The 72089-nt window shown below is 42.7% G+C and overlaps 3 protein-coding genes across 3 annotated transcripts in view; 1 reads left to right on the top strand and 2 right to left on the bottom strand.

Moving 5' to 3' along the window:
* Positions 1–3076, bottom strand: part of LOC311050290 (bifunctional polynucleotide phosphatase/kinase-like) — a 25282-nt gene extending 22206 nt beyond the window's left edge. The window contains exons 1-2 of the mRNA XM_084064297.1: positions 2824–3076; positions 919–1039 (exon numbers count right to left, since the gene is read on the bottom strand). Coding sequence (XP_083920423.1) covers positions 919–1039; positions 2824–2910 — 208 coding nt within the window. The 5' untranslated portion in view covers positions 2911–3076. The remainder of the gene's footprint in view (positions 1–918; positions 1040–2823) is intronic.
* Positions 3077–18861: 15785 nt separating this feature from the next.
* LOC311050071 (uncharacterized protein) lies at positions 18862–44274 on the top strand (the record flags this gene model as incomplete). Its single annotated transcript, XM_084064037.1, has 5 exons — positions 18862–19252; positions 41019–41075; positions 42673–43023; positions 43199–43278; positions 43404–44274. 5 exons carry the CDS (start codon positions 18862–18864, stop codon positions 43761–43763), a joined length of 1239 nt encoding a protein of 412 aa, XP_083920163.1. The 3' UTR covers positions 43764–44274.
* Positions 44275–51758: 7484 nt separating this feature from the next.
* mfrp (membrane frizzled-related protein) lies at positions 51759–65788 on the bottom strand (the record flags this gene model as incomplete). Its single annotated transcript, XM_084064036.1, has 13 exons — positions 51759–51983; positions 53389–53516; positions 54275–54409; positions 55264–55394; positions 56372–56520; positions 57559–57635; positions 59861–59986; positions 60464–60588; positions 61523–61742; positions 62534–62710; positions 64014–64100; positions 64565–64673; positions 65735–65788. 13 exons carry the CDS (start codon positions 65786–65788, stop codon positions 51759–51761), a joined length of 1743 nt encoding a protein of 580 aa, XP_083920162.1.
* Positions 65789–72089: the final 6301 nt, after the last annotated feature.

Genomic DNA, 72089 nt, shown 5'->3' with positions numbered 1-72089 from the left:
CCGTTCTCTACACTGATGTCAGGACAGCAGAGTCACTGATGTCAGGACAGCAGAGTCACTGATGTCAGGACAGCATAGACACTGATGTCAGGACAGCAGAGTCACTGATGTCAGGACAGCAGAGTCACTGATGTCAGGACAGCAGAGTCACTGATGTCAGGACAGCAGAGACACTGATGTCAGGACAGCAGAGTCACTGATGTCAGGACAGCAGAGTCACTGATGTCAGGACAGCAGAGTCACTGATGTCAGGACAGCAGAGTCACTGCCCATCTTTCACTGCAGGCTGAAAACCCACCTCTTCAGGAAACACTACCCTTCCTCTTCGCCTGGCCTACTTGTTGTTAACTAGTTGTACGAACGCTTGTTTTATTGTTGTATGGTTTTATTGGATCTTGTTTAGTCGATACACTTATTTGTTTTAGCTCTTGCTCATTTGATTTTGCTATTTTGTCTCATCTGTTTATGAAAGTAGGTAGCTGATATATTGCACTTTTACCTTAGCGCTAGGTATACTCTTGGTTGCTTGTTTTTTGCAGAAAATGCACTTCAGACTTCTGGTGATTAGTAGTTTTGTTCCCTACCTATGTTGAATGCACTTATTGTAAGTCGCTTTGGATAAAAGCGTCTGCTAAATGACTGTAATGTAATGTAATATTTACCAAGGTCAGCAGCACCTCATCAACACTGGTGTGTGCCCTTCTCCTGTTTGTTTGCCTTGTGGTAAACCTAACTCTGAAATTCAATTTTAACTATAAAACTACCATTTCTCTTGTGAGGAACAGGAAAATGATGTCCTCGCGATGTCCATTTGTCAACTTCAACTATACATGTCAGGGGACCTCACAAGACAGTAAAAACATCAAACACACACATGTTTTAATTTGCACCACTAAATAAACATGTTATTCCTTGTACCTTGGTGTCTGGAACACCTCTTGTCAGTGACGCCAGTCTCAGGTCCTCGGCCCAGGATGACCGCACGACCGTCCGCTAAGGAGATGCTGACTCCACCCACAGCCACCAGTGTGCACGACATCTGAGGAGAGAGCAACGTTTAAAGGTGCTTTAAGTGACATATGTTTGTGTTAAAATAATGAGCTAATTTAGCTCTATATTGTGATAGTAATCATTGCTATAGAGTGTTTGTTCAGTAACAGTGTTAAATAGCTCTATAGTGTGATAGTAATCATTACAATAGAGTGTTTGTTCGGCAACAGTGTTAAATAGCTCTATATTGTGATAGTAATCATTACTATAGAGTGTTTGTTCAGTAACAGTGTTAAATAGCTCTATATTGTGATAGTAATCATTACTATAGAGTGTTTGTTCAGTAACAGTGTTAAATATCTCTATATTGTGATAGTACTCATTGCTATAGAGTGTTTGTTCAGTAACAGTGTTAAATAGCTCTATATTGTGATAGTAATCATTACTATAGAGTGTTTGTTCAGTAACAGTGTTAAATAGCTCTATATTGTGATAGTAATCATTACTATAGAGTGTTTGTTCAGTAACAGTGTTAAATATCTCTATATTGTGATAGTACTCATTGCTATAGAGTGTTTGTTCAGTAACAGTGTTAAATAGCTCTATATTGTGATAGTAATCATTGCTATAGAGTGTTTGTTCAGTAACAGTGTTAAATAGCTCTATATTGTGATAGTAATCATTGCTATAGAGTGTTTGTTCAGTAACAGTGTTACTTTTACTTCTACCCCACTACATCTCAGAGGCAAATATTGTACTTTTACTCCATTACAATTATTTTCAAATTTGAGTTACTTGTTACTTTTGATTATTATTAAAAAAAAATAGCCGATCTACAACTTAAACGAATCACAATGTGCCATGATGCGACCGTATTGTGAGCTTGTAGATCTGCTATTTTCTCTAGATTTTTATACAGTTTATACATTTGAAAATCAGTGAAATGGGACATTCTGCACAATGAGTACTTTCTACTTTTGGTACCAACAATAAGTACATATTGATACCAATACTTTTGTGCTTGTACTCAAATAAATCTTGAATTCCCTGACTTTTACTGCAATTCTACATTACAGTATATAGACTTTAGAAAAACATGTGAGTACTTTTTCCCACCACTGTATCTAGCTCACAGGACCCAAACTTACACAAATAAATTATGAATAATAATTAAAAAAGGGGACAAGCTAGCCTTAGATCAAGACTATCGAGTTTATTTTATTTTTTTAATCTCTACCAGAGTCTTAACGACCACCCCCCAGTTTGTCCTGGAAACTCACCAGTAAAGTCCGTTTTTCTCCAAACATGTACACATGCAAAATATCAGGTGTTTTACTCGCTTGCTCCTAATGTTAACTAAGTGTCCGGTGTGTTTGTGTAATGTATAAATCCTTATTGTTAAATAAAGAAGTGTTTTAATCCAAGAGTTTACATTGAGTGTAATTCCGGCTTTCACCAGATGCGCTCCGTCACTACAGCCCATTGAGTACTTAACAGACAGAATCGGCCACAGACGGGATTAAAACACTTATTTATAAATAAATATGGACTAATACATTACACAAACACACCGGACACCTAGTTAACATTTGGGGCAAGCGGGTAAGCACCTTATATTTTGCATTTGTACATTGTTGGAGAAATGAGGGCTTTGGAGCTGACAGTCCAGGGCAATCTGGGGGGGGGGGGGTGGAGCTAATACTCTGGTAGAGATTTTTGTTTTAAATCGATCAAATACATCTACAATCAGAGTCTTGATCTAAGGCTAGGGATAATCCTATGTATTAATGACCAATAAAAACATGTTAATAACAAAGCATAACTTTACTGTACCTTCAACACTCTGGAGGAAAAGCTCAGCAATGTGAGTTTGTGGAGCGTTTGTGAGAGATAACTTTGTAAACAAACACACATAACCATACATAAAGAGCTGTGGTTTATGGTTAACGTACTAGGAGGCTTACTTTTTACTCTGGTACACAAACTGTGTTTGTTGTTAGAAACTGTTTAAATGAACGAATGTATTGTTATTATTATTATGAATATGTTTCTGTTGACACGACACACAGCTCTGCTGCTGCTATACGGACCGCTGTTGCTGTGACACACGGTGTGTGTCCGTCGGTCAAATGCAGCCGTGAAGAAAACATGCTCCTCTCCAAGTGGTTCCGCATGTTATTTTTCAGTCTTGGTGGCAACTTTTCCTCCGAGGTGGAAAGACTGGTGACGCGAGGTTAGGTGGCAACTGGCAAGTGATTTTTTTTAGGCCAGGGGGGGTCATCAACGTTTATATGAGAGAGAGATAAAGCAGGGACCCCCCCCCCCCCCACACACACACACACACACACACACACACACACACACACACACACACACACACGACATTGCATACAATTGTGTTACAGATTAAACTTTTTCATAGACTTCATAGATAGCTGCTTCATTGACTATCATCATCAGTGTTGTATTTGAATTTCAGACATTAAAACCACTTAAACCTTTAATACTTAGTACGTAGATTTTCTCATACTAATACTGCATCTGAATTAAGAATTCTGATGGAAAATGCTGATGTGAAATTCCATTCTTTTTTGACAAGTCAAGTAGGATGGCTTTTCACTCTGCATCATTAATTCACCCAAACAGCTCTGACCCAAAGCAACATCACAGAGAATGGATCAAATTAAAGTAATACAAAAAGGAAAAAAAAACAAGTCTCCGCCAGGTCAGGTAGGTTATTGTGGGCCAGCAATGTTGATGGAATATGAGGACAGATCCATCTTGATCACATGACTATAGATAATGTGTATACCAATTTGCATGATGTTTGGGCAAAGTCTGTAGGAGTAATATAAAAAGAAAATGTTTCGCAAAAACTGGCCTCCTGGTGGCGCTATAATAGGGCAATGTCAACAGGGTTTCAAAATGAATTCAAATTCAGAATTCAAAATGTGCTTGAGTAAAAGTAAAAAAAAATAGAAAAAGTGCTCCTCGGAGCACAAGTCTCCGCCAGCAGACTTGTGTTGGGAATGTTGGGAATGTTCTAATTCTTATGTTCTAATTCTTAGAAAAAATAGAACACAAGTCTCATGACACAAGTGTCCTATCCGTCTGTATAAGTGTCCTATCCGTCCTGTCTGTATAAGTGTCCTATCCGTCCTGTCTGTATAAGTGTCCTATCCGTCCTGTCTGTATAAGTGTCCTATCCGTCCTGTCTATGTAAGTGTCCTATCCGTCCTGTCTGTGTAAGTGTCCTATCCGTCCTGTCTGTATAAGTGTCCTATCCGTCCTGTCTGTATAAGTGTCCTATCCGTCCTGTCTGTATAAGTGTCCTATCCGTCCTGTCTATAAGTGTCCTATCCGTCCTGTCTATGTAAGTGTCCTATCCGTCCTGTCTGTGTAAGTGTCCTATCCAATTGTTACAGTATCCGCCATTTCTCAGCCATTTCGTGATTATTCCTGTCTTACCTCACTTTGAAAGAGGCACAGACTCTTTCAAAGTGACGTATTTATAGGCCGCTATACGTCACTAGCCAATCAGATCACACTATTTCACCGTATTGTCACGTGTCACGTGAGGCTTGACCAATGTTAGTCCCAGTTTCAGAAAGTGAAAACAAACTCTCCTGGCGGAGACAATGATTGGTCAATATCAAAATGTACTTAAAGTACCAAAAAAAAAGCGAGCTTGTAGATCTGCTATTTTCAAATGGCCGAAATGTATATAGGGCTGAAGTGGTTATAATGTATGTTTTATAATAATAATCAAAATCTACAAAGTAATTAGTATTTATATTTATATAAATACTATTTATATAAATACTGGAGTATTTAATTTGCCTCTGAGATGTAGCGGGGTAGAAGTAAAAGTACTGAAAATTGGAAATATGTACTTAAATGTACTTGGTTGCCTGCATGGTGTGTGAGAGCACGCACGCACGCAGACCCACACAAACATATGTAAACAGACACACATTACATTACAGTCATTTAGCAGACGCTTTTATCCAAGGCGACTTACAATAAGTGCATTCAACATAGGTAGGGAACGAAACTACTAATCACCAGAAGTCTTAGTGCATTTCCTGCAAAAACAAGCAACCAAGACGCGTAAACAAGGATGCACAAAAACTGACTTTGTCTCGCAGTTGCACACACTGGCTTGCATGCAACCGTCCAGTTGTGTGTGTGTGTGTGTGTGTGTGTGTGTGTGTGTGTGTGTGTGTGTGTGTGTGTGTGTGTGTGTGTGTGTGTGTGTGTGTGTGTGTGTGTGTGTGTGTGAATGCGTGTGTGTGTTCATGTGCATGTGCATGTGTATATGTGTTGTGCGTGTAGGCTATGTGTGTGTGTTGGTGTGAGTCAGTGTTCAGGTATGTAGTGTGTGTGTGTGTGTGTGTGTGTGTGTGTGTGTGTGTGTGTGTGTGTGTGTGTGTGTGTGTGTGTGTGTGTGTGTGTGTGTGTGTGTGTGTGTGTGTGTGTGTGTATTTGCTTCGGGACAGCCCGGCGTCACAAAAAATATTCTAAAAACAATTACAACATTTGCGCAACTTTCTAATATTTTTAGTTAATTCTAGCAGTATGTTCTCTCAATATATTCAAAAGTTCAGCATTCTCCCAATAAGCCAAAGTACTTTTTAACCCTTTACAAAACAACAACTTCTGCAATCTTTCCAACACGACAGCCTTTTGCCACCAACATTCTTCTAAAAACAATTACAGCATTAGCGCCACCTTCTAATATTTTTAGTTAATTCTAGCAGTATGTTCTCTCAATACCTTCAAAAGTTCAGCATTCTCTGGATAAGCCAAAGTACTTTTTAACCCTTTTCAAAAAAACAACTTCTGCAATTTTTCCAACAGACAGCCTTTTGCCACAAAAAAATATTTTAAAAACAATTACAGCATTAGTGCCACCTTCTAATATTTTTAGTTAATTCTAGCAGTATGTTCTCTCAATAACTTCAAAAGTTCAGCATTCTCCCAATAAGCCAAAGTACTTTTTAACCCTTTACAAAACAACAACTTATGCAATTTTTCCAACAGACAGCCTTTTGCCACAAACATTCTTCTATAAAGAATTACAGCATTAGCGCCACCTTCTAATATTTTTACTTAATTCTAGCAGTATGTTCTCTAAATATATTCAAAAGTTCAGCATTCTCCCGATAAGCCAAAGTACTTTTTAACCCTTTACAAAACAACAACTTTTGCAATTTGTCTAACACGACAGTCTTTTGCCAAAAAACATATTATAGAAACAATTACAGCATTTGTACCATCTTCTAATATGTTTAGTTAATTCTAGCAGTATGTTCTCTCAATACCTTCAAAAGTTCAGCATTCTCCCGATAAGCCAAAGTACTTTTTAACCCTTTACAAAACAACAACTTCTGCATTTTTTTCCAGCACGACAGCATTTTCATTATTCCACACGTCCAAACAACTTCTAATATTCTTATTTAAATCCCAGTACTATATACTCTTATACTTCTCAACATTACAACACTTATCAAACCCCCAATCATTCTCTTTAAGCCTCATAAAACAAACATGTGTGTGTTATGTTCAACTCAACCGCCCAACTGCTCTGTGACACTTTCTCCCATTGGCTCATTACATGTCACCAAGATATATTTAAAGAAGGTAGGGTCATCTACGTCATTTTCGCTACCATGCAATTCCAGTCGGCAGATTCGTCGCACCATGGGAGGCAGACTGCAGCCGTGACTTCGGTGGAATGCATTGAAGTGGACGAGAGACGGTGGACCAGCTTATGAACAAAAATATCTATGAATGACTGAGACCTTTGTTAAGTAATCGCTTCTGGCAAATAAAAGAAGACATATAACACATTGTTTTCTGCTGTGTTGCTTTTTGATGTGTCCACTGTATAAGTCTATTGAGCTATCTAAAGAGCACAAAGTACAAGATACTGCCGAGACAGAAACCAGTGTTGCCATGTCCACTTATTATAAGCGACTTTGAGCTTATTTTTCAGTGAAGTTGCTTGTAAATATTGGTAGTTGCGGGTTGCGGTTTTATGGGCTTTTTTCTAAAGTGTAGTTGATTATTTGGACTTGGGCTTCACAATTTTAAAAGTATAATTATAATTCTCAATTATGTTTATGTCATGGACCCTCAAATTAATGTGTATTTGTCCCTAAAGTAACCCCCATCTGAAAATGTTTTGTGCCAGGGAGCCCCGTACCAGATTTGTGTTGTTAGTGTTACAAAAATCCTCAATATTTCACATTTTACTTCAAGATTTTTCTCACAACGCGTTGTGAGCTTGTAGATCGGCTATTTTCAATGTATAAAGTAAAGGTCTAAAGTGCTCATAATGGCCTAGTGCAAGTCTTCAAGAGGGGTCCGCCACCCCTAGGGGGTCCGCGAGGTACTGCAGGGGGTCCGCGAAATTGTTGCTTGATTAGACAATTAAAATGATTATATATATATATATATATATATATATATATATATATATATATATATATATATATATATATATATATATATACACATTTTTTTTTTCTTCTTTTTTTTTAATGTCCATTTGTCTTCATATATTTTTAAAACATTTTCCCCACATTTATGTATTAAATAAATGATGATATCTATAAATGATTCTGTCCATTTTGAATAGCTTGTGTACATGATTATTGTGCAATTGACAGATTGTTGTTCTCAGTTAATAAGGTATGTTTATAAATGGCAGTGCGGCCACCCTACTCACTGTACCCTGTACATGTATGTTTAAAATAAAAGCATGAATATATTAATCTGTCTATTATTTTAATAGCTTAGTATTTATGCACAATAACATGTATGTTTATGAAACACAATTGTATACATAATTATACAATATGCTGCCCCCCCCCCCCCTGGGGGTCCCTGCTCCATCTCCCCATCCCCTGGCCCCCGGTGCTTCTTTTGGGCTTGTTTTCCTAGACCTGGTTGCTTATTTCTCTCTCACAATCTGGCAACACTGCCAGAGAGGATTTTTGAACAGTCAACGGATGATACATTCCACTGTTTAGACGCCTCAATAAAATTATACAACTTGCTAAAAAAATCTGAATTGATTGGATAAAAGCCTGTGATATGTCTTCTTTTATATTCCTGAACCGATTATCTGACAAAGGACACAAACGTTCAGTAAGTGTTTGTTCACAAGCTGGTCCAGCTGGCTGCCATAGACTTCATTGTATTTCACCAAACTTCCTGTTCCAGTTTTGCCTCCCATGCGCATCAATGGCGTCTGCCATGCAAGCAATGGCGTCGGCCCGCCCCCTAGGCTGTCCCTTCCTTGTTTTCTAATTTCCTTGCATGTCACCAGGAAACACTTGTGCGTGTGCGTGTGCGTGTGCGTGTGCGTGTGCGTGTGCGTGTGTGTGTGTGGTGCGATCACACCTCCCCCTCATGGTTCATGTCCACATTTCTGAGGAAACAGTTACGCACGCACGCGCACACACACACACACACACACACACACACACACACACACACACACACACACACACACACACACACACACACACACACACACACACACACACACACACACACACACACACACACACACACACACACACACACACACACACACACACACACACATACACACACACACACACACACAGTGAGATGAAATGAAAGTGAGTGAGTAAAGGAGCAAATATTGAGATTTAAGACTGAATTATGACAACAGTGTTGTAACAAACTTCACCTTTGTATGAATATTATTACGTTTGTGGAGTTATTCTATTCAAAATGTAATTTAAAATGAGATGGTCTCAGTAATGTCCCAATTTTTTTTCTCTCGCACAAACAGTCACACAAATGCCCTTCAAGTAATGTCTGCCCCCTCTACCGTTCTCTACACATCCCTTAGCATGGTAGCATACAGCTAGCAGCTAGCATGGTAGCATACAGCTAAATGGTTGGCAGTGTGCCAGGGGGCGTAATATTGTTGTAGCCTACACCGACATTCTGCCAAGACCCGCCCCAGACCAGGAAAAGTCGCACTGTGATTGGCCAGTGGTCACTTCGAGTGACAGTTTGGGCAAACGCAGTCCCCACAACATCATTTACTATTCTGTCCCTATCGGTACATAACTCGAATGGCGCTGAGTCGACTAGCAGACCATCGGCCGGTCGTCGCGGGCACTCGCGCCTGAAGGCGCTCGGGCGTGACCACAGCAGGATTCGATCTCGAGTCTCAGGGTCGACAGCCTAACGCCTAGTGAGGCACGCCACGAGACCAGATGCAAATCCAGGGTTTTGGTCTGTATTAGACTGTAAAGTCTAGTCTTGCTTACTCGTTTTTGTATTCAGCCAATCGCAGGGCGGCAGGGCGGGGTTTGGTCACAACAATATTACGCCTTGTGGCGTGCCTCACTAGGCGTTAGGCTGTCGACCCTGAGGCTCGAGATCGAATCCCGCTGGGGGCACTCTTTTTCCGGCAACCGCAGACAACTTTTTTTTGGCTAATAAAGTATAGTTTTGGACCATGACGGAGGCGCGCCGACTCAGCAGACCTTGAGGCCGAGGAGTCGCGCCCGAGCGCCTCCAGGCGCGAGTGCCCGCGACGACCGGCCGATGGTCTGCTAGTCGACTCAGCGCCGTTCGAGTTATGTACCGATAGGGACAGAATAGTAAATGATGTTGTGTGGGGACTGAGTTCGCCCCAACAGTCACTCAAAGTGACCACTGGCCAATCACAGCGCGACTTTTCCGGGTCTGGGGCGGGTCTTGGCAGAATGTCGGTGCATATCACTATCACGCTGCCAGGGGCTAGACAGCAGTGTAGTGAGCTAGCAGCTAGCATGGTAGCAGACAGCTAGCTGGTTGGCAGTGTGACAGGGAGACTCTCCTCCATTCCGACATCCCACTACTCCGACTACGTGGCTTCCGCGTGCGGTTAGGGTTAGGTATAGGGTTAGTAACCGTCGAAAAGGCGACATGTCGGAAAGCCGACATATAACCGTGGGACAGGGGTTGGTGAGTCTGCAGTATGTCGGTATGCAGGCTGGCTCGTATACGGTCAAAGTCTATTTCCACAATACATACATTTTTTTACATTTTTATTCCACAATTCTGCAGAGATACATTACATGGGTACATACTGTACATTTACCGGTAGACCAGCAATATGTTATTGGTCAGTGCTTTCTTACAGTTTTTTTTTTTTTTTTTTTTCAACATCCCCTCCCGATTTCCACCTGCTCCCGGCCATTAACACAGTAGCTCCAGAGGGAGCCGGTATTATTCATATTTCAAGTTTGTTTTATTTCTGTCTTCTGAATAGAAGCCCCTGGCCATTGTCCAGTGGCAAACTGCAATTCAGGCCCATGTGTTTGTAGACCAAGCTACTCCTTCCACCAAACCTTCCTGTTGCCTACTTGTTACAACATAAATAAATAGGCTGGACCCTTTTTTGTTCAGCGTCTGAAGTTGAGGGTCAGGCTCTGGAACAGTGGCTACAAGTCGGCACAATTTTATTGAGGGCCCTCCTGGCCTTTTGACCTCTGGGCCTGGGCCCGACAGGCCCGTTCAGGGATCCAGCTCTGCTGATGAGACTGCTGCTCTCTGGCCCCTGGTGAGAGACACTGACTCCCAGGTCCTCTGACACAATGCACACACATACCAGCTGACATTTGTAATTTCCAAATGTATGAAGGGAGAAGGTGAATGGGTGTGCAATTCTGCATGCATTTACTAGCTATATGCAATATTTTCTTTTAATAATAATGATATTAATGTGTGAGTTTAGATATAAGTAATTTAATTAAAGTGTTGCGTGTAGATTTTCCATGTCAGAGACACAGTGAAGCTACAGGAAGACGTGGTGAATAACAGCTTCATGTCAGCAAGAAAACTGTGACGTTGCAGAGAAACCACATGATGTACAGTACCTAATGATCATCTACTGATGGAGAGGAGAGATAAGGTGTTAACATAAAAATAACATGTACCTAATAGTAAGAAACTGATGGAGAGGAGAGATAAGGTGTCATAAAAAAAATGAATTATTTTGAGTACTAACAGGCTGGACATTAAATGCAATGGACTGTAGTAATTAAAACAGGTCATGTAAATGTGCATGTTTATGTATTGACTTGCAGGCCACACACATTAAGTGAAGGTGGGGGCCATAGTTGCCCATGTATTGTGTGTTGGCAGTGTGCCAGCTTGGTGAGTCTGCAGCATGTGGTTGTGGGCTGGCTCGTACTCTCTCAGTCACTGATTCTACAGAGAGATAAAGTTGATGAGAAAACAGTCCAGGGGTTTTCCAAAAATGTCAAGGACCCCAAAATGTAATTTCATTAGGCCATGGAACCCCTTATCAATGATTCGGTCCTATATTTATCTAAAAGTTAATTATCAAATTGATTAAAAGAGGACTGACCATGGGTAGCTACTGGGACGTAAATCGGGGCTTGATCAACCCCGGCTGGGTCACCTGGGCGAGGGTTTATGTTTTGAGACCCGAAACACCCTACAACACATGATGATACATCCCAGGTGCATCCATGTGATGTTTTTTTATGTATAGCTATTCTATTTATAGTGGCTTATGGGAATAGACTACAGTATGTGACAACCAGGAACAGTCTGGTGACCACCGAGAGCCGGAATAAAGACGGCACCCGGGAGCAGTATGGGTTGGCGCCCCAGCTTGTGTTTTCCGTGAGGAAGAAGCCCAACAAACCCACGGTGAGGCCTTTAAGGACGGCCTTTCAGGTAAGCCGCAATTGGAGCCTGCAGTACCACCACGGCCCAAGACAACATCAGGCCAGAGTGAAATGTTTGGAGCGAGGGAGTCTGGTGCAACGCTCAGGTCCTGGACCTGGTGAGACGAAGGAGGGGCCCGGACTGGAGGCCATCCACAGAGCCTAGTCCCTCCACGTACCAGAGCCTCTCTCGGTCTCGGCAGAGTAGTTCCGGAGAAGCGGACTGAGTGGCCCTGTCTTGCCATAAGAGGACTGACCGTGGGGTAGCTACTGCAACGTAAGTCGGGGCTTAATAAACCCCGGCTTGGTCACCTGGGCGAGGGTGTATGTTGCGAGACCTGAAACACCCGTCGATCCCAGGCTACAACACTGATGATGCGTCCCAGGTGCATCTATGCGATGTATTTTTTTAAAAGCATTTAACTTTTTGTTTGTAAAGCCCTTAATGGTCTAGCTCCACAATTTATTTCTGATGAGCTAAATCCTCTTCCTGCCCCCAGGTTACTGTAGGTCATCCACTAAACAAATCCTTTCAGTTCCACAAACACGTCTTAAAACTGAAGGTGATCTAAAGGACCTTCTCTGTTGCTGCTCCTAAACTCTGGAATTATCTCCCATCATACATTAAATCCAGCTCCATCATTGAACACAGTATACAGTATATCTTCTCTATTGCTTTTCTATTTTTTCACTCATTTATTCTCAAAGTGGGGTCCAGCCAGGGACCTTCAGAGTAATACACACACACACACGCGCACACGTGCACACACACACACGCACGCACGCACGCACGCACGCACGCACGCACGCACGCACACACACACACACACACACACACACACACACACACACACACACACACACACACACACACACACACACACATACACACACACATTCTGGCACCACAGCCAGAGCCAACCTACACAGTGCATGCACACAATATTGTACTGTAGGAGATAACAGCTCTTAAATGATTTACAAAACACTGACATATTGAAATGTTATTATCCTAACACTTTATAAATACATTTATAGGCAGGACCCTTTTTTGTTCAGTGTCTGAAGTTCAGGGTCAGGCTCTGGAATAGTGGCTACAAGTCGGCCCAATTTTATAGTGCACACACATACCAGCAGACATTTGCCATTTCCAAATGTATGAAGGGAGAAGTTGAATGGGTGTGCAATTCTGCATGCATTTACTAGCTATATGCAATATTTTCTTTTAATAATAATAATATTAATGTGTGTGTTTGTGTGTACATGTAGTGTATACATATGAGTTCAGATGAACCTATAAGTAATTTAATTAAAGTGTTGCGTGTAAGATTTTCCATTTCAGAGACAAGGTGAAGCTACAGGAAGACGTGGTGAATAACAGCTTCATGTCAGCAAGAAAACTGTGACGTTGCAGGGAAACCACATGATGTGCAGTACCTAATGATCATCTACTGATGGAGAGGAGAGATAAGGTGCCAAAAAAAAACCCAAAAAAAACAGATGTACCTACGTATAAGACACTGATAGAGAGGGGGTGCATTTCTCCTTTCCGACATGTCGCCTTTCCGACGTTGACGAACCCTATACCTAACCCTAACCGCACGCGGAAGCCACTAGTCGGAGTGGTGAGATGTCGGAATGGAGAGTGAACACCATAGAGAGGAGAGGTAACACCCCCAAAATGTACAGACTGGACATTAAATACAATGGAGTGTAGTAATTAAAACAGGTCATGTAAACTTTATATATTGACCTGTGGGTCACATTAAGTGAAGGTGGGGGCTGCTAGTTGCCCATGTAACGGTTAGGTATAAAGGGGTTAGGTGTAAAGGGGTTAATATTAGGTGTAGGTGTAGGAGCGTGGTGAAGGGCTAAGGGTGGTGGGTTTTGCTTTGTGCCAGGGGTCAGACAGGCAGTGAGCTAGCAGCTAGCATGGTAGCAGACAGCTAGCATCTAGCATGGTAGCAGACAGCTAGCAGCTAGCATGGTAGCAGACAGCTAGCAGCTAGCATGATAGCAGACAGATAGCTGGTTGGCAGTGTGCCAGGAGTTGGTGAGTCTGCAGCATGTGTTTGTGGACTGGCTCTTACGCTCTCAGTCGCTGATTCTACAGAGAGATAAAGTTGATGAGAAAACAGGTGAGCGGTTTTATAAAAAAAGATTATGTCACAGACCCAAAAATTGACTTTCATTAGGCCAAGCAACCCTATATCAATGATTCTGTACTATAGGGACACTGATATAAAAATATGTGTTGGTTTAAAACAAAAAATGACCCAAAAGATTTTTTTTTGGCCCAACTGCATTGGCTACCAGTGAAATATCACATTGATTTAAACATTTAACTTTTTTTATTTTTTAAAGCCCTTAATGCTCTAGCTCCACAATGCATTTCTGAAGTGCTGACTCCTCTTCCTGCCCCCAGGTTACTGTAGGTCATCCACTAAACAACTCCTTTCAGTTCCACAAACACGTCTTAAAACTAACTTTAAAACTGTGTGGACTCTGGACTGTGGTCTACATCAATGGTTCTCAAAGTATGGACCTGGCTCAGAAAAGCTAAATGCTTATTTCCATCATGAACCATTCAACATTAACACTCAAACAACTGGACAAACAACAGTGCTAAGAACAATACAAAACATAAAATGTCAATATATACAAACGAACAATGATAATATCATAAAAAGGAGGTGTGAGTCCAGGGATACGACATGAACTCCTCACTGAACGACTCTCTCCTTCTGTGAGAAGGAGTGAATGGTTAGTAACCCTGTGGCTACGCCAGCCGGGGAAGGAATTCAGCTCAGACCAGGTAGAATGTCAGGGTGCATTTCTCCTTTCCGACATGTCGCCTTTCCGACGTTGACGAACCCTATACCTAACCCTAACCCTAACCCTAACCGCACGCGGAAGCCACTAGTCGGAGTGGTGAGATGTCGGAATGGAGAGTCGGAGTGGTGAGATGTCGGAATGGAGAGTGAACACCAGAATGTCAGTGGAGCCATGACTTTATGTCAGCTTTAAACTTTAATGTGGAATTTAAGAATGTCAGGGCTGTATGACACGTTGTCTGATGAGACTGCTGCTCTCTGGCCCCGGTGGGAGACGCTGACTCCCAGGCCCTCCATCTGCCAACGCATAGACATGATATCATATGTTTACCACTTCCAAATGTAAGAAGGGAGAAGGTGAATGTGTGTGCAGTTGTGCATGTATATAATATATGCACACATATTCACCTTCTCTCTAAGACTCTGTGTGGGTGTGTGTGACCGTGGGTGCATGTGTGTATATACGTGCATGTGTGCAGGGATGGATTAACCTCTGTGTCCTATAGCCAAACATCTTTTAGGGGCCCCGCCTCCCCCCACACACTACCCACAACGGGTAGTCAAGTGGACGCAGCACGCAAACACACTGCTCGGGTTTTAAGGCCATGTGGGGGTCAAGAAAGCAACTGTAGACATTTGATCATACAGGATTTACCTAAAGTACATAAAGTACAGCATGAGAATTTGCATGTAATAATAGTAATAAGCTGTGACACCAACATTGCTTGTACAAACATCCTTGTGACAAAAATCCCTCTAACCACTGCTGTAAATACAGAGGAGGGAACCACAGGTTTGATATTTGATTAACCTACGTATACATTTAATTTTAGTATATGATCAATGGTCTTGTGGCCCCGGCCACATGTAGTGTATGTACCGTATATATATTTATATTCAGATGAATCTAAATGTAATTGGATTAAAGGTTCACCTTGTGGTGTGTACGATTTTCCATTTCAGAGCCACAGTGAGGCTACAGGAAGACGTGGTGAATAACAGCTTCATGTCAGCAAGAAAACTGTGACGTTTCAGGGAAACCCCATGACGTTTCAGGGAAACCCCATGACGTGCAGTAACTAATGATCATCTACTGATGGAGACGAGAGATAAGGAGTGAAATATAAGAAGCTGGGAGACATTAAGGCTTGTTCATTTAAGACTGAGACACATTAAGGCTTGTTCAGTGAATACTAGGAGACATTAAGACTTGTTCAGTGAATACTAGGAGACATTAAGACTTGTTCAGTGAATACTAGGAGACATTTAGACTTGTTCAGTGAATACTAGGAGACATTAAGACTTGTTCAGTGAATACTAGGAGACATTAAGACTTGTTCAGTGAATACTAGGAGACATTAAGACTTGTTCAGTGAATACTAGGAGAGACATTAAGGCTTGTTCAGTGAATACTAGGAGACATTAAGACGTGTTCAGTGAATACTAGGAGACATTAAGACTTGTTCAGTGAATACTAGGAGACATTAAGACTTGTTCAGTGAATACTAGGAGACATTAATACTTGTTCAGTGAATACTAGGAGACATTAAGACTTGTTCAGTGAATACTAGGAGACATTAAGGCTTGTTCAGTGAATACTAGGAGACATTAAGACTTGTTCAGTGAATACTAGGAGACATTAAGACTTGTTCAGTGAATACTAGGAGACATTAAGGCTTGTTCAGTGAATACTAGGAGACATTAAGACTTGTTCAGTGAATACTAGGAGACATTAAGCCTTGTTCAGTGAATACTAGGAGACATTAAGGCTTGTTCAGTGAATACTAGGAGACATTAAGACTTGTTCAGTGAATACTAGGAGACATTAATACTTGTTCAGTGAATACTAGGAGACATTAAGACTTGTTCAGTGAATACTAGACATTAATACTTGTTCAGTGAATACTAGGAGACATTAAGACTTGTTCAGTGAATACTAGGAGACATTAAGACTTGTTCAGTGAATACTAGGAGACATTAATACTTGTTCAGTGAATACTAGGAGACATTAAGGCTTGTTCAGTGAATACTAGACATTAAGACTTGTTCAGTGAATACTAGGAGACATTAATACTTGTTCAGTGAATACTAGGAGACATTAAGACTTGTTCAGTGAATACTAGGAGACATTAAGACTTGTTCAGTGAATACTAGGAGACATTAAGACTTGTTCAGTGAATACTAGGAGACATTAAGACTTGTTCAGTGAATACTAGGAGACATTAAGGCTTGTTCAGTGAATACTAGGAGACATTAATACTTGTTCAGTGAATACTAGGAGACATTAAGACTTGTTCAGTGAATACTAGGAGACATTAATACTTGTTCAGTGAATACTAGGAGACATTAATACTTGTTCAGTGAATACTAGGAGACATTAAGACTTGTTCAGTGAATACTAGGAGACATTAAGACTTGTTCAGTGAATACTAGGAGACATTAAGACGTGTTCAGTGAATACTAGGAGACATTAAGGCTTGTTCAGTGAATACTAGGAGACATTAAGACTTGTTCAGTGAATACTAGGAGACATTAAGACTTGTTCAGTGAATACTAGGAGACATTAAGACGTGTTCAGTGAATACTAGGAGACATTAAGACTTGTTCTGTGGAGACTAAAGTGTGGATCACAGCAGCACAGTCCTGCAGACGTCCAGGCAGCTCCAGACAGATATGGATCCAATAATGATCCTGATGTTCAGCTTGGTCTTCAGCTCAGGTACAGTAGAACTCTGTTTAAATGACACTTTATGCTAATGAGATGCTTGGACATGCTTTGTTTTGACGGTGGACATGGCAACACAGAGTTCATCCTGCTGTGATCTGTGTTTGTTTTGATGAATGTTATTGAGGAAAAGGTTAGTCAGTGTGCGTGTGTGTGTGTGTGTGTGTGTGTGTGTGTGTGTGTGTGTGTGTGTGTGTGTGTGTGTGTGTGTGTGTGTGTGTGTGTGTGTGTGTGTGTGTTAGAGTTCTCAAATTCTACCCGAACCCGACCGGGCCCGACCCGACATTTTCGGGCCGAAGCCGGGCCTCAAAAGTATGCTAATTGGTCGGGCCGAGCCGAGCCTCGGGCTACATGAAAAAACAAATTTATATATATTTTTTTAATGATTTTTTAAAATAGTAATAGTAATAGATAAATACACATTCAGAACAGGAAAAAAAATCGTATTTTTTCCCCCCTCGGGTTTTTTCGGGCTTTCGGGCCTAACATGATGGTAATAGTCGGGTTCGGGCCGAGCCTCGGGCCGGCCCAGTCGGGCCCAGTTAGGGCCGAGCCTTAATTTTCAGGCCCGTTGAGATCTGTGTGTGTGTGTGGAGGGAACGTGCGCACAAGAGGAAAGTACGCACCTCCTCCAACAGCTAGCGTAGTCTTGCTAAGTTGACTAAGCAGTTCTGCCTCTTTATGTAAAAACAACACATTGGTGCTGATTCAGTTCATAACATGGCAGGTGAATGATTCCATATTGTAAAATCTCCTGGTGTTTGGCTGCTTTGTAAACGGCTGTTTAGCTGCATTGACTTTCTCACTTCACGTTTGTGGTTGACGATACTTGTGGGGTGTCAGGTGTGGTGGTCTGGAAGTGGTGGGGGGTGTTCTAGGTACTGCTGGTCTGGAGGTGGCGGGGGGTGTACAAGGTACTTCTAGTCTGGCTACGTATAGTCTAAGCAGTTCTGCCTCTTTATGTTAAAAAAACCCCGCATTGGTGCAGATACAGTACATAATTATGACAGTTGGATGATTCCATAGTGTAAAATCTCCTGGTGTTTGGCTGCTTTGTAAACGGCTGTTTAGCCACATTGAGTTTCTCACTTCACGTTTGTGGTTGATACTTTTGGGGGGTGTGTGTGTGTGTGTGTGTGTGTGTGTGTGTGTGTGTGTGTGTGTGTGTGTGTGTGTGTGTTTCCTTAGATCAACTTTTCACAGTTGTCATACGTGGCAAATGAAGTTGAGTTAAGTTAAGTTTATAGTTTATGGGGCAAAGTGTTGCTTGCTGAGCGGAGCCAGCGTGGTCTGTCTGTCACATACACACACACACACACACACACACACACACACACACACACACACACACACACACACACACACACACACACACATTTCTGCCTAAGTCATCTAGATGACTTAGGCAGAAAGTGTCTTTTTTTGTTTTGTCTCTCCTTAAAACCTTAAAAATATGAGTTATAGGCAATTAAGCTATGAGGCTAAAGATTTTAATAACCTAACCTCCAGGAGGAGGCGCTGGATACGGCTAGCGACGGATGGTTCTGTATAATGATATGGTTCTGGTTCTGATAATGATATGGTTCTGGAGGTGGTGGGGGGTGTACTATGTACTGTTGGTCTGGAGGTGGTGGGGGGTGTACTAGGTACTGTTGGTCTGGAGGTGGTGGGGGGTGTACTAGGTACTGCTGGTCTGGAGGTGGTGGGGGGTGTACTAGGTACTGTTGGTCTGGAGGTGGTGGGGGGTGTACTAGGTACTGCTGGTCTGGAGGTGGTGGGGGGTGTACTAGGTACTGTTGGTCTGGAGGTGGTGGGGGGTGTACTAGGTACTGTTGGTCTGGAGGTGGTGGGGGGTGTACTAGGTACTGCTGGTCTGGAGGTGGTGGGGGGTGTACTAGGTACTGCTGGTCTGGAGGTGGTGGGGGGTGTACTAGGTACTGCTGGTCTGGAGGTGGTGGGGGGTGTACTAGGTACTGCTGGTCTAGAGGTGGTGGGGGGTGTACTAGGTACTGTTGGTCTGGAGGTGGTGGGGGTGTGTACTAGGTACTGCTGGTCTGGAGGTGGTGGGGGGTGTACTAGGTATTGCTCGTCTGGAGGTGTTGGGGGGGATGTACTAGGTACCACTGGTCTAGAGGTGTGGGGGGGGGTGTACTAGGTACTGCTAGTCTGGAAGTGATGGGGGGTGTACTAGGTGCTGCTGGTCTGGAGGTGGGAACGGTTGCCACCAGGTACTCCTACACGTAACAATAACCACCTAAGTGGAAAAAGAGGCACTCCAAAATAAATACTGCAAGACAGTGGCTCAGTTTCTATTTTTTTTGCGAGAACGCTAACACGTTTCGTCCACAGCCTTCCTCAGAGCAGATTAAAAATCTAAAAAATAATAACTAAGAAGGCATCCAGAGGAAGCGCACCGTTTTTTCTTTCTTACTCCTACACGTAACATAAGTAAAAAATGGGGGTGAGTGTGTTTTGGGGCGATCGTTCCGGTTACCTGCGTACCAGCGTATGTTCTCTCTCGGCGCGCTGTCATTGTTTGACGACAGGGCACTGTGCCCGTTATCCGCCCACTATTGCCTAGCCAGAGCCATGAGCGATTTGTGTAGCAAGTTGGGAGAGAATTGGACAACTGCTTGGCTCTGATCAAGTAGTCCGCACGCAGAAATACAGGCTGGCCAGACCGGGCTTCAATTAGGTAGTAAGATTAGAGCATCTCAAACCTTGCCTGTGTTTAAAACACATTTGAAAACTCACTTGGCTTTCGGCTATGTGTTGCACAGGCCCGGTGGGCTGACCAGCAATGGGCCGGTGCCCCCACAAAAAAAAATAAAAAATATATATTTTATACTTTAGTCCTATGATTATGTCACACAAAAATAACTATCTGCAAGCTCACAAGTCAGTGTCATTGTGATGTGGTGTGTCCTTGTAGATCTGCTGTTTTTGCAATTAATGAACATTTCTGCCAATAATTACAGGCTATTATGGGCTTAAAGGACATTGATCAAACATATTATCTCAGTCAGTGTTATTGTTTTGACTGACCATTCAAAATGTTCACAGGGTCATACATAGCTGTTATCAAAAACACTGAATGTCGTTACAATAAAACAACTTATTTGCATACACACAGTGCACAAATTACAGCCGTTGCTATGAATAAGATAGGCATATCTTGTTATCCTCATATAGCCTATATAGATCTAGACTATAACAGATGCATTCCCCGACCATTATAGCCTACCCTTGTTTTCTATACTTTAGTAAACTAAAGTTCTGATTGCATGCAGACTCATTTTTGCATGTAATCATGTTCATACTTCACCCATTTATAATAGTCCTCTAGTGCTCATGTCAAGGTTTGTAATAGGTCCAATACATAATGTCCAGTGGAGATGATCTCCCCAGAGTAGGGTAGCTTGCTGCCAGTGCCATGATGTGCTTTAGCCTGCATCCTCCAACTATCATATGTATGGGTTGTGTAGTTGTGTATGGGTCATGTAGTTATCATTTTTTTTACTCAAGGATCCAGAACATGGAGGGATGCTTTTCAGTAAAGGTGGTGGTATTAAGGGCATGTGCGTTTGTATGTGCCTTGACGGAGTGGGGAGATGTGGTGGGCCGGTCTGGGCCAAAATGTCAGAGCCGAATATATGTCCCAGTCCAGCCCTGCCCTCTGTGTTTTATCCCCCTGTCTATTTTTTTTTTGTTTTACTCTTAATATTTTCTATTTGTCTACTGAGAGTACAGCACTTTGGTTCAACACTGTTGTTTTAAATGTGCTCTATAAATAAAGTGGATTGGATTGTTACCAAATTCAGTATGAGACATTAAATGTACATAATGGTGAGAGCTTTTTTAGTAGGATTAGGTCTTCTACATTAAGTGGATGAGGCTGACAGAAAGTTTGAGGTCAACTTCTCTCTTAGGCCATCAATCTTGGTCCTTCTGAAGGGACAAACTAAACCCATCACAAGAGGATCATTGATTTCTGTATGCCTTTTTATTTTTAGGTAGATAGAACATTAAGAAAGAACAAGCATTTTGCTCTTGTATTTCAACAGATAAACCAACCAGCTGTAGAAGATCCATGTACTCTGTTATAGTGCAGTTCATTAATTATGATCGTCTTTCCCTCCACAGCTCTCCAGACTAATCCAACACATGACATAACAGGTAAACAAAGATTAAAGAACATAAGATTATAGATAATAGTCCATTATTGCTTATTCATCTGCTCAGTTAAAAGACAAACCATACTTTTGGTTTGGATTAGGAAAGTAACATTACTTTTCACTGGTTACTCTCTGTACAGAGTCTGATGATGTCAGGTTGGTGGGTGGAGCCAGTCAGTGTACTGGTAGACTGGAGATGAAACACCAGGGAGTGTGGAGACCAGTGACTGGTGAATCTGAGTGGAACGAGAACTCATCAGCTGTAGTGTGTAGACAGCTGGACTGTGGCTCTGCTGTTTCAATAAATAGGAGGTTGGGTTTTACAAAACAAACTGTGTGGAAGATTACATCTCCCTGTGTTGGATCTGAGTCTTCACTGAAGGAGTGTGGAACACATGGGTCTGTTACCTCCACTAACAGATTGGAGTTGATCTGTTCAGGTAACAAACAATGACTTCAACAATGACATTCATCTATACAGTACTTTACAACTATTTTTTATTTATGTTTTACATGAATCAATTGAACCCTATATTATCCCTATTCTGGGAGGAATATTCATTAACATCATCTTGTTAATCTCTCTCTCTCTCTCTCTCTCTCTCTCTCTCTCTCTCTCTCTCTCTCTCTCTCTCTCTCTCTCTCTCTCTCTCTCTCTCTCTCTCCAGAGTCAGTGAGGTTGGTGAATGGGACTAGTTCATGTTCAGGCAGAGTGGAGGTGCAGTCTAATCAGTTGTGGGTCTCAGTGTGTGAAGGTGACTTTGACCAGCAGGATGCAGAGGTCGTCTGTAGGGAGCTTGACTGTGGGGCTCCTTCAGTCCTCCAGGGGGCGCTCTATGGAGAAGTGAAGGCTCCAATGTGGACCAAAGAGTTCCACTGTGAAGGCAACGAGTCTGTTATCCTGGACTGTGGAACCTCAGACTCAACTAGAAACACCTGCTCACCTGACAAGACTGTTGGACTCACCTGCTCAGGTAAAAGACAAACTTAATGTATTGATTATTATTTTATGTTTAAAATATTAATATTTCACTGGTTACTCTCTTGTCTCTACAGAGTCTGATGATGTCAGATTGGTGGGAGGAGCCAGTCAGTGTACTGGTAGACTGGAGATGAAACACCAGGGACAGTGGAGACCAGTGGATACATCTGAGTGGAACCAGAACTCATCAGCTGTAGTGTGTAGACAGCTGGACTGTGGCTCTGCTGTTTCAATGAAAATGAGTTTAAATGTTACAGACCAATATGTATGGTGGATTCCATCCCCCTGTGTTGGTTCTGAGTCTTCACTGAGGGAATGTGGAACTGAACGGTCTTATTCTTCCACTGACAGACTGGATGTGATCTGTTCAGGTAATAAACAATGACTTCAATAATACTCTTTACTGTCATATTTATTAACCACATGAACACTACCATCACTATTTTGTCATTAACAGTTGCAAAAACAGCCGATCTACAAGCTCACAACACGTTTTCAGGGCATGGGGGGAAAGTTAGTGAAACCCTGTTGGAACCCTGTTCATCTTTCCATCTTTTCATCTTTCCATCCATCCATCCATCCATCCATCCATCCATCCGGAATTCACAGCCAAAGCAAACAGAGCAGATTTCAATAGTTTTTATTTTATTTTATTTTGATTTTTTTTTATAGTAGATGAGATAAATCCTACAGTGAGGTAGCAGGTATTAATGGCCCAGTAGATGTTTGCTATTTCACCTTCAACCGGTCACAATACAATATACTCTCAATAGAAATGAACCAGGTTTAGGGCAGACTTTACACTTGATTTTATTACCGAAGTAAATATTTTCATAAACACTTTGTTTCCAATAACTAGTTTAAAGTATTTTTTAAATCATCATGATTTGTGTAAATTATGGTCCCATTAATTTTAAAATGAATGATGAAGGATGTAATGTTTCTAGGGTTTCTACTGGTTCTACCGAGTGAAGACCCGCCCTCGTTGTGGTTGCAGCCAATAGCAGTCGAAGTTCAACAATGGTGGATTTCAAATCGCTGAAAAAGTGTCTTGAAACCGGTCTGTAGAAACCAATGAGGCGAGCTGTGTCCACCATTAGCTGTGTCCACCATTAGCTGTGTCCACTATTAGCTGTGTCCATATATATTTTGTACAGTCTATGGTCCAGTCTTAGAGGCAGTAGCTTGTTTGGAGAAGTGACCACATGTTTGTAATGGTCTTGGAACTGTTGGACTGATCAGGGAGTGGAGACAGGTGTGTAACAAGGACTGCTAGATGGTATCGAATGTGGGACAGACAGGGACAGGCAGACAGAGAGACACAGAAAGAGAGAAACAGGTGGAGAGACAGACAGAGACACTATCGCTGCGTCTCATTAGCCTGGTAAAGCCCCTCCCTCCGGAAAATCTCATTTCCATTTGATTTCAGGAAGGAGTCTGGCCTGAAGGCTTGTCTGGGCGTTTCTAGCCCGTTCACCAAATGGACGAGCCGTTGTATTTACTTCTTACTTTCGGTTTTAAAACTCTCTCAAACTTCTTTTTTGAGGCACGGAATTTACTTTTAAGATATCAATTGGATAGAATTTAGTTATTTAACTTCATATATGTGGTCAATTAATCATGACGAAGCCTATTTAAAAATACAAATTCAGATAACCGGCAGGGGCGGGCAGTGACACGCATGTATCCGAATAAGGCAACCTATTTTGGGCATGGACGTCTCAAAAGTCCCGTTGTGTCACATTAGTCTGGAGGTGGTAAAACTGCACTGGCTGAAGGGGAACACTGCTGATTGGCTGAAGGGGTTGTCAGTCAACGGTATTACTCCCGCCCAACTCATTACATTACATTACAGTCATTTAGCAGACGCTTTTATCCAAAGCGACTTACAATAAGTGCATTCAACATAGGTAGGGAACGAAACTACTAATCACCAGAAGTCTTAAGTGCATTTCCTGTAAAAACAAGCAACCAAGAGTATACCTAGCGCTAAGGTAAAAGTGCAATATATCAGCTACCTATTTTCTTAGACACATGAGATAAAATAGCCAAATCAAATGAGCACGAGCTAATACAAAAGTGTATCGACTAAGCAAGATCCAATACAGCAATACAACAATAGTTCCTACAACTAGTTAACAACAAGTAGGCCAGGCAAAGAGGAAGGGTAGTGTTTCCTGAAGAGGTGGGTTTTCAGCCTGCGGCGAAAGATGGCCAGTGACTCTGCTGTCCTGACATCAGTGGGAAGTTCATTCCACCACTGTGGGGCCAGAACAGAAAAAAGTGGTGACCGTGTCGATCGACCAGAAGGACCGTTGAGTGGCGAGGGAATCAGTCGCCCCGAGGTGGCAGACCGGAGTGGTCGGGCAGCGGTGTGGGCATTGACCAAAACCCGGAGGTAAGAAGGAGCTGTTCCTTTCACTGCCCTATAGGCTAGCACCAGGGTTTTAAACTGAATGCGAGCTGCTACGGGGAGCCAGTGCAGAGAACGGAGAAGGATAGTTGTGTGAGAGAACTTGGGGCGGTTGAACACCAGACGAGCCGCAGCTTTCTGATCAAGCTCCAGAGGTCTGATGGCAGATGCCGGAGCACCAGCCAGGAGGGAGTTGCAGTAGTCCAGGCGGGAGATGACAAGAGCCTGGATGAGCACCTGGGCTGCCTTCTCCGTGAGGAAGGGGCGAATCCTCCTGATGTTGTAGAGGAGGAATCTGCATGACCGTGTCACTGATGCGATGTTAGCCGAGAACGACAGTTGATCGTCCAGGGTCACACCCAGATTCTTCGCAGTCCGAGTTGACGTCACCACAGCGTTCTCAATGGCGATGGCCATGTCTCGGTGAGGACAGCCCTTCCCCGTGATGAACATCAGCTCGGTCTTGTCCAGGTTGAGCTTCAGGTGGTTCGTCGACATCCACTCCGAGATGTCAGCCAGACAAGCAGCAATGCGTGCCTCCACTTGTGTGTCAGAGGGGGGGAATGAGAGGATCAGCTGGGTGTCATCGGCATAGCAGTGTTAGGAAAAGCCATGGGAGTGGATGACAGCACCAAGAGATGTAGTGTAGAGAGAGAAGAGAAGAGGACCCAGAACCGAGCCTTGGGGAACCCCAGTAGTGAGCCTGTGTGGTTCTGACACAGACCCTCCCAGCATCACCTGGTAGGAGCGACCCGTCAGGTAGGATGCAAACAGGGAGAGTGCAGAGCCTGAGACACCCATCCCCTCGAGGGTGGAGAGGAGGATCTGATGGTTCACTGTGTCGAACGCTGCAGACAGGTCCAGGAGTATCAGAACAGAGGAGAGAGAGTTTGCTCTAGCGGCATGGAGCGACTCCGCCACTGCCAGGAGGGCAGTCTCTGTCGAGTGACCCACTTTGAACCCAGCTCCAGCCCACAGCCAAAATTGCAGAATGGGCGATCATACCAGACTCACTCCTGAAATAAATTACAAATGAGATTTACGGAGGGAGGGTTTACACGTACCAGGCTAGTGTCTCATGCCCTTATTCTACTCTGTCCTGGCTCCTACAAGGTTATGTAAAGAAGGAAAGGACATTTATAGTATGTGACCGTAGATATGTAGCAAAATGTGAGAGCTTGTAGATTTGACTTGAGTACTCAAACTCACTGATATTTGACCCAATAACCTGTAATCCACACACACATAATCTGAATTTGAGTTCATAGGAAAAAAAAACATATATTCACACACTTGCAGATATATATACAATTTATTGTTTGTGACTTCAAATGTCAATTTACTTATGCATGAATATTTAATGGAAGTAGACATTTAAATGTACACATTTGTAGATCACATTTTACGAGTGCTCAAATTAAATCTACAAGCTCTCAAATGACCTTCTACCTTCATTTAAAAGTCCTTTCCTTTTTTACATAACCTTGTAGGAGTGAGGATATAAAAGCTAGGACAGAGAAGAATAAGAACCTGAGATGTCTGTTTGTCTTTCTTTTAGTCTGACCGTCCGTCCGGCAGCTTGTCTCTGATGTGTTCAGAGGTCAATATCCATTATATGTATTGATATATTATAAGCCATCTGTTGATCCCCCCTCTCTCTCTCTCTCTCTCTCTCTCTCTCTCTCTCTCTCTCTCTCTCTCTCTCTCTCTCTCTCTCTCTCTCTCTCTCTCCAGAGTCAGTGAGGTTGGTGAATGGGACTAGTTCATGTTCAGGCAGAGTGGAGGTGAAGTCTAATCAGTCGTGGGTCTCAGTGTGTGATGGTGACTTTGACCAGCAGGATGCAGAGGTGGTCTGTAGGGAGCTTGACTGTGGGGCTCCTTCAGTCCTCCAGGGGGCGCTCTATGGAGAAGTGAAGGCTCCAATGTGGACCAAAGAGTTCCAGTGTGAAGGCAACGAGTCTGTTCTCCTGGACTGTGGAACCTCAGACTCAACTAGAAACACCTGCTCACCTGACAAGACTGTTGGACTCACCTGTTCAGGTAAAAGACAAACTAAATGTTTGTATTATTATTTCATAGTGAAAATATTTATATTTCACTGGTTACTCTCTTGTCTCTCTACAGAGTCTGATGACGTCAGATTGGTGGGAGGAGCCAGACAGTGTACTGGTAGACTGGAGATGAAACACCAGGGAGAGTGGAGACCAGTGACTGGTACATCTGAGTGGAACCAGAACTCATCAGCTGTAGTGTGTAGACAGCTGGACTGTGGCTCTGCTGTTTCAAAGAAAAGGAGTTTGGATTCTACAGATCAATATGTATGGAAGATTACATCTCCCTGTGTTGGATCTGAGTCTTCACTGAAGGAGTGTGGAAACCATAGGTCTTTTACTTCCACCCACAGACTGGAGGTGATCTGTTCAGGTAACAAACAATGACTTCAACAATGACAATAATCTTTACAGTCATTTATTAACAACATGAACACTAGCATCCCTATTTTGGGGTGAAAATTTGCAGAAAATAACTGATCTAAAAATGCACAACACTTCACAAAGCTTGAAGATCGACTATTCTTAGCAAAATTATTTGGTGTAGAGGGGTAAAAGTGGGTTTTATAGACCCCTGTGGGACCTTGGTTAAAATATGCTGGTTAAATCTATCTATCTATCTATCTATCTATCTATCTATCTATCTATCTATCTATCTATATATCTATCTATCTATCTATCTATCTATCTATCTATCTATCTATCTATCTATCTATCTATCTATCTGTCTGTCTGTCTGTCTGTCTGTCTGTCTGTCTGTCTGTCTGTCTGTCTGTCTGTCTGTCTGTCTGTCTGTCTGTCTGTCTGTCTGTCTGTCTGTCTGTGACTTTTTTGGTTTATGACATATGATGATGATGATCATCATCATCATCTTGTTTGTCTGTTGTTATTTGTCCTGTTATTTATGTTGTTTTTATAAATGTTAGAGTTAATCTCTCTCTCTCTCTCTCTCTCTCTCTCTCTCTCTCTCTCTCTCTCTCTCTCTCTCTCTCTCTCTCTCTCTCTCTCTCTCTCTCTCTCTCTCTCTCTCTCTCCAGAGTCAGTGAGGTTGGTGAATGGGACTAGTTCATGTTCAGGCAGAGTGGAGGTGAAGTCTAATCAGTCGTGGGTCTCAGTGTGTGAAGGTGACTTTGACCAGCAGGATGCAGAGGTGGTCTGTAGGGAGCTTGACTGTGGGACACCTTCAGTCCTCCAGGGGGCGCTCTATGGAGAAGTGAATGCTCCAATGTGGACCAAAGAGTTCCAGTGTGAAGGCAACGAGTCTGTTCTCCTGGACTGTGGAACCTCAGACTCAACTAGAGACACCTGCTCACCTGACAAGACTGTTAGACTCACCTGCTCAGGTAAAAGACAAATTAAAAGGTGTAATTATTTCATATTGAAAATATTAATGTTTCACTGGTTACTCTCTTTTCTCTCTACAGAGTCTGATGATGTCAGATTGGTGGGAGGAGCCAGTCACTGTACTGGTAGACTGGAGATGAAACACCAGGGAGAGTGGAGACCAGTGGATACATCTGAGTGGAACCAGAACTCATCAGCTGTAGTGTGTAGACAGCTGGACTGTGGTTCTGCTGTTTCAATGAAAATGATTTTAAATGTTACAGACCAATATGTATGGTGGATTACATCCCCCTGTGTTGGATCTGAGTCTTCACTGAGGGAGTGTGGAACTGAACGGTCTTATTCTTCCACTGACAGACTGGATGTGATCTGTTCAGGTAATAAACAATGACTTCAACAATACTCTTTACTGTCATATTTATTAACCACATGAACACTACCATCACTATTTTGTCATTAACAGTTGCAAAAACAGCCGATCTAAAGCTCACAACACGTTTTCAGGGTATGGGGGAAAAGTTAGTGAAACCCTGTTGGAACCCTGTTCATCTTTCCATCTTTTCATCTTTCCATCCATCCATCCATCCATCCATCCATCCATCCATCCATCCATCCATCCATCCATCCGGAATTCACAGCCAAAGCAAACAGAGCAGATTTCAATAGTTTTTATTTTATTTTATTTTGATTTTTTATAGTAGATGAGATAAATCCTACAGTGAGGTAGCAGGTATTAATGGCCCAGTAGATGTTTGCTATTTCACCTTCAACCGGTCACAACACAATATACTCTCAATAGAAATGAACCAGGTTTAGGGCAGACTTTACGCTTGATTTTATTACCGTAGTAAATATTTTCATAAACACTTTGTTTCCAATCACTAGTTTAAAGTATTTTTTTAATCATCATGATATGTGTAAATTATAGTGCCATTCATTTTAAAATGAATGATGAAGGAGGTAATGTTTATAGGGTTTCTACTGGTTCTACCGAGTGAAGACCCGCCCTCGTTGTGGTTGTAGCCAATAGCAGTCGAAGTTCAACAATGGTGGATTTCAAATCGCTGAAATAGTGTCTTGAAACCGGTCTGTAGAAACCAATGAGGCGAGCTGTGTCCACCATTAGCTGTGTCCACCATTAGCTCTGTCCACCATTAGCTGTGTCCATATATATTTCGTACAGTCTATGGTCCAGTCTTAGAAGCAGTAGATTGATTGGAGAAGTGACCACATGTTTGTAATGGTCTTGGAACTGTTGGACTGATCAGGGAGTGGAGACAGGTGTGTAACAAGGACTGCTAGATGGAATGGAATGTGGGACAGACAGGGACAGGCAGACAGAGAGACACAGAAAGAGAGAAACAGGTGGAGAGACAGACAGAGACACTATCGCTGCGTCTCATTAGCCTGGTAAAGCCCCTCCCTCCGGAAAATCTCATTTCCATTTGATTTCAGGAAGTAGTCTGGCCTGAAGGCTTGTCTGGGCGTTTCTAGCCCGTTCACCAAATGGACGAGCCTATCAGCGGCGTCGCTCATCGTTCTGTGATTGACAGCGAAAGTTGGCCAATCAGGTGGCGAGTTCGAGTGAGCCCGAATGGAACCGAGTGCAGCCAACCAAAAACGAATAGCAGCCATTGTTTTTTTGTGCGTTGTATTTACTTACTTACTTTCGGTTTTAAAGCTCTCTCAAACTTCTTTTTTGAGGCACGGAATTTACTTTCAAGATATCGTTTGGATAGAATGTAGTTGTTTAACTTCATATATGTGGTCAATTAATCATGACGGAGCCTATTTAAAAATACAAATTCAGATAACCGGCAGGGCCGGGCAGTGACACGCATGTATCCGAATAAGGCAACCTATTTTGGGCATGGCCGTCTCAAAAGTCCCGTTGTGTCACATTAGTCTGGAGGTGGTAAAAATGCACTGGCTGAAGGGGAACACTGCTGATTGGCTGAAGGGGTTGTCAGTCAACGCTATTACTCCCGCCCAACTCCAGCCCAGAGACAAAATTACAGAATGGGCGATCATGCCAGACTCACTCCTGAAATTAATTACAAATGAGATTTCCGGAGGGAGGGTTTACCAGGCTAGTGTCTCATGCCCTTATTCTACTCTGTCCTGGCTCCTACAAGGTTATGTAAAGAAGGAAAGGACATTTATAGTATGTGAAGGTAGATATGTAGCAAAATGTGAGAGCTTGTAGATTTGACTTGAGTACTCAAACTCACTGATATTTGACCCAATAACCTGTAATCCACACACACATAATCTGAATTTGAGTTCACAGAAAAAAAAACATATATTCACTTGCAGATAGACAGTTTATTGACTTCATGTCAATTTACTTATGCATGAATATTTAATGGAAGTAGACATTTACGTGAGACATTTAAGTACACATTTGTAGATCACATTTTACGAGTGCTTAAATTAAATCTACAAGCTCTCAAATGAACTTCTACCTTCATTTAAACATAATTTACTTTTTTACATAACCTTGTAGGAGTGAGGATATAAGACATAGGACAGGGAAGAATAATAACCTGAGATGTCTGTCTGTCTTTCTGTCAGTCTGACGGTCCGTCCGGCCGCTTGTCTCTGATGTGTTCAGAAGTCAATATCCACTCTATCACTCTGTATTGATTTATTATAAGCCCCCCCCTCTCTCTCTCTCTCTCTCTCTCTCTCTCTCTCTCTCTCTCTCTCTCTCTCTCTCTCTCTCTCCAGAGTCAGTGAGGTTGGTGAATGGGACTAGTTCATGTTCAGGCAGAGTGGAGGTGAAGTCTAATCAGTCGTGGGTCTCAGTGTGTGAAGGTGACTTTGACCAGCAGGATGCAGAGGTGGTCTGTAGGGAGCTTGACTGTGGGACACCTTCAGTCCTCCAGGGGGCGCTCTATGGAGAAGTGAATGCTCCAATGTGGACCAAAAAGTTCCAGTGTGAAGGCAACGAGTCTGTTCTCCTGGACTGTGGAACCTCAGACTCAACTAGAGACACCTGCTCACCTGACAAGACTGTTAGACTCACCTGCTCAGGTAAAAGACAAATTAAAAGGTGTAATTATTTCATATTGAAAATATTAATGTTTCACTGGTTACTCTCTTTTCTCTCTACAGAGTCTGATGATGTCAGATTGGTGGGAGGAGCCAGTCACTGTACTGGTAGACTGGAGATGAAACACCAGGGAGAGTGGAGACCAGTGGATACATCTGAGTGGAACCAGAACTCATCAGCTGTAGTGTGTAGACAGCTGGACTGTGGCTCTGCTGTTTCAATGAAAATGAGTTTAAATGTTACAGACCAATATGTATGGTGGATTACATCCCCCTGTGTTGGATCTGAGTCTTCACTGAGGGAGTGTGGAACTGAACGGTCTTATTCTTCCACTGACAGACTGGATGTGATCTGTTCAGGTAATAAACAATGACTTCAACAATACTCTTTACTGTCATATTTATTAACCACATGAACACTACCATCACTATTTTGTCATTAACAGTTGCAAAAACAGCCGATCTAAAGCTCACAACACGTTTTCAGGGTATGGGGGAAAAGTTAGTGAAACCCTGTTGGAACCCTGTTCATCTTTCCATCTTTTCATCTTTCCATCCATCCATCCATCCATCCATCCATCCATCCATCCATCCATCCATCCATCCGGAATTCACAGCCAAAGCAAACAGAGCAGATTTCAATAGTTTTTATTTTATTTTATTTTGATTTTTTATAGTAGATGAGATAAATCCTACAGTGAGGTAGCAGGTATTAATGGCCCAGTAGATGTTTGCTATTTCACCTTCAACCGGTCACAACACAATATACTCTCAATAGAAATGAACCAGGTTTAGGGCAGACTTTACGCTTGATTTTATTACCGTAGTAAATATTTTCATAAACACTTTGTTTCCAATCACTAGTTTAAAGTATTTTTTTAATCATCATGATATGTGTAAATTATAGTGCCATTCATTTTAAAATGAATGATGAAGGAGGTAATGTTTATAGGGTTTCTACTGGTTCTACCGAGTGAAGACCCGCCCTCGTTGTGGTTGTAGCCAATAGCAGTCGAAGTTCAACAATGGTGGATTTCAAATCGCTGAAATAGTGTCTTGAAACCGGTCTGTAGAAACCAATGAGGCGAGCTGTGTCCACCATTAGCTGTGTCCACCATTAGCTCTGTCCACCATTAGCTGTGTCCATATATATTTCGTACAGTCTATGGTCCAGTCTTAGAAGCAGTAGATTGATTGGAGAAGTGACCACATGTTTGTAATGGTCTTGGAACTGTTGGACTGATCAGGGAGTGGAGACAGGTGTGTAACAAGGACTGCTAGATGGAATGGAATGTGGGACAGACAGGGACAGGCAGACAGAGAGACACAGAAAGAGAGAAACAGGTGGAGAGACAGACAGAGACACTATCGCTGCGTCTCATTAGCCTGGTAAAGCCCCTCCCTCCGGAAAATCTCATTTCCATTTGATTTCAGGAAGTAGTCTGGCCTGAAGGCTTGTCTGGGCGTTTCTAGCCCGTTCACCAAATGGACGAGCCTATCAGCGGCGTCGCTCATCGTTCTGTGATTGACAGCGAAAGTTGGCCAATCAGGTGGCGAGTTCGAGTGAGCCCGAATGGAACCGAGTGCAGCCAACCAAAAACGAATAGCAGCCATTGTTTTTTTGTGCGTTGTATTTACTTACTTACTTTCGGTTTTAAAGCTCTCTCAAACTTCTTTTTTGAGGCACGGAATTTACTTTCAAGATATCGTTTGGATAGAATGTAGTTGTTTAACTTCATATATGTGGTCAATTAATCATGACGGAGCCTATTTAAAAATACAAATTCAGATAACCGGCAGGGCCGGGCAGTGACACGCATGTATCCGAATAAGGCAACCTATTTTGGGCATGGCCGTCTCAAAAGTCCCGTTGTGTCACATTAGTCTGGAGGTGGTAAAAATGCACTGGCTGAAGGGGAACACTGCTGATTGGCTGAAGGGGTTGTCAGTCAACGCTATTACTCCCGCCCAACTCCAGCCCAGAGACAAAATTACAGAATGGGCGATCATGCCAGACTCACTCCTGAAATTAATTACAAATGAGATTTCCGGAGGGAGGGTTTACCAGGCTAGTGTCTCATGCCCTTATTCTACTCTGTCCTGGCTCCTACAAGGTTATGTAAAGAAGGAAAGGACATTTATAGTATGTGAAGGTAGATATGTAGCAAAATGTGAGAGCTTGTAGATTTGACTTGAGTACTCAAACTCACTGATATTTGACCCAATAACCTGTAATCCACACACACATAATCTGAATTTGAGTTCACAGAAAAAAAAACATATATTCACTTGCAGATAGACAGTTTATTGACTTCATGTCAATTTACTTATGCATGAATATTTAATGGAAGTAGACATTTACGTGAGACATTTAAGTACACATTTGTAGATCACATTTTACGAGTGCTTAAATTAAATCTACAAGCTCTCAAATGAACTTCTACCTTCATTTAAACATAATTTACTTTTTTACATAACCTTGTAGGAGTGAGGATATAAGACATAGGACAGGGAAGAATAATAACCTGAGATGTCTGTCTGTCTTTCTGTCAGTCTGACGGTCCGTCCGGCCGCTTGTCTCTGATGTGTTCAGAAGTCAATATCCACTCTATCACTCTGTATTGATTTATTATAAGCCCCCCCCCCTCTCTCTCTCTCTCTCTCTCTCTCTCTCTCTCTCTCTCTCTCTCTCTCTCTCTCTCTCTCTCTCTCTCTCCAGAGTCAGTGAGGTTGGTGAATGGGACTAGTTCATGTTCAGGCAGAGTGGAAGTGAAGTCTAATCAGTCGTGGGTCTCAGTGTGTGAAGGTGACTTTGACCAGCAGGATGCAGAGGTGGTCTGTAGGGAGCTTGACTGTGGGACTCCTTCAGTCCTCCAGGGGGCGCTCTATGGAGAAGTGAAGGCTCCAATATGGACCAAAGAGTTCCAGTGTGAAGGCAACGAGTCTGTTCTCCTGGACTGTAGAACCTCAGACTCAACTAGAAACACCTGCTCACCTGACAAGACTGTTGGACTCACCTGCTCAGGTAAAAGAAAAACTACATTATTTGATTATTATTTTATAGTGAAAATATGAATGTTTCACTGGTTACTCTCTTGTCTCTCTACAGAGTCTGATGATGTCAGATTGGTGGGAGGAGCCAGTCACTGTACTGGTAGACTGGAGATGAAACACCAGGGAGAGTGGAGACCAGTGAGTGGTGAATCTGAGTGGAACCAGAACTCATCAGCTGTAGTGTGTAGACAGCTGGACTGTGGCTCTGCTTTTTCAATGAATAGGAGTTTGGGTTTTACAGAACAAGTTGTATGGGATATTACATCTCCCTGTGTTGGATCTGAGTCTTCACTGAGGGAATGTGGAACAGATGGGTATTTTACTTCCACTGAGAGACTGGAGGTGATCTGTTCAGGTAACAAACAATGACTTCAACAATGACAATAATCTTTACAGTCATTTATTAACCACATAAACACTATACATACCTATTTTGGGGTGAACGTTAGCAGAAAATAACTGATCTACAAGCACACGAAGCTTCACAGAGCTTGTAGATCGACTATTTTTTGCGAAGAAAATTGGTGTTGTGGTGTAAAAGTGGGTCTTAAAATAGACAGATATGGGACCCTGGTTAAATCTATCTATCAATGTATCTATCGTTGTGTCTGTCTGTATGCTACTACATAAACAATCTGTGTATATTGTGAATTATGTTTTATTTTTTTAAAGTTTTATTTCTGGGCTTTTTCTGCCTTTATTGATAGGATAGTAGGCTGACAGGACATGGGGAGAGATATGGGGGGGTGACATAGAGCAAAGGTCGTCTGGGTCGGGAGTCGAACCCTAGACACGCTGTCAAGCTGGATTAGTGGTATGCGCCTTGACCGCTAGGGCAGCGGATGCCCCTTTTGTTGATTATTTGACCTTTGTTTTTTTCTTTCTCTTATCTCTCCTGCTCTACTCTACATCTATCCTCTGTCTTCTCATGAAAACTATAAATGATGGAGCACACTAGAAACAAATCATTTCAGCCACTTCTGTACGTCTGTCTGTCTGTCTGTCTGTCTGTCTGTCTTTATGTTTGTTCAGGACTTTATTGTTATATGACACGGTCTCTCTCTCTCTCTCTCTCTCTCTCTCTCTCTCTCTCTCTCTCTCTCTCTCTCTCTCTCTCTCTCTCTCTCTCTCTCTCCAGAGTCAGTGAGGTTGGTGAATGGGACTAGTTCATGTTCAGGCAGAGTGGAGGTGAAGTCTAATCAGTCGTGGGTCTCAGTGTGTGAAGGTGACTTTGACCAGCAGGATGCAGAGGTCGTCTGTAGGGAGCTTGACTGTGGGGCTCCTTCAGTCCTCCAGGGGGCGCTCTATGGAGAAGTGAAGGCTCCAATGTGGACCAAAGAGTTCCAGTGTGAAGGCAACAAGTCTGTTATCCTCGACTGTAGAACCTCAGACTCATTTAGAAACACCTGCTCACCTGACAAGACTGTTGGACTCACCTGCTCAGGTAAAAGACAAATGAAAAGGTGTAATTCTTATTTTATATTGAGAATATTAATATTTCACTGGTTACTCTCTTGTCTCTCTACAGAGTCTGGTGATGTCAGATTGGTGGGAGGAGCCAGTCACTGTACTGGTAGACTGGAGATGAAACACCAGGGAGAGTGGAGACCAGTGGATGGTTGGTCTGAGTGGAACCAGAACTCATCAGCTGTAGTGTGTAGACAGCTGGACTGTGGCTCTGCTGTTTCAATTAATAGGAGTTTGGGTTTTACAGAACAATATGTATGGATGATTACATCTCCCTGTGTTGGATCTGAGTCTTCACTGAGGGAGTGTGGAACAAATGGGTCTTTTACTTCCACTGTCAGACTGGAGGTGATCTGTTCAGGTAACAAACAATGAATGCAACAATGACAATAATCTTTACAGTCATTTATTAACCACATGAACACTAGCATACCTATTTTGGGGTGAACGTCAGCAGAAAATAACTGATCTACAAGCACACAAAGCTTCACAGCTCTTCTAGATCGACTATTTTTGGCAAAGAAAATTGGTGTTGAGGGGTAAAAGTGGGTCTTAAAAGAGACAGATGTGGGACCCTGGTTAAATCTATCTATCTATCTTTGTGTCTGTCTGTATGCTACTACATACACAATTTGTATATATTGTGAATTATTTTAAAACATTTTAATGTTTTATTTCTGGGCTTTTTCTGCCTTTATTGATAGGATAGTAGGTTGACAGGACATGGGGAGAGATATGGGGGGGTGACATACAGCAAAGGTTGTCTGGGTCGGGAGTCGAACCCTAAACACGCTGTCAAGCTGGATTAATGGTATGCACCTTGACCGCTAGGCCAGCGGATGCCCCTATTGTTGATTATTTGACCTTTGTTTTTTTTCTTTCTCTTCTTATCTCTCCTGCTCTACTCTACATCTATCCTCTGTCTTCTCATGAAAACTATAAATGATGGAGCACACTAGAAACAAATCATTTCAGCCACTTCTGTACGTCTGTAAACCTGTCTGTAAATGTGTCTGTCTGTCTGTCTGCCTGTCTGTCTGTCTTTCTGTCTGTCTGTCTGTCTGTCTTTCTGTCTTTATGTTTGTCTAGGACTTTATTGTTATATGACACGGTCTCTCTCCTCCCCGTTTCTCTCTTTCTCTCTTTCTCTCTTTTTCTCTTTCTCTCTCTTTCTCTCTCTCTCTCTTCTCTCTCTCTCTCTCTCTCTCTCTCTCTCTCTCTCTCTCTCTCTCTCTCTCTCTCTCTCTCTCTCTCTCTCTCTCTCTCTCCAGAGTCAGTGAGGTTGGTGAATGGGACTAGTTCATGTTCAGGCAGAGTGGAGGTGAAGTCTAATCAGTCGTGGGTCTCAGTGTGTGAAGGTGACTTTGACCAGCAGGATGCAGAGGTGGTCTGTAGGGAACTTGACTGTGGGACTCCTTCAGTCCTCCAGGGGGCGCTCTATGGAGAAGTGAATGCTCCAATGTGGACCAAAGAGTTCCAGTGTGAAGGCAACGAGTCTGTTCTCCTGAACTGTAGAACCTCAGACTCAACTAGAAACACCTGCTCACCTGACAAGACTGTTGGACTCACCTGCTCAGGTAGAAGACAAATTAAAAGGTGTAATTATTATTTCATATTGAAAATATTAATATTTCACTGGTTACTCTCTTGTCTCTCTACAGAGTCTGATGATGTCAGATTGGTGGGAGGAGCCAGTCACTGTACTGGTAGACTGGAGATGAAACAACAGGGACAGTGGAGACCAGTGGGTGTTTCATCTGAGTGGAACCAGAACTCATCAGCTGTAGTGTGTAGACAGCTGGACTGTGGCTCTGCTGTATCAATGAAAAGGAGTTTGGGTTTTACACTTCAATCTGTATGGAAGATTACACCTCTCTGTGTTGGATCTGAGTCTTCACTGAGGGAATGTGGAACACATGGGTCTGGTACTTCCACTAACAGACTGGAGGTGATCTGTTCAGGTAACAAACAATGAATGCAACAATGACAATAATCTTTACAGTCATTTATTAACCACATGAACACTATCATACCTATTTTGGGGTGAACGTTAGCAGAAAATAAATGATCTACAAGCACACAAAGCTTCACAGAGCTTGTAGATCGACTATTTTTGGCAAAGAAAATTGGTGTTGTGGGGTAAAAGTGGGTCTTAAAATAGACAGATGTGGGACTTTGGTTAAATGTATCTATCGTTGTGTCTGTCTGTATGCTACTACATACACAATCTGTATATATTGTGAATTATATTTTATTTTTTTAAAGTTTTATTTCTGGGCTTTTCCTGCCTTTATTGATAGGATAGTAGGCTGACAGGATATGGGGAGAGATATGGGGGGGTGACATAGAGCAAAGGTCGTCTGGGTCGGGAGTCGTACCCTAGACACGCTTTCAAGCTGGATTAGTGGTATGCCCTTGACCGCTAGGCCAGCGGATGCCCCTATTGTTGATTATTTGACCTGTGTTATTTTCTTTCTCTTCTTATCTCTCCTGCTCTACTCTACATCTATCCTCTGTCTTCTCATGAAAACTATAAATGATGGAGCACATTAGAAATAAATAATTTCAGCCATTTCTGTACGTCTGTAAACATGTCTGTCTGTCTGTCTGTCTGTCTGTCTGTCTGTCTGTCTGTCTTTATGTTTGTCTAGGACTTTATTGTTATATGACACGGTCTCTCTCATCCCCGTTTCTTTCTCTTTTCTCTCTCTCTCTCTCTCTCTCTCTCTCTCTCTCTCTCTCTCTCTCTCTCTCTCTCTCTCTCTCTCTCTCTCTCTCTCTCTCTCTCTCTCCAGAGTCAGTGACGTTGGTGAATGGGACTAGTTCATGTTCAGGCAGAGTGGAGGTGAAGTCTAATCAGTCGTGGGTCTCAGTGTGTGAAGGTGACTTTGACCAGCAGGATGCAGAGGTGGTCTGTAGGGAGCTTGACTGTGGGGCTCCTTCAGTCCTCCAGGGGGCGCTCTATGGAGAAGTGAAGGCTCCAATGTGGACCAAAGAGTTCCAGTGTGAAGGCAACGAGTCTGTTCTCCTGGACTGTAGAACCTCAGACTCAACTAGAAACACCTGCTCACCTGACAAGACTGTAGGACTCACCTGTTCAGGTAAAATACAAATTAAAAGGTGTAATTATTATTTCATATTGAAAATATTAATGTTTCACTGGTTACTCTCTTGTCTCTCTACAGAGTCTGATGATGTCAGATTGGTGGGAGGGGCCAGTCACTGTACTGGTAGACTGGAGATGAAACACCAGGGACAGTGGAGACCAGTGGGTGGTTTTACTGAGTGGAACCAGAACTCATCAGCTGTAGTGTGTAGACAGCTGGACTGTGGCTCTGCTGTTTCAATGAATAGGAGTTTGGGTTTTACAAATCAAACTGTATGGATGATTAACTCTCCCTGTGTTGGATCTGAGTCTTCACTGAGGGAATGTGGAACAAATGGATCTTTTTTTTCCCACTGGAGGTTCGAGGTGATCTGTTCAGGTAATAAACAATATTAGATAGACTTCAGACTTCAACAATGACATTAATCTTTACAGTCATTTATTAACCACATGAACACTACCGTCCCTATTTTGGGGTGAACGGTTGCAGATGACACTGTATTTGGAAAAACTGATCTACAAGCGCACAACGTTTCACAGAGCTTGTAGATCGACTATTCTTGGCAAATAGATTTGGTGTAGAGGGGTGAGAAGTGGGTCTTAGTATAGACACCGGGACCCTGGTTGAGTATACATGCTGGTTAAATCTATCTATCTCTCTATTTCTCTATCTCTCTATCTCTCTATCCGTCTATCCGTCTCTCCGTCTGTCTGTCTAGGACTTTGTTATATGACATGGTCTGATGATGATGATGATGATGATGATCATATTGGTTGTCTGTTTCTAGTTTATGTTGTTTTTAAAATGTTAGAGTTAATTGTATGTTATTTGAGTTCATCTCTGTACAAGTACTTGTCTCTGTTGTGTTCAGAGTTCAGTATACACTATAATGCAATGGTCTTCAACAGGGGGTCCGGGATCCCTCGGGGGTCCTTAGTGTTACTACAGGGGGGCGCCAAATCTTTGTGATTGATGTCTTTAATTATGTTTTACGTGAATCACTTGAACCCTATGTTATCCCTATTCTCGGAGGAACATTCACCGAAAATAGCAGATCTACAAGCTACTGCGATGCGTTAAGTTGTCAACTTCTAAAACTGCTGTTTTTGGCAAAGAGGTTCGGTGTAGAGGGAAAAAAAGAGCAGGCCAAGAACAGAGCCAAAGGTCAAGTTTACTAAGTATTGAGGGGTTAAGGGGTCGAATGTCTGAAAATACACGTTAATATAAATCCAACATATTGATAGAAACCATCATGTTAAAAAAACATTAATTTCCACTAAACTAATGATAGTGAAATCTATGAAAGTTTAATCTGCAACATCATTTTATATAATATGTTGAGGTCCCTACCCCAGCTCTCTCTCAGCTAAGGGGTCCTTAGCCTGAAAAATGTTTAAGACCCCTGCTATAATGGATTATTTCACCATTTGGTTAATCTCTCTCTCTCTCTCTCTCTCTCCAGAGTCAGTGAGGTTGGTGAATGGGACTAGTTCATGTTCAGGCAGAGTGGAGGTGAAGTCTAATCAGTCGTGGGTCTCAGTGTGTGAAGGTGACTTTGACCAGCAGGATGCAGAGGTGGTCTGTAGGGAGCTTGACTGTGGGACTCCTTCAGTCCTCCAGGGGGCGCTCTATGGCGAAGTGAATGCATCGATGTGGACCAAAGAGTTCCAGTGTGAAGGCAACGAGACTGTTCTACTGGACTGTAGAACCTCAGACTCAACTAGAAACACCTGCTCACCTGACAAGACTGTTGGACTCACCTGTTCAGGTAAAAGACAAATTACACTTTTGGATTATCATTTTATATTGAAAATATTAATGTTTCACTGGTTACTGTCTTGTTTATGTATAGAGATTGATGATGTCAGATTAGTGGGAGGAGCCAGTCACTGTACTGGTAGACTGGAGATGAAACACCAGGGACAGTGGAGACCAGTGGATACATATGAGTGGAACCAGAGCTCATCAGCTGTAGTGTGTAGACAGCTGGACTGTGGCTCTGCTGTTTCAATACAAAGGAGATCGGGTTTTACAGTTCAATATGTTTGGAATACATCTCCCTGTGTTGGATCTGAGTCTTCACTGAAAGAGTGTGGAAAACATAGGTCTTTTGTTTCCAATGAGACACTGGAGGTGATCTGTTCAGGTAACACACTATGACTATTATGTACAGACTGTGTGTGTGTGTGTGTGTGTGTGTGTGTGTGTGTGTGTGTGTGTGTGTGTGTGTGTGTGTGTGTGTGTGTGTGTGTGTGTGTGTGTGTGTGTGTGTGTGTGTGTGTGTGTGTGTGTGTGTGTACGTACGTGCGTACAGTACGTACTGTATGCATGTATATGTATGTATGTTAGGGCTTTCACGACTAGAGATTTTTACAGGTCGACTAATTTGACCCAGTGGTAGTCGACTAGTCGACTAGACGAAATCTAAATTACAAAAAAGAAATTACAAAAAAACTGTTTCAAAAGCACTGTTTTAATACCATCCTACTACTATATTACTATTATTATTATCCTCCTGCCCTTATTTTTATGGCGTTTTAAGGGAAGCGCTTCTGGCACAGCAGCAGAGCACCACAGCAGCGTCTCCAAGGATCCCCATTGCCCAATAATAGGCTTTTATTGGGCATGCTTTTGACCCCCTTTTGATAAAAAATAAAGTCAGGAGGATAATAATAATAGTAATATGGGCCATTACTATAGCATAAAAAAAAAAAAAAAAAAAATCAACTATTCGACTAGTACCAACAAGGTCGACTAGTGGTTATACTAGTCGACTAGTCGACTAGTTGGTGAAAGCCCTAATGTATGTATGTATGTATGTATGTATGTATGTATGACATAAATTCTGTTTCTCCCACTGTTTTCATTCCATCATGTTCTCTACATTATGACGTTGACAGCTTACTGATTGTAGAGTGAAAACACAGGAGACGAGTTCTTTAAACACAATGTTATTTCCTAATCTAGGGGTGTAAACACAATGTTATTTCCTAGTCTATCTTCCTACATAGGTCTTGTGCAGACACAATGCCAAGAGTTTAACTCTAAAATAAAGATAAACCATTTATTTAGAATGGTAACATAACATTGTAACATATAACTCTAAAATAAAGATAAACCATTTATTTAGAATGGTAACATAACATTGTAACATATAACTCTAAAATAAAGATAAAGCATTTATATAGAAAGGTAACATAACATTGTAACATATAGAGTAATAATCAGTTGAAGTATTAACAAATCAGACATCAAAATAGATAACGTAATAACTGAACATGACTTTGTATCAAAACAAACAAGAGAACAAAGCTGAAATGAATAATGTTTACTTATCCAAAATAAAGAAATCAAAATACAACAACTTAACTCCCTAGCATAAACATACAATCCAAAGGATCTAGAAAGTAGAATAACTCAACCAATCTCACAGTATATTAAATAAACTAAGCACTGAAACACAGGCTTGGATTGGTGGCCGGTTGCGATAGGAGGCGTGTCCCCTGCGTATTGGTCTCAGTGAACTGCCTCAGTGATTGGCCAATCAGGAACTTGAGCTGGAAGTTACCCAACCAATCATCTCTGGGGAGCCACACAGGACTATTTGCATATAAGCAAGCACAAAGACAGACAGACAGACAGACAGACAGACAGACAGACAGACAGACAGACAGACAGACAGACATGTGGTCTGTCCGTTAACATATCTGCTGTTTCAGCCAATCACCTCCATCTTGTTACAGATCTGCTGTTTAAGCCAACCATCACCCTCTTCCCCTCCATAAACGGGGTTTCTGAGGGTCAGCAGCAGGGGCAGCAGGTGTTGGAGGGTTCCAACTTCTCCATCAGCTGCTCAATCCAGCCACAGTACCCAGGAGGCTCCTTCCACCTCACCTTCACTGGATCCAACACAACACACACCCACACCCAGCCAGCTGTCAATCACTCTGCCGACTTCCTGTTTCCTGCAGCAAACCACACCCACCAAGGAAACTACAGCTGTGTTTATCACGTCAATGTTGTTATAAATCACACCGATGTTTATTCTCATAACTTCTCCTCTGAGAGCAAGATCCTCTCTCTCACAGTCACAGGTAACCTGAATGAAATGGACTTTTCTAGTATGAATCTCAATCAAAGAAGCACACTCAAAAATTACATGGATTTAGAAAGAGAATTTCATCAACTGTATGATGTATATCAAATTACAAACGAGCTGTTCCTTACACGATGTGTTGTGATGTTCTAACGCTAGTATTTCTCTCACAGCTTCTCATCTGACAGCTAACATCTTCAAGGTTACATTCTTAATGCTGTTGCTGCTGGTGATAATCAGTGTCCTCTGGAAGGTAATGTTTAAATCTTTATTCTTTACAAGACTACAATGTAAATGAAGTAGTTACAATGTTACTTACTATAAGAGAACCTGATCTGTTCCAGTAAGATAAAGTTGGATGCTGCTGTGTTTCTCCAGGCTATCAGAAGGCAGAGGACAGGAGTGGAGAACGTTGAGTTGGTTTATTATAATGTAGGACGGGAGAGCATTGAGATAGTTTACTATAATGTTGCTGGTTCCTCTGCTGAAGCCGAAGAAGAAGAAGAAGAATACCACCAGTATGAAGAGATAGATCTCCAAGGAGGTTCTGAAGCTGGACCCAGTGAAGAGACAGAACACCACCAGCACACAGAGATAGATCTCCAAGGTGTTTCTGAAGCTGGACCCAGTGAAGAGACAGAACACCACCAGCACACAGAGATAGATCTCCAAGGTGTTTCTGAAGCTGGACCCAGTGAAGAGACAGAATACCACCAGTATGAAGAGGTGGATGTCTAAGCAGGTTCTGAAGCTGGACCCAGTGAAAATGCAGGAGTCCAGGACACAGAGGAAGGATCTCCCTGGAGCTCAGATCACATTCATCACATCACCTCAGTCTTACCAACATTACCCAGGTGACATCACTCATGTAAACTGACTTGATACTGGAGACTAGATTGAGCCATGTTGGCGCCACAACTCCAGTTAGGTTCAATAAATAGATCTAGTTGATCTTACTGAGTAATAACTATTCCCAACTGAGCTTATACAAGACCTGGAAGAGAGTTTAGCCAAGACCCACTTTTAAACCTGTCCTACCTGCCTCTGAATGGCTTTCTGTCAGAAATATCACAAATGACATCCACAACCAGTTCATAGATTGTCACACAGTGAACCACCAGAGTCTGAGCTAGAGATCTATTGATCTGTTGTATGGATCTGGTTGGGTTGTACGATCTGTTTCTATTGGGAGAATAGATCTCACAGGTTTGTTAATACATTATGTCACATTACAAATATGTTTTTTTTAGGTATACTAAACTTCTTACTTTTAGATGTTCACGGTACAAGCACTGCTTTTGAGAATATTAATAGTATTAAGTTATGATTAACATTTTAATGTCAATATATAACATTTGTTTTCTGTTTTCATGTATTTTTAGGAACAAGTTATGTGCAGTAAGCTATAGTGTACATAGTATGATATTGTTTAAGGTGATTTATAAGCATTGCTTTTGAGAGTATTTTAATAGTAATAAGTTCACATCATCATGTTATTGTCAATAGATAGCATTTGCATTATTTTGTATGTATTTTTTTAAGGTCAAGATTAGTTATGAGCAGTAAGCTCTTAGTGTACATAAGCATGTTATTGTTTAAGATGATTTATGAAACCATTACAAATAAACAGTTTGATGAACTTGTATTTTTGCAGTTTGTAACAGTTGAACTTATTAAGAACAAGTAATGTTTTAATTTTCTTTATAATTTTTTTGAAATAAAAAATACAACTGTCTAGAACTCTTCAATGATTTTCAGCCCAAGGACCCCTTAGCTGAGAGAGAGATGAAGCAGGGACCCCCTCTACACATTGTATGAGAGAGACATGAAGCAGGGTCGCACATGTGATGCATTGTGAGCTTGTAGATCTGCTATTTTCACTTCTTACATTTTTTAAAATCATATCATTTCATTTTCCCTCGTGGTCACATGAGGTCAAATATTGACCTTTCTGGCTACAGAAGGTCAAATGTTGACCCTTGTGGTCACAAAGGTCAAATATTGACTGCTGTTCATAATCAGTGGAACCTTCAGCTCTTATCTTATTACTTCATGTGTGTGGTGCTGCAATAAAATATCCTACTATAATTCTAGTAACCTCTGTCTGTAGTGATGAGTAGGTGAGTGGGTACGTGAAGCTACCCGGTTCTCCTCAATGGCTGGACCAATTGCTCTGATTTTGCACACAGCCATTGACCATTACCATCTGAACTGAACTTAACTGTGAAGCCCGTTTTTCAATTTCATCAAATCTCAGCTTCTTATTAGCGTTTTTGTGTCAAACACTGTCGCCATGGTTACGGGGCTGCCCAGCTATGGGACGAACTGCCTCCCGGGTTGCCAGATCATGTGTGCATATCCCCCCACGGATGCGCTGCGCCGACCGGGTATGGTCTAGTATATTTCATTAAAACAAGGATGCTCTCTTTATATTCATTCCTACAGTATTTAAACAACTTTATTTTACTTCATGATGATTGTGTCCATCAAACATGATGGACGAAAACCAATTAAGATTCATGCAGTACCAAAGTATATAGTGCAAAGAAACACAATTTATCATATTTAGTTTTTATGGACTAAGTTGAAGAGCGTTCATTTGCTTCATACCTTCGTACCTGAATTAGAGTTCTCAAATTCTGCCCGAACCCGACCCTACCCGACCTGACGCGACATTTTCGGGCCGAGCCGGTCCCAAAATATATGCTATTTAGTCGGGGTCCGTGAGGAAAAAAAATAATATTAATCTATTAACCCCCCAAAATATAATTCAACTACCCCTAGCGGCCTAATCTAATCTGAGTTCCCAGAAGTTTTCGCCAGCTCTCGCATACAAACGGGAGGGGCGAGGAAACTTCTGGGCTAAAACCCCTGTATTTGTGGGCGGGATGTAACTTACGCTCAGAATCTGAGCGGACACGCCTCTTACCGGTCTGAGAGCTGTGCAACTCGTCTAAACAGTCGAGAGACGAGAGGCAAACAGCAGTACACAACAATGGCGGCCGCAATTTCTCAAGGAGAAATTGCTTCCCGTCGCTCCTATTTACATGCAACACCCACTGCATGTGGATCCCGCCCCCTTTTCTTCATTGGCTGTTGAATCAGAACGCATTGGCCGCGCCCCTGCTGTCCAGGCTTTGAGCCGAAGTCTCCCAGACTACTAGAGGCCTAACGGTAAGGCCGACGGAAATGTCAGTGTATGTGTTGGATGCATCTCAAAGTCAACTTTACTCAGGTATCTAGTTTGTCGCCGTCCGACCTTCCTATCCCGTGTTATTAAAGAAAAACGGACGACAATGGCCAAAACTCAATCGAAAATCGGCGATTGAAAATCAGCGGAAGTGGCCTGGGGCCGGCCCAGTAGGGCCCAGTCAGGGCCGGGTGTTAATTTTCAGGCCCGTTGAGAACTCTGACCTGAATCACATGAAATCAAAACATTTACGTTTATTTAAAAAAAACGAAGTGCTAACGGGGCAGAAACTTTATCTCCATATTTTAACTATTCATTTTTTCCCCGTAAATTAATGCCCTGCTCCATCACACTACAGTCAGTGTCACACAAATGTAGAACAAATAGTTGATCTACAAGCTCATTTTTGGAGCTTGTAGATCGGCTATTTTTGTATTTGAATCCTGAAAAGAAACACATGAGGTTTCGACCTGACAGAGACGATATCTGCAAAGTAATGTTTCATTGTTTAACCCATTAAGAATGGGAACGCATCTGTGTCAATTTAACATTTCTTTGGGCTATTCAAGAAATAGCAGATCTACAAGCTCATCCGCGCTATGAGCTAGCAAAGCAAAGCAAAGTTTGTTGTTTACCCAGGGTGTCAGACTAAGTACGAAACTTGTTTCCAGCCGGACCCTGCATGGAAGCCTTGCTCAAGGGCTATTCAGCGGTGATTCATGATTGATGTGATGAATTGGGGAATCGAACTAGGGACCTTCCGGTATCAAGGCCGCCCCTCTAACCACTAGGCCACCGCTGCCACTCAAGCTTGTATCTGCTATTTTGGAAAAGTAGCCTACAATTTGTACAAATCTTTGAATAATATATTTATTTTAATGTTTTTGAACATTGAACATGAACATTTTTAAATCCGATCTTTGCTTCTGGTTGGGGGGGGTCCCTGAAACAACATATTTTGAGATGGGGGTCCGCGGCCAAATACATATCATTTTGATTTTGGGGGGTCAATGACATGGAAAAGTTGGAGCACCACTGATATAGCAACATACTGTTAGGATTTAAAAAACATTCTTAGATATGTATTTGGCCTCGGACCCCCCATCTCAAAATATGTTGTTCCAGGGACCCCCCAGAATAGATTTGAGTTACAAATGTAAAGGGGAGGCTGCCTTGAAGCCTGAGGAGCTAATTATTGCTACATGGGGAGCAGCTTGGGGTGGATTTCGAATGCACTGGGTTGGTAAATGTAGCCATGGGTGGGGTCTGTATAGACTATATAAAGGAGAGCTGCTCAGTAGAGTATGGGCTGCCATGGAGTGAGGTTGACACCGTACCTCTGTTAGTAATGTTGTGTTGAATTATCATGAAGTATCTTTATTTCTTTTGTTTCACCAATTGTTGTCCAGGCCTGGAATATATACTGTTATTTTTACCTGCAAGCCTGTGTGTGTGTGTGTGTGTGTGTGTGTGTGTGTGTGTGTGTGTGTGTGTGTGTGTGTGTGTGTGTGTGTGTGTGTGTGTGTGTGTGTGTGTGTGTGTGTGTGTGTGTGTGTGTGTGTGTGTGTGTGTGTGTGTGTGTGTGTGTGTGTGTGTAGCCCTGTTAAAACACATTTTCGGTATCACTGTGAAATAGTGCATTCTATTGTTTTATTTTCAGAATACTCATGGTTTAATAGTATAACTTCACATATGTATTAACTAATGTAAGTGTTTTGTATTGATAGTGTCTCCTTGTGTCTAAACCAATCTGGGACACGTTAGATTGTGGGGGAGGGCTACCTCATCAGCAAGCATGGTTTCAGGTGGGGGGTATTTGTACCTGGGGTTTTCCCCTTTGAAGTGAGTTGAGGAGAAGTCTTCTGAGAGACAGGTCGCGGCCATTGTGGTCTCTGTGTTTATACATGTCCAGTGAATATTTGGCGACTTAAATACGTTGTATTGGCCCAAATCCTGGTCAACTGTTTCATCAGAGCCTTAACGTTTATGCGCCTGTGAGTGTTATTAGTATTAGCTTTCAGTCAGTATTTGTTATACTGCAGCAGCAGTTTGTTTGATCACCCGCCGAGTGGCAGAGACAATTCAGATAAAACTCCGCATTTATGCGTGATCCGAGACAATTGAAATTAAATCACAAAGACGTCAACGAAGCTGTGAATACGAAGCGACCTGTGTGAACTGTGAAAAACATTCAGTGATGGTCAGCAGCGTTGCGTAGTAGCTGGTGTCTCGACGGAACCGTCATCACCGCGTGGAAGGACAGCGTTTCCCCCCCCCAGCGCCCGGCTGGAGAGGTTTGCCCTGCGGGCTCGTTCAGAGGATCCCACCGCTCACGTTCAGCGGAGAGCGGCTTGAATACAGCGTGCGCCAGTTTACAAGTGTTTCGTGAGTACTGACAACAGACAGTGGAGTACAATATTGCTTGCTAAACCAAGGAAGGACTATGATATTGCTTACTCATTCATCTATGTGCACCCACTGGGCCCCAACGAATTAGAAATCCAAGCGCTTGGTTATATAGGTTGAACTGAGGTATTTGGGTTTTACTGGAATATTCCAATGTGTCTTCTATAGGGTTTTCTTTTTGGGGTGTTTGTTTATTTTGTTTACTGGAAGTTGCCTGTACATTTAAGCAGAGGTTTTGGTATTTAAAAGGAAACATTGTGAAGTTCTCTGTTCTGATATTGCCCCACCAGTGAGGTTAAGGGTTTGTTTCATTTTATTTTTGTCAAATACAGTTGGAGGTATTTCTTGGTTAACCAAATAATTGTTGTTGCCTAGGTGAACAAATTTGAAGGTTACTTATTGCAGTGCTTATTCTAAACTGTGTACACACACACACACACACACACACACACACACACACACACACACACACACACACACACACACACACACACACACACACACACACACACACACACACACACACACACACACTCTCTCAAACAATAATAAACCTTTTGATGGTTATATATAAAAAGGTGTTGAACTGTGTTGTCTGTTTGGTTAGAGGTTTTCATATACATTCTTCCAATAAGTTTTCTGGGGAAGTACAGGATATACCATAACAGTTGGTGTAGTATTTCCGCAGTGGAGGCACCGCGCTGTTTAATTATTATTCATTTCATCACTACCAATGCAAAGGTAAAACGTTACTGGGTCTATTTTACCATTTTAGGCAGTGCCAGTCAGGAAGTGTTAGTGAATCCACCATCAGCCACTAAGAACTCAGGATCCTGTTTTACTGTTAATGGAGTGTAGCCATATTGATCAGCAGGCATACAGTAAGGCTCATTTAGATATTGTTTATGCCATTCTTGCAGTCAACAATAGGGTTAAATATATATATATATATATATATATATATATTTATTTTTTTTTAAATGGTTCTTCCTTTTTTTTTTTCAAAGATTTACACACATTCTCTCGATAGAAGCAGATTTATAGCGCGGCACTCGGTGCCGTGCTATACATCTGCTATTTTTGAAAAAAGCTAAGCTTGTAGATCTGCTATTTTTGTATAGCCAAATAAATCTTTGAATGACACAGATGCTTTCCTGGTCTTAATGGGTTACAGTACAAATCTGCCAAGCTAGTTTGATACACCGGTGGCAGAACAGACTTCAGGAAGAGTTCTCATAGAGTCTTCTTAGGTTCTGGTTCTCCTTTGTGGCTCTTCTTTTGAATCTGTAAACCCACATGTGACGTGACAATACATTCACTGTGACCAGAGACGTCCGGTTCAGCCTGGCATTGTTCCTTGTGTCCGAGTCCCGAACAAATATCTATTTTTTTTTCACCAGCATTTTACAATAACACTTGTTTTTAGTTATTAAATGTTTATTGGTTTCTGTTCTGCTGAAAGGTGCGGCGAAAATAGCTCACAATGTGTCACATTGTGAAACGTTGTGAGCTTGTAGATCAGCGTGTCTTTTCCGAGTCCCGGCTTGGGTTCTTTGAAAATAATGGTTAATAAAGTTTAAAGGGATAGTTCACCCAAAAAAATACTTATTTTCTATCAATTACACACTCCATGAAGCCTTGAATTCATGGAGATTATAATTTCTTTGTCGCATTCCTGAGACAATAATTAGATGATCAGTGGGGTCAATGGAGACTCTTTGAGTCTCCGGTCATCAAATTACTGGATTAGGAATGTGACAAAACATGAAAAAAACTCTTTATTAATTCAAGGCTCCATTGGATGAGTAATCGATAGAACAAAATGTCATTTTGGGGGTGAACTATCCCTTTAAGTTGAAATGTAGCCCAGTCCAGTCTCTCCTGTTAGCACCACAGTCCTACATCACCACCTATATTGGTGATGTTAAAGGAGTAGCTCACCCAAAAAATGACTTATTTTCAATCAATTGCACACTCCATGAAGCCTTGAATCCATGGATTTATTTTTGTTTTTGTGGCATTCCTAAGACAATAATTTGATTCCCGTCTCCTACCGGCTAATGTATCCGGTAGGAGACACAAAGTAGATTATTCCTATTATCTCCTACCGGATAAACCCCCAGTCATCAAATTACTGGCTTAGGAATGCCACAAAAACAAAAATAAATCCACAAATTCAAAGGCTTCATGGGGTGTGCAATTGATAAAAATATGTCATTTTTTGGGTGAACACATTTAAAACAACATCACCAACTCCATAGTTGTGTTAACATTGGATGTAAACATAACCACCTCTGTTAACCACTTGAACCAGCATCCATATTCTGGGGGGTATATCAGCCAAACATAGCCGATCTACAAGCTCACAACGTGTCGCAACATGACGCATTGTGAGCTTGTGTAGATCCACTATTTTTGACAAAGACATTTGGTGTAGACAGAAAAAGAGCGGTCCAAGTACAGACACTATCAGGTCCAGTTTACTAAGTTTAGAGGGTTTAAAGCGGTTAAAAACATCACCACCTCCATAGTTGAGTTAACATTGGAGGGTGGTCCCACCCCGGTGGATGGATGAACGAATGTCTTTCAGTCATTACTACAACTGTAGGATCTCCAGTAAGCCAGGGGACATTCCATGGAGGTTGTGGGGTCTCCCACTAAGGCAGGGAACATTCCATGAGGTTCTGTAGATCTCCACTAAGACAGAGAACATCCCATGGTGGTCCTGGCATCTTCACTAAGGCAGGGGACATTCCATGAGGTTCTGTAGATCTCCACTAACACAGGGAACATTCCATGGTGGTCCTGGTATGTTCACTAAAGCAGGGGACATTCCATGAGGTTCTGTAGATCTCCACTAAGGCAGGGAACATTCCACAAGGTTCTGGAGATCTCCACTAACACAGGGAACATTCCACAAGGTTCTGGAGATCTCCACTTAGGCAGGGAACATTCCATAGTGGTGCTGGTATCTTACCTAAGACAGAGAACATCCCATGGTGGTCCTGGTATCTTCATTAAGACAGAGGACATCCCATGGTGGTCCTGGTATCTTCACTAAGACAGAGAACATCCCATGGTGGTCCTGGTATCTTCACTAAGGCAGAGAACATCCCGTGGTGGTCCTGGTATCTTCACTAAGGCAGGCAGCATTCCATGGGGTCGTGGGAGTCGGGCAGAAGGTGACAGTTGAAGGGCCAGCTGAAGGAGAAGACGTCCAGGGCCTGAGCACACTGCAGCTGGGCCGAGGAGCAGACGGACCGGCAGGGCTGGAGGACCCCTCCATGAGGGCTGCACTGAGGAACGAACATCCCACACAGCAGCCTGCGCAGCGGCTCGAAGCACGACAGCTCCGCCAGCACCTGGAGGGGGCAGGGATGGTGAAGAGGTTCTCAGAATTGTTGTTGTTGTTGTTGTTGTAACCCGTTGAGACCGGGAAAGCATCTGTCATTTTAGATTTTAACCACTTTAACTATTATCTTATACTTTGGCTATTAAAAAATAGCAGATATACAAGCTCATAGCGTGGCACCCGCACCATGAGCATGTAGATCTGCGATTTTCTTTTAAAAATCATGAAAATGTGTGCAAATCGTTGAATATGTATTTTTTGAAGCAAACATTTTGTAACTCAAATCTTTGCTTGGATTCTACAATTGTCTTCTAAACTTATGTTGCTATAATCAGTGGTTCTCAAACTTTTTCATGTCAAGGACCCCCAAAATTATATGTATTTGGCCACGGACCCACATCTCAAAATATTTTGTTCCAGGCCCCCCCCCCTGTTTGTTGTTTGCTTTACAAATATATACGTATATTCAAAGATTTGCACACATTTTCAAAAAATAAAATAAAATAGCAGATCTACAAGCTCATGGCGTGGCACTTGGTGCCGCGCTATGAGCTTGTAGATCAGCTATTTTTGAATAGCCTAGTTAGTACTAGTTAGTATTAGTAAGTATAAAATAATGGTTAAATTGGTTACACGGATGCGTTCCCAGTTTTAATGGGTTAAAGTAAAAGTAGCAATACTTACTAATACTTCAGGAAAACAATGTGATTAAGTTCTGGATAGGACAACAATCTGATGTGTGTTGCCAGTCTGAACATAGCCTACATGCAGCGCTGGTTCGCCACGTCGGGTTCAGAGACCACCAATGATTGACTCATTGAATACTTTAATAACACCTTTGGAAACAGTACGGCAGTACAGTTTCCAAAGCTATGCTATGCTAACTGCACCAGGGGTGCAAATGGACGCTTATGGGTTTGTAACCATCGACATGTAAAGGTAGACGCCTCCTCCGGATCTGAAGCGTCTGTATCTCGGGCGCGCTTCAGCTTCCGCAGGGCTAGCGGGAAATTTCCGCGTGCGTCACAGAAGGGGGGCGTTCGGTATAGGCCAATCAGAGGCAGGTGGGGGCGGGACAACTAGATTCTTACAAGTCCTGGAAAAGACGTGCTGTGATTGGCCAGTAGTCGACGCACTGTGATTGGCTAGTAGTCACTTTGAGTAGCAGCTTCCCCTGCGGAAGAGCCTCGATACAGGTCGCTCCAATGAACTGCAGAGGCCAATGAGGTATCTAAGTTTCTATATCTATGTTTGTAACTCTGAACCCTGGTGGCACCAAAATAGTGTTGAGAAATAATGGTCTACAGCATGTTGACCACATGTTCCTCATCTGATATGTACTCACCATACTATGTTGAGTACATATCAGTACAGTGTTCAGTACAGTGTTCAGTAAAGTGTTCAGTCCATCTCACCTGGTACTGTCTCAGCAGCATGGAGGCCTCTCTCTGGTCAGCGATGGAGAGCCAGATGTTGGGGAAGGAGGTTTGATTGTAGCTGAGATCCCTGCACATCTGGACCTCTATGAGCTCACATGATGAAGCTACACACGCACACACCAAACACACACACACACACACACACACACACACACACACACACACACACACACACACACACACACACACACACAAACGCACGCGCGCACACGCACACGCACACGCACACGCACACGCACACGCACACGCACACGATGAAGCTAAATACAGAGAGGAACTTTGGGACGTCTATATTCTGTCAGAAGCAGAGCAGTTAATTGAGAGTATAGGTGGAGAGAGCATTGACTCACTGAATTGAGGGTATAGGTGGAGAGCAGTAAATTGCAATTAGTTTTAGTCATATTTTAGTCACCTGAAATGTTTTACTTTTTGTCTAGTTTTAGTCGACTAAATATCATAAGAATATAGTCGACTAAATCTACAGTTGATTTAGTCGACTATAATGTATTTTGGCGGTGCCTTGATGTCGTCGTAATGGCTGATTTACACTTGGTTGCATGCCGAAAATAGCCGATCTACAAGTTCACAACGCGTTGCAGAGCGACGCGTTGTGAGCTTGTAGATCGGCTATTTTCAGAGCGCAACACCCGAGCGCAACCAAACATAAAATGTTTAGTTCTACTGGATCTCTTCTCTATCACTAACATTTTAGTCTAGTTTCTATGTGTCGACGGAATTGTCAATATATTTAGTCTTAGTCATCGTAGCTTAGTTTATATTCAGTTTTTATTTTGTGTATTAGTTGATTTTCCGTCATAGTTTTAGTCGACAAAATCAACACTGGTGGAGGGCATTGACTCACTGAATTGAGGGTAGGTAGCGTTGCCACAGTCGTGTTCATCGCCCCCGTCAGAGCAGTCGTTCCATCCGTCACAGATCCACTCCGTCTCCAGACACTCGCCCGTGCTGCAGCTGAACTGCTCTGGTGCGCACGTCCCTGCCACCCAGGACAGGACAAAGTGATGTTACAATGTAAAAATGTAGCTATTTAGCAGACTCACGCCTCATGAGCAGTTAAAGGATTTGGAAAAATACATGTTTCTCTGCTTTCTTGTTTTTTTTCTGCATTTATGGCAAGAACAAGCTATATTCGGCAAACAATAACTAAAGAAAGGAGGGTCGCGGTGACACACTCTTTTTCCCCAATGGAAGCAGAAACACTCCTCCGTCTTTTGCGACACTCGGCGTGTCCATCGTCCTGGAACTAAATATTCTGTGGCTCTTGAAAGGTTAAAATGTAAAAATGCTCAAAAACGCTGGCACTGGCTGCAGACTGTTCTAAAAAAAAAACTCTGGCAGTGAATCTTTATCCTATAACGACATGCTCAACATACTTTTTTTTTTTTTTAAATCATTTTTATCCCTCGATTTTGTAACCCTTTTTTTTCACCCGGTGCCAATTTTGCTAAGTGATCCAGGGCACTACACTCCCCCCACCAGCCTAGGGAGCCCAGGGCCGAGCTCATGCCTCCTTCAATGCATGAGAGCCAACTGACCTTCTTGTCACCTGACAGGGGAGAGTTTCCCTGGTTGGACGTAGCGCGTGGAAGGAACACGTTATTCCAACCAGTTCCTTTCCCCTCCATCAGGCGCCCCGGCTGACCAGGGGGAGGCAGTATAGAGACCAGGATTAGTACATGTTTTTGTGAGGGTATTACCTACCCTAGGAGACACAGGGAGAACATGCAAACTCCACACCGAGTAGGCCCTTTCGCCAACCCCACCTAGGGTATGGGCGCGCTCAACATAGGTTTTAAAGCAGCCGTGGATCAAAACAAGTGCATAGCGTACTGTTTGTTAGAGACACAGCCTGGTAGGTAGCGTTGAAGCCACTGTCAGACACGCCTTCATCAGCCACGAAGACCACCGTCATCTGAGGACCGGAGGAGGTCAGCTCTGGAGGGACGTCTGTCCCACAGAACCTGTAGAAGAACAGGGCAGTGATGGAGTCAGTACCACAGAACCTGTAGAAGCACAGGGCAGTGATGGAGTCAGTACCACAGAACCTGTAGAAGAACGGGGCAGTGATGGAGTCAGTACCACAGAACCTGTAGAAGAACAGGGCAGTGATGGAGTCAGTACCACAGAACCTGTAGAACAGGGCAGTGATGGAGTCAGTACCACAGAACCTGTTGAAGAACAGGGCAGTGATGGAGTCAGTACCACAGAACCTGTAGAAGAACAGGGCAGTGACGGAGTCAGTACCACAGAACCTGTAGAAGAACAGGGCAGTGATGGAGTCAGTACCACAGAACCTGTAGAAGAACAGGGCAGTGATGGAGTCAGTACCACAGAACCTGTAGAAGAACGGGGTGGTGATGGAGTCAGTACCTCAGAACCTGTAGAAGAACAGGGCAGTGATGGAGTCAGTACCACAGAACCTGTAGAAGAACAGGGCAGTGATGGAGTCAGTACTCAAATGTTTTAACCCATCAAGACCTGAATACGATTCTGAAAATGTCTTCTAAATCTTAACAGTTTTATGAAAAACCTATGTTTCTATGTTAGTGGTTCTCAATCTTTTTCATGTCAAGGACCCCCAGAATTATATGTATTTGGCCGCGGACCCCCATCTCAAAATATGTTGTTGCAGGGACCCCCTGGAATCATCAGGTATCATAATAGCTGATGATTATGTTTTAGGGGGGGGGGGGAATCACTGAAAATCACGGCACCCTGTCGTAATATCTTTTTGCTCATCCTGTCTAGGGATGGGGATCGAGAATCAATTATATCACGGAATCGATTACGAAGTTATTGGGAATCATAAATCAATAACGCTTTGGCTTATCAATTCTCCCAGCGATTCTAGCAGGACTTGACATGACACCATGTCTGGAGAAACGAGAGTCACGTTGTCATTGAATAATAATAATAATAATAATAATAATAGCGGTACCGTCCCAGGGTGTGTCCCGCTCCGGTGTCCATACTGTCGTGGATTTCCACGTAGTCGAACTCACACACGTCCTGCGTCTCCAGGCTGAAGTTCTGGAAACTCAGTCTGATCACATGACCCTCCTCTGCAGATATACGCCACGTACACAACTGAGAGAGAGAGAGAGAGAGAGAGAGAGAGAGAGAGAGAGAGAGAGAGAGAGAGAGAGAGAGAGAGAGAGAAAGAGAGAGAGAGAGAGAGAGAGACCAAAACGTTCTGTAGTTATTGGCAGTTGACTGTTTAGGTTGTTTTCGTCAAAAAGCAACAGAAAGCTGAGAAAAGGGCATTCTTCCAAATCCATTACAATGGGGTGAATGTGTTTTTAGTTTTTTTTGTGGCGATCACTCATTCTCTGCCAGACTCATTACTGGCTGTGTTTGCCCACTGCTGGCTGGCAGCCAGCCAGCCAGCCAGTCAGTCAGTCAGTCATTTCAGAAGGAAACTCTCAGGGTCGAGGGTTTACTAAATTCACAACAACAACTGGAGTCCTCCATGTAATCGCAATTTTGAAATGACTCAATAATTCATGCAGGACGTCACGTTCGCATTTATCTTGCCTGTAATTCTGGCTAACTGTGCTTCTTTGAGAATGAATAATGTGTGTCTGTTGTGATCATCTTTGAAAACCATACATTGATTTCTTGTATTATACGGTGCACTGGCTACTATCGGCTCCGTGTTGAGCGCTGCCAACGCATACTAGCGGAATATAGACCTATTTAAAGGAGTAGTTCACCCAAAATGACTTATTTTCTATCAATTACACACTCCATGAAGCCTTGAATTCATAGAGATTTTTTTTTGTTTTTATCGCATTCCTAAGCCAATAATTTGATGACTGGCAAAAATATGCTAATGTCTCTGGTAGGAGACTCAATGGAGACTCTTTGAGTCTCCGCTGGTCATGAAGATATTGGCTTATAGGAATGTGACAAAAAACAAAAAAAAATCTCTGTGAATCCAAGGCTTCATGGGGTGCGTAATTGATAGAAAATAAGACATTTTTGGGGTGAACTACTCCTTTAACACTTAAAAAAAAAACTAATCTAACAAACTAAGATCTTCTCTGATGGGGGCCCCTGGCACAAAAATCTTGTCAAATGGGGATCCACGTATTTCAGAACCACTGGTTTATTTTGAAGGTATACCTGTTGCTGAGGGTAAGGCCTGGGGTGGTTTGGACTGGCCAGGTGCCCATGGGATCCGTTCTTTTGTCCCCCACACTCTGTTTAATGGCAGAGACAAACAGCAAAGATTACACTCTGTTTAATGGCAGAGACAAACAGCAAAGATTACACTCTGTTTAATGACAGAGACAAACACACTCTGTTTAATGACAGAGACAAACACACTCTGTTTAATGACAGAGACAAACACACTCTGTTTAATGGCAGAGACAAACAGCAAACATTACAATTTTAGCATTTTGCAGACACTCTCATCCAGAGTGAGATCAGACTGGAGTTCTAGGCCAGGGGTTCCCAACCTTTCTGTTACCACGGACCGGCTGACAGTTCATCAAATGTTTGCGGACCGGCACGGTTAGGGGTGGGGGGGGTCGCTCATTAGGGGTGGGACGATATATCGATATTGCGATATATCGCGATACTTCCTCCCGCGATAAATAATCGATATACTGCCGAAAAATATCGATATTAAAAAAATTGTATATATATACATATATATATTTTCTTTTGTGATACTTTTTTTTCCGACTTTTCCGACTGTATTTGTGTGATTATGATTTTGAACTGTTTGGTGCTATTTTATGTGTTCATGAATTGAATACAAGGACTATCGTGATATATCGTTGGTGAAATTTCATGCAATATATCGTGATATCGCAATATATCGAATATTGTGATATTATTGTCAATTAATTATGGTCTATGAAATTAATTCAAGGACCCCAACGGAAACAAGCCTGCAAGGACTTTTTTGGCCGGACCTTTTAGACAAAAGCATTTTAAATGTAACTGTGTTGTTTTACATTCTTTTGCCTAATAAAAATTTCAATCAATCAATCAAAGGGCCTAATATCGCCACATATATCGTATCGTGAGATACCCATATCGTCCCATCCCTATCGCTCATCATTCGTACCAAAACACAGAAGACAGTTGACTGGCAGTCAATGACTGGCTGCTATTTACATATTATCATATCATATCAAAATGATTATGCCAATAATTTGATGACCGGCGGGAATATGCTAATGTTTCTGGTTTCAAAAAGTCTCCATTGAGTCTCCTACCGGAGAGAGCGCCGGTCATCAAATTATTAACTTATGCGACAAATAAAAAAAACTGTAATTGATAGAAAATAAGTATTTTTTTGGGGTAGGATAGGACGATTAAAAAATCATTATGTCTGTATTAGCCTTGATGACCGTCTTCTTGACCCAAAGCTATGTATGTATCAGAAATGACTTTGGAAAGGTGGAAAACTTTAGTTAAACTTGCAGAGTGACGCATTACTTTACCCGGGTTACATCTTCTGATAGTTGTACTTGAATGTTGACATGAAATAGTGACGCCGCTGATCAACGCACGTTGAAAGGCTATGATAAACATACCAAGGATTCTTCAGCGATGTGACATCGCTGAAGAATCCTTGGACATGTGACAGACTCAACTTTTCTCTGTTGTTTGTTTGTAAAATCCTGGTGATGGAATGTTATATACTCAACGTTGCCTGCACATCCTGATATACAAATCGAGAGTCCCGCGCATGCGCGGCGGTCGGTCGGTCGGTCGTGTACGGTCGGTCATACGGGTCCTTTTCAGCCGAGTGCAGCCGACTAGAGCCGAGCGAAAACGAACGGCGGCCATTGAAAAGTCTCCATCTCCACCTCGACCGGACATCACTGCCTTTTCGCTCACGCACAAAAAGTACTCATAGCTGCTTTTTCAACGTTGTGCGTATGTCCTATGTGTGCAGTGGTTGTACCTTGATAATGTCAGGGGTGGCACCCTTCTGGTGCCTCTGTGGTACCACCTACTTTTGTGGTACCGCTTTTTTTTTTTTGTCCTGTGTGTGTGCGTTTGTGGTTGTTACTGTGCCTTTGTACTTTCGCGCTTTGTCCGTAAGGTCTTCTACACCGACCGACGTTCGGGATCAGTGTTGCCAGATTGTGGCGCGAGAAACAAGCAACCCAGGTTTATGAAAACAAGCCCAAAAGAAGCGAGACATTTCTAGTTTTGTACGATCTATAAACTTGGAATTCCCGGACGCCTTCTCGCAGACCGTTGGTGCATGTCAGGCGCCGGTCCGTGGCTGGGAACCCCTGTTCTAGGGGATGAGGTGGAGTCTGAAGAGGTGTGTTTGCATGTGCGTGTGCGTGTGTGTGTGTGTGTGTGTGTGTGTGTGCGTGTGCGTGTGCGTGTGCGTGTGCATGTGTGTGTGTATGTGTGTGTGTGTGCGTGTGTGTGTGTGTGTGGGTGTGGTCACCTCTGTGTTTGTGCTCGCAGTGTGCCTCGTCTGATTGGTCGTGACAGTGGGCGTGTCCGTCGCACACGGACACAGGCAGGAGACAACGACCTCCGTCACACTGGAACTCTTCTTTGAGACAGCTCTCTGACAACACACACACACACATACACACATACACACACGCACGTACGCACGCACATACGCACGCAAGCACGCGCACGCACACACACACACACACACACACACACATACACACACGTACGCATGCACGTACACACGCAAGCACACGCACACACACACACACACACACACACATACACACACACACACGTATGCACGCACGCAAGCACGCGCACACACACACACACACACACACATACACACACACACGTACGCACGTACGCACGCAAGCACGCGCACACACACACACACACACACACACACACACACACACACACACACACACACACACACACACACACACACACACACACACACACACACACACACACATTACCCATTATGTCGCACAAAATATTTTATTGCGTGTGTGTATGCGTGTGCATGTGCATGCACTTTATATGTGTGTGTGTGTGTGTGTGTGTGTGTGTGTGTACACACTGGTGTGTATAGCTCTGTACTGGGCGGTGAATCCAGGTCCAGAGATGCTTGCATCAGAGTGGAAGGTGACCAGCACCACGCTGCTGTTGCTGTTGACAGTAGGGGGCGCCACATTGCCACAGAACCTACACAAAACACAACGCAATCATAATAAAGTGAGCTTGTAAATCTGCTATAACAAATTGGGTATTAAAATGGTCTTAAAGGCAGACTAGGTAACTCTGAGCCCAAATTTAAAAAATATATATTTATTTTACATTTGTTCTCTCTATCAGCCACTATATAATTATGCAGGTGTGTTTTAATGCAGAAAGACACATCCCTCTAGCTGTATTTTGGTTCTGTTCCACTATTTATTGGGGGTGGGACGATATATATCGATAACGCGATATACCGCGATAAATAATCAATATACTGCCGAAAAATATTGATATTAAAAAATATGTAATAATAAATAAATTATAATATATATATTTTTTCTTTGTGATACGTTTTTTTCCGACTGTATTTGTGTGATGATGATTTTGAACTGTTTGGTGCTATTTTATGTGTTTATGAATTGAATACAAGGACTATCGTGATATATCGATGGTGAAATTTCATGCAATATATCGTGATATCGCAATATATCGCAATATATCAAATATCGTGATATTATTGTTATTGAGGGCCTAATATCGCCACAGATATCGTATCGTGAGATACCCATATCGTCCCACTTTATGTTGACATTCCACTGTTTATATTGACATTCATCCCTTTGCAGGGACTGAAAAGTCTATGAGGGGGGGGGACTTCAAAGGGGTTGTGCACTGAGTTGATTGATTGGGCCATAAAAGTGTCAAACGTGTTAGTGCTCTCTCTAATCAATGAATGCATCAAAGACAGCAATCACTTTGATACCTGTCAGAGAAGGGAGGGGGGGTGTACACACACAGATCTGAAAAGCCTCCTAGCCTGCCTTTAAAAGTCCTTAAATTGACACTTTTTTTTGTCATCTGGGGACCCTCAAAGAAATCATGTGTGACCCACAGGTTGAGAACCACTGCTGGTACCAACCTGGTGACCACGGCGTTGCGGTCGCTCTGCTCCCGGACCTCCAGCCAGTCGAACAGACAGGGGGAGGGGCCCTCCACGGCCAGAGAGGAGACGTGGATCTGGACCAGGGCCGGGGGCTGGACCCGGATCACCCACACACACTGGGAGTTGGCCGGGTAGGAGCCCGGGTGGTTGGGGGAGCTGAAGCTGCCCTCCTGGTCGGTCAGGATGCCCCCACACCCTGCAGAGATAATGATCAATGCATTATAACATTAATAATAATACAATTATTTGAAAACTGTAGTTACTAGTTACTTTGTAGATTTTGATTATCATTACAAAACATGCATTAACCACTCCAACCCTATACATTTCGGCCATTTGAAAATAGCAGGTCTACAAGCTTGTGATGCGACACATTGTGAGCTTGTAGATCTGCTATTTTCAAAAGATTTTAATACATTTGAAAACGTGAAATGGGACATTCTGCATAATGAGTGCTTTTTGGTACTTCAAGTACATTTTGATGCGAATACTTTTGTACTTTCACTCAAGCAATTCTGAATTTTTGGAATTCTGGGACTTTTACTTGTAACAGAGTACTTCAGCATTGCAGTATTGATACTTTTACTTTGAGTACTTTTTCCACCACTGTTAGAATCAAGCATTCGACCAAGCCGCAAGTAATACGTTAATTCGTTAATAGTTTTTCCCATAGACATATAAAGGTAGAGCCTCCTCCGGCTCTGAGGCGGTTGTATCTCGGACGCGCTTCCACAGGGCTAGCGGGAAACTTCCGCGTGCGTCACAGAAAGAGGACGTTCGGTATAGGCCAATCAGAGGCAGGTGGGGGCGGGACAACTAGATTCCTGGACAAGTCCTGGAAAAGACGCGCTGTGATTGGCCAGTAGTATCACTTTGAGTGGCAGCGTGCCCCCTCTCATATGGGCGACCTGCGATACAGGTCGCTCCAACGAACTGCGGCGGCCAATGAGGTATCTAGGTTTCTATATCTATGTTTTTTTCCCCTACGTGTTTGAGGTGTGGGGCTGCGTCCCGCAGGCTGGGGGGCCGCGGTGACGCTGGCCCCCACCACGCTGCTGTTGGAGAGGACGGGCACCGTGTGGGACACTCCTCCACCTCCCAGCTGGTCCAGAGGACTGCTGGTGGACACCACCTCCCCTTCATCCACCTCCTGACCGCTCAGCTCTGCAACACACAAAGACAACAAACTAAATAATGTGACGTTTGATGTTACGGCCCTATGTGGCCTCATATTGTGTTTTAAGCCTCTGAGTGTTCTCACAGCAGCCATATTATCACTTCCTTCACAGGTGTTACCTGTGTTACCTTGTTACCTGTGTTACCTTCCTTCACAGGTGTTAATGATACTAATGAAGGCTCTGTTCCATTTAGTGTAGCACAGTGGTTCTCAGATTTTTCAATGTCCACGACCCCCATAACTCTGAGGGTGTACAAATGGAACCAAATGGACCCTTACGGGTCCATTTGGTTCCATTTGTACACCCTCAGAGTTACACACCCGTAAGGGGCCATTTGGAAACCCCTTAAGGAACCATGAGGGTCCCTGCCTGGACCCATATTTTAGACCCACTGGTGTAGCAGAGTGTTTCCAGTGAGCCAACATGCCCAATATCAGCACCCTGACTCTGTTTGACCAGAATGGAACAGAGCCTTCATTAGTATCATTGGTAACACCTGTGAATGTCTTCACAATATGGCTGCTGTGAATAGAGCTTATTGGAGGGTGGAGTGGAGATTGGAGGAGTGGCGTGGTGACTGGAGACACACCTGCTTCATCCTCAATCAGCCCAGCCAGCATAAAAGCCTGCTGGGAGAAGCTCCTCTTCAGTCCTTTTACCATCCGTCACCTCCATGTGCAGAACCTTTTTTATTAGTTATCTGGTGTTCTACTATATAGGTCTATAGGCTGTGTGCCTTACCTTTTCTGCTTGGTGCACAAAGGCAACTTTATTTACTTAGTGTTTAAAGTATAGACAATTCTAATGTCAGCCATTCTCAGATAGGATACTTAATCATATTTCAAACCTTCTTCCTGGGTGCATTCGAACAGGGAAGCTTAGAGTGGTGTACCGCCATTTATTTTGTTACCCCTTTTGACCCTCTTTTTGCTTACTTAGGGAGTTTACTTTTTGTTTCGGTGTAGATTAGGTTGCTTTCTTTTATTCTGGCTTTGGCCACCCTGAAGTTTGTGCTTTCCCTGTTTGTTTATCCCTTGTAAATTTAAGTTCGATCCTATTAATAAATGTACACTTTTTTCATTACCTGTGTATGTGTTACTCCCTAGCCTCTAGACGCCATATAAGGCCGTAACATTTGATTCCACCAGCAGCCATAAACATTTCTCCAATTCACCAATTTCTCCTCTGGTACGGCGATGTTACGGGTAGGCCTAAATTGGTGACCTGCCGAAATATGTGGCCATCTTGTGGACTTAACATGGTGTCAATACCCAAACCATGGGACTCACGTGTGAGGATGAGGACCAGAGTGAGGCCCAGGGCCGCTATGAGGAACAGAACGGCAGCAGAGACCAGCACCGCCCCGAAACCACACCCTGTCAACACCCGGAACCGCACCGCACACAACTGGAACACACCCTGACCTGCCGGGGTAAAGCACACACACACACACACACACACACACACACACACACACACACACACACACACACACACACACACACACACACACACACACACATTGTATTACTATAGGCCTACCTGGGAGGACATTGACATTTTAGGACGACGATTTTCCGAGCACAATTCTGAAACTTTTTGAGCATTTGTAACTGAAAAATAGCAGCTCTACGAGCTTGTAGCATAATGCTGTGTGGATATAAGTACAGTATATATTGCTAATACGGACTAACTGCTTTCAGAAGGTGTGAAAATGGAGGAAAATTGTTGATGATAACATTGAACACTCGAGAGACGGTATTGCAGATAAAAATGGTACGCATTGAAATTTAAATAAAGAAAAGTAAACAAACATCGGGTCGCTGATTGGCTCACTCACTTGCTGCTGCCGGTTTGATTGGCTCAGGGGTGGAGGAGGCGGTCCTGAATCCTTCCACTCGATCCTCTCGCTCCCCCTCCAGCTCAAAGGCGGGATTGCAGAACACGTTCTGTGCAGGTGTGTGTGTGTGTGTGCGCAGGAGTGTGTGTGTGTGTGTGTGTGTGTGTGTGTGTGTGTGTGTGTGTGCAGGAGTGTGTGTGTGTGTGTGTGTGTGTGTGTGTGTGTGTGTGTGTGTGTGTGTGTGTGTGTGTGTGTGTGTGTGTGTGTGTGTGTGTGTGTGTGTGTGTGTGTGTGTGTGTGTGTTCGTTTGTGTGTGTGTGTGTGTGTGTGTGTGTGTGCGTGCGTGTGGATGATGGATCGTAAAAACACAGTTAATAATTTTATTCTGTATAAAGTACTGCTAATTTTACTCAATCATATATATATTTTCTTAATATATTTCTCTTAATTGTCAACATTTACCTTTCCATGTATGAATGTTGTAGGAATTGTACACGGTTGCTATTAATATTGACATGATGGAAGACTCCTATTTAAGTGAAATATTGAGGTCAGGTCAATGAAAACTGAGATTTATTTGGATATATGTTTTGATCGTTGGCCAGCAAGATGTTCCTAGCTTCCACCAGTGGTGTAAAGTAACTATGTACATGTACTCAAGTACTGTACTTCAGTACAATTTTGAGGCATTTTTACTTTACTGGAGTATTTCCAATTTTCAGCACTTTTACTTCTACTCCACTACATCTCAGAGGCAAATATTGTACTTTTACCCCACTTCAATTATTTGAAAACTTTAGTTACTAGTTACTTTGTAGATATTTTACAAAACATACATTACCCACTTCAGCCCTATATACATTTCGGCCATTTGAAAATAGCAGATCTACAAGCTCACAATGTGTCGCGATGCGACGCATTGTGAGCCTGTAGATCGGCTATTTTCAAAAGATTTTTATACATTTGAAAGCTTGTGAATTGGGACATTTGCATAATGAGTACACTTTCTACTTTTTTTTACTTTACGTACATTTTGATGCCAATACTTTTGTATTCTTACTCCAAGTGCATTTTTAATTCCGGACAGAGTAGAACTACATTGCAGTATTGATACTTTTAAGTAAGAAATGTGAGTACTTTTCCCCCCACTGGCTGCCATTTGTCACTGACCTTGTAAACATCATCAGAGTCTGTCAACACGGCTACTTGTGTGAGGTCAGACATGATGAGGGAGGGTCCCACTGTCACTTTCCTCTGTGAAACACCAGAGTCCGCTGTCACTTCCTCTGTGAAACACCAGAGTCCTCTGTCACTTCCTCTGTAGCCTCGATCTCCAGGCTTTTGTTTTCCTTCGCGTTTTGCTCAAAAAGAAAGCCTGGACCAAGCTGTTGACGTTCCTGGCATAGGAAGTGGGAGTCAACCTTTCATTTCCCCAACCAACCAGAGTGCAGTGGGCGTTGCTCCAAATGTTGTGACGTCAGGGCTCTCAATGCTGCACATTGGGGGAGGAGGAGGGGAGTGGAGTGGGGCGGGGCGGGACGCGGGCACACAGAACTGTGAACCAATGGGAGCCCATGGATGTTTTCGCCGGAGATTTTGAATCCGGCCCTCTATGCCAGATATCAGACGCGCCGGGGCAGGCTACTTCCTCTGTGAAACACCAGAGTCTGCTGTCACTTCCTCTAGAAATACAGAGGGTCCGCTGTCCACTTCCTCTAGAAACACAGAGAGTCCGCTGTCACTTCCTCTAGAAACACACAAAGTCCACTGTCACTTCCTCTAGAAACACAGAGGGTCCGCTGTCCACTTCCTCTAGAAACACAGAGGGTCCGCTGTCCACTTCCTCAGGATCTGGTGTTTTTAGCGGCGCTGGCGCCACTCTATACATAGTATAGAGCGGTCCTGCTCTATACCTGGCTTTTCCGTCAACGTTCTGATTGGTCAGGTCTGTCAACGTTCTGATTGGTCAGGCCCGCCAAGGTTCTGATTGGTCAGGTCCGTCAACGTTCTGATTGGTCAGGCCCGTCGAGGTTCTGATTGGTCAGGTCCGTCAACGTTCTGATTGGTCAGGCCCGTCGAGGTTCTGATTGAAACACATATCTATGACAAAATGTATCAAAGGCGCCGCTACCTTCACACAGGTGTGATTTTTTACTTCCACCTTGGGTTAGGAAACAAGAGGGTCCCATAGTCCGCTGTCTCTTCCTCAGTGAAACACGAGGGTCCCGGCCAGTCATCCAAACACCTCCTCTCACCTACAGATCCTGGTGTCATGTTGTCATGACGATGACAGATGTTCCTCCATGAGGGGAAGATGGAAACGTCACGCAGGTTTGACCCGATGACATCGTTCAACTGTGTGCCGTCCAGCTCAAAACTTCCACTTTAGGGGTACAAAGCCCACAGGCCTCTCTCTCTCTCTCTCTCTCTCTCTCTCTCTCTCTCTCTCTCTCTCTCTCTCTCTGTCTCTCTCTTTCTCTCTCTCTCGCTCTCTCGCTCTCTCGCTCTCTCGCTCTCTGATTAGATTTCGATCAGGATTCAAACACGGCTTCTTGTGGCAACATGAGACAAAACAATCCAGAGGATATAGCACTTACAAGCATTACTTAGAGACTAGTTGCAGCGTCTGTTCATAGACCAGCTAGCTCTTCAAGCAAGCTGGTAAAAAAAGAAACACACTTCTCTCCAAAGAGGGTCCTCGGTGTTAAAAAGCTCTCTCAGCATAATAGAGCGGCCATTTTCTTGTAATCCGTCATCCGTGTAATGAAATAATATTTTTTTTTTTAAAAAGGAAATAATTAATCAAATACACTTCCTTGCCAGACATTATGGTTTTAAATCCCGGTAATGTCTGTCTGTCTGTCCATCCATGTTCTTACTGTCTGTCTCTTCTATGTGTGTCTGTCTGTGGGTCTCGGTGCTGTTGAACGTATACACGCTAGAGTTATGTGGTTGCGTGTTGGAGGGCGTGTGAGACTGTCGAGTTGTAACAAAGGGCTTTTTTTGGAATGCTCCTTCACGGGCCGTTTTCCACAAATCCAAGTCACCTGAGAGGACTGAGCCCTGACTGACCCCCCCCCCCCCCCTGGGAAAAGGGGGGGGGGGTCAGGGTACAGGGGCTGAGGGTCTCTGTTTAGAGAGACTTGTAGTAAATCATTTAATCTCGTACTAATACCGGTGTTGTCAGATTTTGGGCGATAAACATGCAACAGGGGTCTATATAAACGAGCCCAAAAGATGCGAGTATTCATAGGCCACATGAACACTTAATCCATTAAGACCGGGAACGGATAATTTTTTTTATTTCTTTGGCTATTCAAAAATAGCAGAAATACAATCTTGTAGATCTGCTATTTTTTGAAAAAATTGTGCCAATCTTTGAATGTATATATATTCAAAGATTGGCACAAATGTTCCACAATTTTTATATTTAAAATGTAAAAGAATGCAAATATATATATATATATATATATATATATATATATATATATATATATATATATATATATATATATATATATATATATACATATATATATATATATATATATATATATATATATTCACTCAACACACACACGCACGCACGCACGCACGCACGCACGCACGCACACACACACACACACACACACACACACACACACACAGTCACGCACTTATGGGCACTAAGAAGTTCACACAACCTTCACACAAACATACTGTGCACAAAAACACATTCACGACACACTACATGCCAGATCAAACTTTATTGGCAAGCAGTAATTCACTAATAACTAATAATTGCGACCTTGCGGGTGATTTAAAACCTACAACAACAGCACTGAGGGGGGGGGGGGGGTTAAGGGAATTTAATCGCTATTTAAATCGGTTTTAGAAATGGCACCGGCTGCACTAATTTGCACACACACACACAGACACACACACACACACACACACACACACACACACACACACACACACACACACACACACACACACACACACACACACACACACACACACATTACACATTACAACAACTCAGAATTATGGTTTGTGGTTCAGTGGTTAGCACTGTTGCCTCACAACAAGGAGGTTTTGGCAACCTGACTCATGCAGGCCTATCACTTTGTGTTCCCCCTCCCCCAAAAAGATAACATGCATGTTTGGGGGACATACCAGTGCCGCAGCCAGAACGCTAGTATAGGCTGGGCCTAGGCAGGAGCGGAAATTTGTGGTTATAGGGTTAGGGTTAGGTTAGGGTTATGTTATTTAATTCTTATTTCTGCCTGATTTTACCGATTTTTTTTTTTTATCAACAAATTAATTCATTTCCCATTGTAGCCAAACCGGGAGCAGTACTGGCAGCGGACAGTAGGGGGGGTTTCCGGGTTGAATGGGAAACATGGCCACAGGCTGACTAAATAAGCCATTTAAACGTGTAGTTTCGCTCCCGACCTAAAATATTATGCCCCCGACCAAACCTTAAACATCCGTGCGGTTTGGAATCTACCATTACAGGGGCACAGGGCGGGGGGGGGGGGGGGGGGGGGGGGGGGGGGGGCACGGCACCAAACGGTGGGGAGAAAGTGAAAGAATGCTCAACTATCGGTAGAAGAGCACGTCGACATTTAGAAGCAACGGCTGCTGAAGGAGCTCTAAAACGGTTAAACGCTCCGGTGAAGCGTCAATTTTTTAACCCTTTAATCTGCTATTCAAAAATAGCAGATATACAAGCTCATAGCGTGGCACCGAGTGCCGCGCTATGAGCTTGTAGATCTGCTATTTTTTTTTAAATCGTGAAAATGTGTGCAAATCTTTGAATATCTTTTTTTCCTGTAGCGCACTATTTAACTCTGTTACGACTTCTGTTGGGGGTCCCTGGGACAAACTATTCTGAGATGGGGGTCTGCGGCCAAAATTCATATCATTTTGGGGGTCCTTGACATGAAAATGTTTGAGAACCATTGATTATAGCAACTTTTCTTTTTTCTCTTTAAAGTGGGATTTAGAAGACATTTGTAGAATCCCCCCAGAAGCAAAGATTTGAGTTAAAAAATGTTTGCTTTGAAAATATATATATTCAAAGATTTGCTAAAATTTTCACGATTTTTCAAAAATAGCAGATCTACAAGCTCATAGCGCGGCACTTGGTGCCGCGCTATGAGCTTGTATATCTGCTATTTTTGAAAAGCCCAAAGAAATCTAAAAAAGACACAGATTCTTTCCCGGTCTTAATAGGTTAATTGAAGCGCCGCATGTAACGGACCCAGGACAGAAACCTTTATTTTGAAAGGAAACACCGGAAGCGCACCAGCGCACTGGGAGCAATTGACTTCTAAAAAGCCATTCCAATGTGAGCTGGTGGAGGGGAACAGCTGTAGGCAGCATGGAGCCACAAGTTTAATTAATAATTTGTGAAACTGGATGGACGGACGGATGGACCAAACGGAGGAAGTGAGTGCCACAAAATAATGAGGAAATGGAAATGGATTTTGGAAATGCGATTTGGATGTTAACTTTGGTATATTTGTTTTTAGTGAGATTCCTAAGTGAACTATTGATGGAGGGATGGACATGCCACTGGAGAAGCACCTGGTTTATTTAGCACCTAGCTGGAGAGGGAAAAGGTGAATGTCTCTTATTGTTGTGGGTTTTCATTGTTGTGGTCGGTACTTTTATGCTGTATTTGTGGTTTTGATGTGCACCTTTTATTGGTTATGTGGGACATGTGTTTTACGAGTCATGACAGTTTATTGATTATATATGTTCATGCTTTTTCTTTCAGTTTTCACGTTGATTTAAATAAAGTAACGATTACAAATCATCAGTTGAGCTTCAACCTCCTTTATGCCCAGCTGGGACGCTACACCGCAACCTAAGCATCTGTGTTTACGCTAAACTTGAAATGCAACGCTAGCTAAAGAAACCACCTGTACTGATTAGAGAAGTGAATGACCTACAAGTTGCTCATCTTAGTTTGTACATTTTTAAAAGAAATGGATTGACACCCTGAATGTAAAGTTTCTAAATGTAGGCCTACTAAAAAAATGAAGAATGCACGTTTGAGAATCATTTAAAAGAATGCTCTACACGTTAAATAAACCTGTTAGATTTGAGTCGAATAAATCAACTGTAGTTTTAGTTGACTAAAATCTTATAATTTAGTCAACTGAAAACTAGGCTAAAACTAAAACATTTCATATAATTTCATATAACATATAATGACTAAAACTAAATGGGATTTTATTCAAAAGACTATGACTAAACTACATCAAAATGTGCTGTCTAAACACTGGTTCACGCAAAGTTAGTCAATGTTTAATATCATTAAACATAACTGTAAAATATACTCTATATTTTCCACTTTCTCTCATGTAGTCTCATGTAGTTTCCCTGTAGTACCTCCTTGTACCACTAGAGGTACTCATACCCCCATTTGAGAAACACTGTTTTAAGATAATGATTGAGTTTTATATTTTTCTGAGTTTTTTTGTAAATGAATTCCCTATACTTATCATACTACACAAATGCATCAAAAGTAGCAGATCCACAAGCACAAAACACAAAGCGACGCTTTTGAGCTTTGTAGATCTGCTTCTTTTGCTATTTTTTCATTTGAATGCTGAAAAGTAACTGTTTAGCTGATCTAATGCGACGCATTGTGAGGTATTTTCTAAATATTTTCTATACAATTCATACGTTTGAAAACTTAAAGGAGTACTTTTGTACTTTAATGCGTTCTTTCAAATCCATCGCTTGATTGCCTAGATCGCATATATGCGTTCTTTTGATTTTACATTGTTTAATAGACGATCGCGCTGTTTTCTGTACATTACCGAGGTCAGATTCTAAGCTAAGCTATTTCGGCCCTACGGAAGTGGGGCGGAAATACGTCGTCAGCCATCCGGATATGACGTTTGCAGCCTGTTTGGGAGGGGGGGGAGCGAGAGAATGGAGACGGAGAGAGAAAACGTAACTCTTTGAGTGCTTCTCTATCTGTCGTGTGTGTTTATAAACACAGCCAGACAAACGATCAACACACGATCAACAATTGTGTGACCGGTTGAAATAAAATATATATTAAAATATTATAAAACACCAAATCGCTGACACAGGGGTGAGTACATTATGGATAAACTCTGGCAGTCAATGTGTTGTTAAAATATTTTTACATTTAATTTACATTTCTGCTAAGCAGCAAGCTATATATACTTAGATGATTTTTATTCATATTAGGATAAATTTGCGCGACTGTAAAAACAGGGGTTGTTGAGGATCGGTGTGGCGTTTCTCCTTCACTCTCGCCGTCTCATCGGATTTGAGAACCCGTTTACTGTTTACAGCCAATGGTACCGGAAATTAGCTGATTGATTGATTGAAGTACTTTATTTAGAAAGACATGGGAAAAGTACATGGAAGTACAGTTAACAATACAAGGTCCTCTAAACTGGATCGCCAATAAAAGCACAATGGCTTATTTAAGATGAGATCCCCACGCACTCAAATCATGATGACATTTAAGAAAATATACCGTCGCCTTGCT

This window comes from Gymnoscopelus microlampas (genome assembly GCF_963454915.1).
Source record: "Gymnoscopelus microlampas genome assembly, chromosome: 8".
Taxonomy (NCBI): domain Eukaryota; kingdom Metazoa; phylum Chordata; class Actinopteri; order Myctophiformes; family Myctophidae; genus Gymnoscopelus; species Gymnoscopelus microlampas.
This window is presented reverse-complemented; position numbering and strand designations above follow the sequence as displayed.